This window comes from Leucopleurus acutus (genome assembly GCF_964270905.1).
Source record: "Leucopleurus acutus genome assembly, chromosome: 14".
Classification (NCBI taxonomy): Eukaryota; Metazoa; Chordata; class Mammalia; order Artiodactyla; family Delphinidae; genus Leucopleurus; species Leucopleurus acutus.
In genome coordinates, this window is record NC_139156.1 from 14,136,081 (window position 1) to 14,193,539 (window position 57,459).

The 57,459-nt window shown below is 37.8% G+C and overlaps 1 protein-coding gene across 1 annotated transcript; it reads right to left on the reverse strand.

Moving 5' to 3' along the window:
* Window positions 1–238: 238 nt before the first annotated feature.
* On the reverse strand, window positions 239–18,800 carry LOC309971184 (pancreatic triacylglycerol lipase; the record flags this gene model as incomplete). The annotated part of the gene is made up of 12 exons (XM_082854041.1): window positions 239–364; window positions 5,188–5,352; window positions 6,482–6,590; window positions 7,693–7,822; window positions 9,960–10,078; window positions 10,596–10,715; window positions 10,832–10,951; window positions 12,202–12,313; window positions 14,583–14,717; window positions 16,638–16,760; window positions 17,364–17,518; window positions 18,755–18,800. 12 exons carry the CDS (start codon window positions 18,798–18,800, stop codon window positions 301–303), a joined length of 1,398 nt encoding a protein of 465 aa, XP_082710167.1. The 3' UTR covers window positions 239–300.
* Window positions 18,801–57,459: the final 38,659 nt, after the last annotated feature.

Sequence of the window (57,459 nt, forward strand, 5' to 3'; positions counted from 1 at the left end):
TCAAGAGGGTCACTTTGGACCTGGAAGCCTGCCTTAAGTGATCAGAATGACATCAGTAATAGTAATGGGCATGACGTCAGTATCAAGTAAACAATATTCCCAAGTTCAAATGTCAGGTAACATGTAGCAAAATTCATCAGTCATTTGTGGGTTTTCAGACCACCTCCAAATATTGGAACTTAATCACATTATCCAAACATTTCATTGGAAATAATGGACATGATGGCAAAGAAAGGAATGTAGTGCTTCACCACTAGATTTTATTAGCAGTAAGATTCAGTGTTCACATGTCAGCAGCTCCTAACACAGGGTGAGGGTAAGCAGAATATCTTCCCTCACAGTTTCTTGGCTACAGAAGTTGAACCTGGGGAGAGAAAACAAAAAGTCAGCTCTTCCTGACACACAGTTGGTGTGTGGAGTTTGATGACAGCCACTTCCTTCCCCTCAGGCTGAGTGAGTGGCACACTCTGTGCCCCAAACTAGACACTGGCCGAGTGAATACCTCTTGGGTATAAAGGACTGCATTTTCCTTTCTAATTTTATCCCATGGCTATGCAATAGCAGAAAGAAGAGGTATCATTGGACACGCCAGAGGACACGGAGGGTCCATCTGTCACATCCCCGAAGCACCTACTAAACACGGCACACCGTCAGTGAATGCACCTGAGGAAGAGTAGGGTCAGCGGCATGACAAGAAATCAGCCAGAGTAAAGATCCTGAGGTCCTGGTGTTACAGTGGCTAGGCATTCTTATTTTAATTCAGTATTGAATTGAATGACTAATTTACTCATTAAGACTGAGCAATACTTAGGAGGCTTTGGAGCTAACGTTCTTTAATAAGATACAGAAGCATATATAAAGTGCCTGGCACATAAAAAATGCTCAGAAAAATGCTCTTTTCTCTTCATCTTCATTTTCTTCTCTGTAATCTAATGGTTAGCCGATGTGCAAATAGCAAATTAAAGAAAGGTTAGGGGCAGGACAGGAACAAAGATGCAGACGTAGAGAACGGACTTGAGGACATGGGGAGGGGGAAGGGTAAGCTGGGACAAAGAGAGAGTAGCATGGACATATCTACACTACCAAATGTAAAATAGCTAGCTAGTGGGAAGCAGCTGCATAGCACAGGGAGATCAGCTCGGTGCTCTGTGTCCCCCTAGAGGGGTGGGATAGGGAGGGTGGGAGGGAGATGCAAGAGGGAGGGGATATGGGGATATATGTATACGTATAGCTGCTTCACTTTGTTATGCAGCAGAAACTAAAACAACAAGGTAAAGCAATTATACTCCAATAAAGATGTTAAAATAAATAAATATTTTAAAAAAGAAAAAAATAAGAAAAATATTGGACAAGATGAAACTCAGTGCAAATTAGTGAAGGACTTTGACTAAAAGCTCCCTCTCATTTGATGGCAATCCGTAAGTTAATGTCGTTCTTCATTTTTCCCATTAGAATATAATAAATTAAGATATACCATCAAAAAAACCCCTAATATTGAAAAGGGTCACAAGAAGTGAAGGGCACACAGTATATATAAATAAAGATGATCTGAATTTCTATTGTGGTAGTTAAGGATTTGCTGAAGTCAGATTTCCTGCACATGAATTCTGGCATTGAGCTTTCACTGAATTATCTGTAAAATGGGGATAATAACAGTACTTATTTCCCATCACCACAATCAAGAGAGTAAACATATCCATTATTCCAAAATTTTCCTCCTATCCTTTGTAATCTCTCCTTCCCATCCCTTTCCATCTTCCCTTTCCCCAGGCAACCACTGGCCTACTGTCGTTATAGACTACTTTGAATTGTGTAAAATTTTATATGAATGGAATCAAAGGTGTATGCACTCTTGTTTAGCTTCTTTCATTCAGTATAATTTTGTTCAGTATAATTATTTTGAGATTCATCTATGTTGCTGCATGTATCACTAGTTTGTTCCTTTTCACTGCTGAGTAGTATTCCATTGTACAGAAGACCACAATTTGTTTATCCATTCCCTTGTTGGTGGACTTTCGGTTATTTCCAGATTTTGACTATTGCAATAAAAGGTAATATGAATATTTATGTACAAATCTTTGTATAAATATATGCTTTCTTTTCTCTTGGGTAAATACATAAAAGAGAAACACAGCTGAATTTTAGGTAGGTGTATGTTTGGCCTTTTAGGAAACTATCAAAGAGTTTTCCAAAGTGGTTGCATCATTTTACATTCCCATCAACAGTTATATGAGAATTCAAGTTTCTTCACATCCTCACCAGTGCTTGATATTGTCAATCTTTTAAATTTTAGCCATTTAAATAAGTTTATGTTGGTATCTCATTGTGGTTTTAATTTGCATTTCCCTAATAATTAATAGAATACCATTTTCTGTTCTTTCACTTCTAATCTATTTGTGTCTTTATATTTAAAGTACATTTCATGTAGGTAGCATACGGTTGTGTATTGAGTTTTTAAAATCCAGTTAAACAATCTCTGCCTTCTAATTGTCGTATTTTAATTTAATACATTTATTGATACGGTTATTATCTTGCAAGTTGTTCCCTATGCTGTTTTTCCTCCTTTTTATGCCTTAAAAAATTCCATTTAATCTCCTTTTTTTGGCTTTTTAGCTATAGTTCTTTGTTTTACCATTTTAGCGGTTGCTTTAGAATTTATACCATATATTTTTAACATCACATTTTACCTTCAAGTGGTAATACTTTAATTTACATATGGTATAAGAACATGATAAGAGTGTGTTTCCATTTCTCCCCTCCTACCTAATGCCTGATGGCATTGTTCTCATATATTTTACTTATACACGTTATAACAGCCCCTCCCCCAAATATTGCCATTACTTTTTAAACTGTCAATTATTTTTAAAGACTTAAATAACCATATTTTAAAATCTCATACGTTTCCCAACATAGTTACTATCTCCTACCCTCTTAATGGCTTTCTGTAGATTCTTTTACAACCAGTATAACTTTCCTTTCTCTGAAGACTTTCCTTTCACATTTCTCATGGTGTTGATGGGTTGGTGATGAATTCTTTCAGCTTTGATATGTCTGAAGAGTCTTTATTTCATCTTTTTCTTTGAATGATACTTTTGTGGATATAGAATTCTAGGTTAACGGTTTTTTCCTTTCAGTACTTTAAAGATGTTGTTCCACTGTTTTCTCACTTGCATTGTTTTTGATGTGGAATCTGCCTGTAATTGTTATCTTTATTCCTCTGTAGGTAATGTGTGTTTTTTCTCTGGCTGCTTTTAAGTTTTCCTCTTTATAACTGGTTTCGAGCAGTTTGATTTTCATGTGTGTTGGCATAGTTCTCTTCATGTTTTTTGTGGTATCACTTGGATCTATATGTTTACAGTTTTCACTATTTTTGAAGCCATTATTTCTTCAAATATATATTTCTCTCTTTCCTCCTTTGGAGTCTTCAATGAGAACTATATTAGACTTCTTGTTATTTCACAGATCACTGATATTCTTTTCATCAAAAATTTTTTTCTCTCTTTGTTTCATTTTGGATACTTTCTATTACCTCTTCAACTCCACTAATCTTTTCTCTCACAATGTCTAATCTGCTCTTTCATTTCAGATATTGTAGTTCTCATCTCTAGAAACTCAACTTGGGCCTTTTTTCTATATATAGGCCATACCTCTACTGACCTTTTTAAACCAATGGAATACAGGTTTACTAACTGTTTGAATCTATGTCTGCTATTCTAACAGTTGTGTCGGCTCTGGTTTGGTTTCAATTGATTGATTTTCTCATTATAGGTTGTGTTTTCCTGCTTCTTTATATACATGGAAAACTTTCATTTAATGTCATAAATTGTGGATTTTAGCCTGTTAACTGCTGGATAATTTTGTATTCCTATAAATTTTCTTGAGCTCTGTTCTGGGGTGCAGTTATCTGGAAACAGTTTGATCCTTTCAGGTCTTGCTAATTCTAGGCTAATTTTTTTTCCTGCTACTGAGGGAAGACCTTCTTAAATACTCTACCCAACATTTCCTGAATTATGAGCTTTTCTGGTCTGGTTGGAGGAAACAAGTACTGTTCCCAGCCCTGCAAGAGTACTGGGTACTATTCTCTCTAATCCTTTCAGGTGGATACTTCACAGACCTTGGCTAGTTTCCTCATATATATGTGCTGATCAGTCCTCTGCTGAATGTTTAAGGAAATTGTCCAGCTCCCTGAGATTTCCTCTCTGTAGCTCTCTCCTCTCTGGTCCTCTGTCCCGTGAAGTCCAGTTGCCTTGGATGTTTTGGATTCTTAGTTCTGTTTCTTCAACTCAGGTAGTTTACTGGGTTCTGCCTGAACTTTTCCTCTTTGTGTGACATCCTGGAGACTCTTTCAAGGCAGTAAGCCGGGACAATTTGAAGACTCTACCTTTTTGTTTCTTATCTCTCAGAGATCACTTTCCTTTGTTGCCTAATGTTCAGAGTCTTGAAAACTGTGGTTTGATTATATTTTGTCTGAATCTTTGTTTGTTTCAGTTGGGAAGGTAAATCTGGGCTCTTGTTACTCCATCTTTGCCAGAAGCAGAAGTCTCCACACTGGACTTACATGAGGACTGAACGATGTGACGGCAGAAGCAGCATAGCACCGTGCCTCAGAATTTGGCTTTATACTCAAAACACTTGGGCTGATATTGGTATTGTTATGATTATCATCATCATCATCACCTCATTGCTTCTGGTAGTTCACTCTGGTAAATATTCGTTGGTTCACACACACTTTAGTCTTGATTAGAACCAAGGGTTGACCTTTGTCTTCACTAAAAGGACTAATGACACAGGACAATCTATTTGTAGTCCTTGATAAGTTAAGTGTTTTCTTGGTAATTTAAGTGGCAATTTGGTGAACCCAGGAAGCTTGGGGAAGATACACATATTAAACACACACATAGCACAAGGCACAGCTGCTAAATGAACTCTTTCTTTTCACCTTAGGATTGTGAAGACAGATTCTCATTCTAACACTTGTATCCGATCATACAACAGTCAGCTACAAACCTATCAAAGTTGTTTTCCTAAAGATGTACACTTTCTTCTAAAGAAACAAAAGGTATTAGGAAGCAGTGGTGACTGAGATATAGGAGAACCACTGTAGGTGACTTAAAGTTGTCTTTCAATGGGAGTAGAATTATAAACGTGACTCAATGATTCAAATCTCTTTGGATTTTTATTACTTACACTTTTCCATCATTGCGTTCCACACTGATCTTGGATGCTCCCACTCTGGGTCGAGTTGGGTTGATCACGTTATTGTACCAAATAAATTTAACCTTCTGCACATCTCCAACTTCCACATCTGAGTCAAATTCATTGGAATGAGTACTGTCTGGTTGGAGAATGCCCCTTGGGAATGAAGAAGTTAATAAAAACATACATGAATATACATAAACATACATATAAATATACACATATATGTTTCTAAAACCAGTTAACAATGTATCTCTAGTAAGACGATTGACAGTACATTTGTGAATCTAATGGTTAAATAAGTGTAGACATGTATGCCAACTCAGTGGTAGTTCATTTGCCATCAATATCTCATATTACTTTGAAGTCATCCTTATTTTCATAAAACTTCAAACATGTTATAGTCACAATCCTCCCACAATTTAATAAATGATGACATCATTATATCATCCTTTTCCAGTTGTTTTGTGGGTAGAATAATTATTTAGTGATTATAAATCATGCATCAAAATAAACATCTGTGGTTTTCTCAGGAAATAGCAGAGAAAACATTTAGAAGCAGAGTTCTAAAATGTATTAAGGTACAAGGGTGAAATAGTCTCTTCCCTTTAATGACACATGGCAGTACTGTACTTCTGAAGGGGTTCAGAACAAGTCTCCCCAGAATGTGCCACCTTGGCAGGTGGACTATTTTGAGCTGAAGGAAATCAAGACCCAGCAGACTCAAGGATAACTTTTACCTCTCCCTTAACTGCCTAAAAGAATTTAGATAGAAGGCCTGGTTCAGGAAGGGAACTATCACCTGAGATAGCTACAAGGAATATGGGCTAGGTGTGCTAGGCTGGCGGGGAGCTCAGCTGGTCCTGGAGATCAAATTCCTCTCCGTGTCCTGTTGTCTCTGCCTGTCATGGCAAACCTTTGTGCACCAAACCTTTGTTCTTCCCATCTTACTGTGGATCGTCTTTCTCCCCTTTGAAGTTCCAGACCCCTGTCCCTTCTCCTTAGCTCAGAATGGCATATAAGCCTCAATTGTCTCACTGCCTGTGGGTCTCATATTCTTCTGGGACCCCCATATGTACATAATTAAATTAGTTTTTCCCCCTGTTAATCTGTCCTATGTTAATTTGATTACCAGACCAGCCAAAGAGCCAAGAAAGGTAAAGGGAAAAAACCTTTCCTTCCCTATATTCCCATATAGTAATGAATAAACTCTTATGTCCATGACATACATTGTATGTGTGAAGTATTCCAACATTGAAGGAGCTTAGAGTGGTAGTTTACTCACTTGAAAATTTCATACTGCTTAGAGTTTCCTCTATCTCCAAACAAAGAAACTAGTATGTGTCCTCTAACCTTCTTTCCAGACAGTGTGACAGCCACCTTATACCTCCAACCTGCAAGGGGGAAATATTTGCAAACTATCAGCTTTTAGGAAAATTATTCTGGAAACAGGCTAACTTGGATTCCACTACTGCTGAATTTTGAATAATTTTTGTATGGTTTTGGTAGTTCTTCTAATCAAATAGTGATGGATATTCCTTTAACTAAATGTTCAGAGGGCAGACATTGGGGGAGGGGAGGAACACAGACCCTTTCCAAAATCAAAAGATTTCAAGCCAAGGGACTAAGTTATATATTTTGTTTTCAATTTTTTTAACCTAACAATTTATTCTTGAACATTATAAGAACTTTATGTTAAAAGATAATGGAAAAATAATAGTGTGGTATTTTCATCAGTTTATTTCTTTTTACAGATCACAAAATTTTAGAGTACTGTCATCTTTTTGTCTAAATAATCTATATTTATCTTTAACATTCTATAATTCAACTTTTCATCACCATTGGAATTGTATTAATTTATGGTAACCATTTTATGGTACTAGTCAATAGTGAACTACAATTTTTTGCCATTTAGAGCTAGCCTGGGCCAAACTGGGAAGGGGATAAAATTTAGCTTTAGTTTTTACAATGCAGCTAATAACCCTATTGACTCCCATCCAAATAGTTTTCCTCCTCTATTACCCAGAAAAGAAACCCAGGGTCTGTCCCCAAGTCTCACCATTCCTGCATTCTCTGATTCCCATCACACATGGAGTCTACAATCCTAATATCTCTGGAATCTGTCACCTCCTTTCCACTCCCACAACCTCTGCCATCTCTCTCCTGGGTTGCTTTTCTGCTTGTAAAAACCTCAGAATTTTGCACAGTGAAACTTTTAATAGAGTATGAAGAGGCTGGAGCAGAAGAAGCCTCCTGAATTCGGTACCAGAATCAACTGTGAAGAAATTTATTTTTGCATCACTGATAATTCAGGCCCTAAACTCTGTTCTGCCACCCAAATTAGCATGTTCACATTGAGCATGGCATTGATGTGTTTTTCCATTTTGGGGAGGAGTGTTTAAAACTTTTGTACAGAAAAGCAATTTCACACATTTCCACTGGACGTGATAAGATACATAGTATTGAGAATTTAAGACAAATAAAATAGGGGCTTACGGGCAAAATTGCTGGCATCACCGGTGTTTAGATAAAATATCTGGCCCACTTCTTTGGTTTTCCCAGGAAATCTATCAGCATAATGACCCATCTGCGGGCAGCCTTCACTTGGACAGGGGAAGCACTTGTTCTAAGGAGAAGAAACAAATGATGAATGAGGAGGCTCTTTTTTTAAAAGTGTACCATCTTATTCCACGTGTTGAATTTTCAAATATTTTAAAGCCAATCGTCTTCTGATAGTAAAAGATGACTTTAACAGTATCTCAACAAAGGTTAAAAATGTCTCATTATTTACAATTATAAGTCAGCAATTTCACTATTAAATAACATGACACTAACATAAATATTATAAAAATTAACTAAGAGAATTTATTTATTTATTTACATTTTAATCCTTTCTCTTTTGCCTCTCTAAGTTGTTCCGGTTGCCCCAAGACACCCATCTGCCTTTAGGTGGTTAGAATTTATTTTAGAAAAATTGCAAAAGAAAGAGCAGGAGGTGATAATCAGCTTCTGGTTCACAAAATAGGACTCACTGGGAGGACAATAGACTTAAAAGTCAAGCTTTTCTCAATTTTCTCTAGCTCCCACTTAGCATATCAAGTCTGGAAGATTCAGATCTCAGAATTCTTCCAGTGTGAAGGGAAGATGCTCTAGTTGGTCAGTCAGGCTTAGCCATGAGGTCTGGAGAAGATGGATATCATATAGGCAAATGTCCTTTTTTCGTGGGCCAAGAAACTGCAAGGAGAAGAGAAGGAGGGGGATGAAGAGAGGCGGAGGCAGACGGACATAAAAATTCCTGCTATGAAAGGGCAAGGCTGCCCCACAGTAGAGGAAAGTGGTGAACTCCTGAATCAGTGGACTAGATGGGGAATGGGCTGAATCTCAGGGTCCGCATTCAGCAAAAGCTGAGGGAAACTGAGCCAGCCAGGAAGAAATGGCCAAAGCTCTCTGAGAGCATTGCCCAAGCCAGTAGCTTGGACATGCCCAGACATCACCTGCAGATGACAGCTATGAGCCCGTCAAGAAGGCGGACCCCCAAGCCTCCTCTCTGCGCTCCACACACACACTGACCACCACCACCATGATCATCTTGCCCAATACCAGCTTGGAGAGAGGTGGTCCAAAGGCTGAGAAATCTGCAAAACTGAGAATTGTTTTCCTATAAAAGTGTCTGAGCATCACTTAAAAGGACTGTTTATATTATTGAATCAGACTAAATTTTAACTGGATGAAACCTAAAGCTTCTGTGTTTGTTTGCTTTCCCCATTACCTAGAAAATACGGATTTGGGAAGAAAATAAAAATAAAGTTAGACCAAAGAAGGGGGGGCATTCTCGTTGCATATGCAAGCTACATTGTGAATAGAATATGCACCCAGCCCCTCTCCCCTACACATAATAGCTAACATTTGTTGAACGCTAATTATTATATTTTAGGTTCTGGGCTAAGCAATTAAAACATGTTATCTTATTAAATCCTCCCACCAAATCTATGGAATCTACCATTTTATTTACATTTTGAAATGAAGGAAGTGCCTTAGAGAAGTTAAGTATTTTGCCCCGAATCATTCAACTATTTAATGGTAGAACCAGGAATCAGATCCTGTCTCTTCATTGCTAAAGTATATCTACTTGATAATTATAATTTCACCTAGCACGTTACTTGAAAATTTACATATTAAATAACATAGGGTATACATTTTTATTTGAAAAAAAATTATTGTGAAAGGAAAAGCAATAGTAAAAAAAACCCCAGGCAATTGATATGTCATATTCAAGATCAGATTTAAGGATCCCAACTTAGATATTTAGAGAATACCAAAAAAAAGATGGACACTCAAAAAAAAATCTTGGCAATTATGAGACTGCACAGAAATGTCCACATGCCCATAATCATATACCTTTATAAGGTTAACATTTAAAACAAGTTGTTCATGTTCATCAGCATCCTGCAACCATAGATCAGATTTCCATAGACAATTTTTGCACTTAGAATTATTTCCAAACCAAGTGTGAACATTTAGCTGACACATACAGAAGTGATAGAGAGCAAGGTAGATTTGGGATATTTCAGTTTACAAGCGCATTTCTCCAAAGTTCTCCAATGCTTTATCACTATTAAAATAAACATGTATTATTGAAAGTATAAATCATGTGGCAGTCATATAGTAACATTCACTGAATGCATGTCATGTATAGTGAACCACACTGGTCATGAGAAGCGATGGTCACAAAATTCTTTAGGTGCAAGATAGAATCTACTTACTGCACTGAAAACGTTGTAAGAGGCACAAGGAAATCCAGCAAAGCCATCAGGGTTGAGGATGCTATCAGCATAATACTTGTAGCTTCTTAAGTGATTACAGGCCGCAAAGTTGCGTGTTCCTTTAAAATCAGACATGATTACACATCAGTGACAGATTTTATTTTTCCAAGTTAATGCCATGGTCAGAATACAGTTGTTGAATAGATTTTTCTAATTAGTGTGAACTCATGGCAGTCACAGAACAAAATCATTTATGAAGGGTAGTTATGATTTGAGATGCAATCAGAATTTAATATAATCTGTTTAAGATTATAATAGTTATGCCATAGCTAAATGAAATGGAAAAATAACTCTAGGAGGAAAAGATTGGTCTGTAAGGGATAGGTATGACTGAGTAGTGAATTCCCTGAATTAGATCCTTGAAAAGTTGACTACAAATACACTTTCTTTCCTATAGTCTTCTCATGTCCACCTCCGCCAGTGAAAACCTGTATCTTGGGGATACAACTAAAAGTTCTTTGTTATAGAAAATGTGAGACCTGTACAATACCAAAATATTTAGCAAGTTTATCAAAAGGAAACACAGATTCACACCCCCCCCCCAAGAAAATCTCTTCGTATACATAATCGTTGTACCTTCCCAGATCCCATCTATGTCAACAATCTGAGAGAGAGCATTCTTCTTACATCCCGGCATTTCCTTTCCTCCATTTGGAAAGAAATCTAGGTGGCCCACAACTTGGCTCATTCCAAAACCTGAGGAATTTTAAAATATGGGAAAGTTGATGTTAATGTAAAGACTCAAAACACTCTAAAACACTCTTATGTATAGACTCAAAAAACACTCCAGGGGGACAAATTGAGGAACTCACCCAGGTTGGGGATTATGGGGGCAGCGTCTGTGTGAATTACATCCACAAACTGGGCATCGCTGGGGTCCAATCGGACTAATTCAGGTGTGCCCTCAAAGCACGGTTCTGCTGGATCCAACCCTAAAATAGATAGGATGCGTCATGTCAGTGTCTATCAGTGGACATGCATGTTCACCTTTCTCTTTAGAGACCTGAGTGCAGCTTTGGTGGTAATCATGAGTAATGCGTGCAAAGAAATAAGCTGGTTCTTCCCTATCTTACCAATTTCTAAGGGAAATCTGTGTCTAATTTACTATTTGCATTAAAGTGAATTTTCCTCAAACCATGGAATTTGGCCCTACTTACGGATGCTTAAGTCATTGGGACAATCCCTGTCAATAGCACAGTTACAACAGAAGAGCCAGACTCTGGGAAACACTGGACTCCTAAGAGATTTTCAAGCTAAAAGAGTTCCACCTATACTATAAAGTCCTGTGAGGGCAAGGATCTTGGCTTTCACAGTCACTGCGACCACAGCTTGGCAAGTGCCTGACTGAGCAGGATCTCATAAGCATTTATGGACTATGAGAAAGAATGTTCTCTCCAGCAAGTTAAAGAGATATCCCAGACACCCCCACCGATGCAAATGTAACCAACTTATCCAAAGTATTAAAAAAGAGAATCAGGGGGTCGGAGACAGGGGATTTGGGAAGAACATAAAGAAGGGAAGATGCAAGAATAAAGTAATCATTTCCTGAAATAGTCACTTCTCAGATCCAGGATAGCAAAGTCTTTCTTATAAAGTTACAAGGTTGTTGTAGGACCTGGGTATCCAACATATGACTCCATTGGCTAAAGGCAACCAGTCTGAGATTTGTAAAATCATATTTTTTATCTAATTAGCAGCATGTAGCCCGGGCAGCCCAGGACACCCAGACTATCTGTCCCCACCACTCTCGGGTTGTGGTTCATGAGGACTGGACTAATTATCAATTGCTATGAAGCAGAATATAATTAATGATACATTTTTGAGCTCTTTGGGTTTAATTCTATTGCTTCTGTTATTTATGCCATTTCTTCTATTCACCAAACTCATCCTTTGTGAATACCCGACAAAGAGAAAATAGATATGAATAAGACATCCAGATGTTCTTAATTCACATCTTAGTCACATGCAGTATTTATATGTTAAACAGGGCTCTGTAGACTAAAGATTGGTATTAATAACAAATTCATAAGGTCTCAGAACACACCGATTTCTCTGATCATGTGATCTAATTCGGAAAATGTGAAAACTTGTCTCCTCAGGTAAAAGCAGGTCTGTGCCAAATTTCTGTCCTTTTAGACCCCGTATAGGCTTCATTTAGTCCAACTTTGCAGCTTTGACCAACCTGTGATTCGTCCAATGGTCCCATTTGTCCTCCTTCCTGACTCCCCAGCAGCGTGGGCACCTAGACTGTGGCCAATGACGTGGACCTTGGAAGGTGAGTATTCAAGTGACGACTGTTGGAAAGAAAACTTCTTCAGAATGTTTTCAAACTAGCAAAATTCACGATGGGCAGAAAAGAGAATGCTCTGAAAACTCAATTTTTAAGAAGAGAAGCTTCTCCTTTAAAGCAGTCAATTTTCATGGATTTTTCTCTTCATTTATCACGAGAAATGGCGATGGTGTAATGTTTAAACTGGTGGAAGCAGTGTTCTCTTTTATTGTTCTACTACGTAGAGGGGACTCTTGATGGACATCAGGACTTGTTACCCAGAGGTGGTGAAGCAAGTATTTGGATTAGAAAGTAATGATTATTCTTCAATAAATGGTGTTGTGAAAACTTGACAGCTACATGCAAAAGAATAAAACTGGACCACTTTCTTACACCATATACAAAAATAAACTCAAAATGTATTCAAGACTTAAATGTAAGACCCAAAACCATAACACTCCAGGAAGAAGCATAGACAGTATATTCTTTGACATCCATCTCAGCCATAGTTTTTGGATCTGTCTCCTCACGCAAAGGAAACAAAAGCAAAAATAAACAAACGGAACTACCTCAAACCAAAAAGCTTTCGCACAGTGAGGGAAACCATCAGCAAAACAAAAAGGCGACCTACTAAACGGGAGAAGATATTTGCAAATTATATATTTGGTAAGAGGTTAATATTCAGAGTGGACAAGGAACTCACGTAACTCAATATAAAAAAACATAATCTGATTTAAAAAATGAGGCGAGAACCTGAATAGACATTTTTCCAAGTCAGACATACGGACGGCCAACAGACATATGAAAAGGTGCTCAACATCACTAATCACCAGGGAAGAGCAAATCAAAACCACAATGAGGTACCACCTCCCACTTGTCAGAATGGCCATCATCTAAAAGACAACAGATAATAAGCATTGGCGAGGATGTGGAGAAAAGTGAACCCTCATGTACTATTGGTAGGAATGTAACTTGGTAGAGCTACTGTGGAAAACAGTAGGGAGGTTCTTCAAAAAATTAGAAATAGAACTTTCATATGGTCCAGCAATTCCACTGCTGGTTATTTTTCTGAAGAAAATGAAAACATGAATTCCAAAGGATATATGCACCCTTATGTTTATTGCAGAATTGTTTACAATAGCCAAGCAATGGAAAAAACCTAAGTGTCTGTCAATAGATGAGTAGATAAAGAAGATGTGGTACAGACATACCATGTTTTATTATGCTTTGCTTTACTGTGCTTCACAGATATTATGTTTTTTGCAAACTGAAGGTTTGTGGCAACACTGCATTGAGCAAGTCTATCGGCACCATTTTTCCAACAGTATTTGTTCACTTTGGGTCTCTGTGTTACATTTTGGTAATTCTCTCAATATTTTAAACTTTTTCATTATTATAATATTTCTCATGGTGATCAGTGACTTTTTTTTTTTTTTTTTTTTTTTGCAGTATGCAGCCTCTCACCGTTGTGGCCTCTCCCGTTGCAGAGCACAGGCTCCGGACGCGCAGGCTCAGCGGCCATGGCTCACGGGCCTAGCCGCTCCATGACATGTGGGATCTTCACGAACCCATGTCCCCTGCATTGGCAGGCGGACTCTCAACCACTGCACCATCAGGGAAGCCCAGTGACCTTTGATATTACTATTGTAATTGTTTTGGGGCGTCACAAACTGCACTCAAGTAAGATGGTGAACTTAATCAATAACTGATCTGCCAGCTCCACAAACCAGACATTGCAATACATATTTTGGCACCTGAAACTAATAGAATATTGTGTGTCAACTATACTTCAATTTACAAAAAAAAAAGAAAAAGAAAAAAATTAAAAAAGAATAAAAGAAAAGAATAATGAAAGCAATTACTTAAGCACTTTCAGGTTTAACATTTTCTAAGTTTTTAGTTACCAAATCAGGTTAGCTTGTTATCATTGTGCTTCTCTTAAAAAAACAAAAACAAACAAACAACAAAACCTCTACTTTAATCTTCAGGTTGACATTATCATATCAACTCGGCTTAATAACTGGTAAAATTAAAAGAACTAATGATGGAATTCAGTAGAAACAATCTACCTGGTTGCTTGAAAAATAGCACTTAAAATCAGTTTATTCACCTTAGTAGGCATATTGATGAAGCCCAAATCTAGATTTTTTTTTTGCATTTTTCTTTTTAATCAAGGAGAATGCCAACTCTAAGTAGAAAAATACTTTACCAATTATCATACATACAGCAATTTTTCTGGAAGAGAATCCAGAGAGCAATGTGCATGGGCTTTTGTATAACCCAGAGGTAGTTACCTCAAGAACGTCAACGAAATATGCCACTTCTGCTCCCACAATCCGGATGTTCTGTGAGGCTTGTGTGTACCCAGTTCGTGAGCCACTTTTCCAGTCCACACAGATGCAGTTCACACTTTCCACTTTAAACAGGTTCTGATGGAAGAGACACAATAAATAAGTAAATAATTCAACATCTTTCCTAATTACTAATTAACACTCTTGAAGACCAGGATAAATTCCCTCCTTGACCTACACAATATCATGCTCGCTTTTTAACCCCAAACCAATAAACAAAACTTTTAATCTGTTATGGTTATGGAATCCTTTTTAAAGCTTAACATTGGCTCCAAACTAGAGATTTGGCCATAATGGGAACTGGATTCTTGGGATTTCTACAGCAACAGATGCATAGACATTTGTTGCAGGGAAAAGTGTATAAAATATGGTACAATGGGTTGTCTCATTAGAGCATCATAAACATCACAAGACATTGTCCCTTACTAGACTGCACCTCAGGGCATCGCCTGTCTTGTTCACTTCTGTATCCTCGGTGCCTGGAAAAGTTCCTGGCACATAGTAGGCACTCAGTAAATATCTACTAAATAATAGAATAAATGAAAGACTATGTTAGGACCCTTTAAATATAGGTATTGAAGGCAAATGAATAAGCTTCTCCATGATGGAAATACTAATCAAAATTTTTGTGCGAACACGTTTTATTGTACATGACTGAAGTTATTTCACATAACAATATAAGCTTTCAGATATCTGCTGGAAGCCTTTTTGGATGGGGGTCAATGATAGTTTCATGAATGCTAGATCTGGCAGGAATTTTATTTATTTGGGTATTTATTTATGCATATCCCCACCTGTTTTCCAAGAAGAATTTGAGAATGCAGCAATATTAGAAACCATCTCCAATTGTTTCATTTTACAGATAGAAAAATCCAAAGAGGGGAAACGATTTGCTAGTGTCCTGGTTAGCTAAAGATAGAATCAGAACTTGAATCTACTGCATTTAAACTTCTAATTTAATGTACTCATTCCTCCATTACAATGCCCAAAGCCAAGTCAAATGCAAGAAAAACACATCTGCTTTCGGATCTCAGAAATAAATTGTATACGCATATCTGAAAATCTACATACCTTTTGAGCTGAGAATCATTTATTTATTTTTTCTTCACTGTAGTATAGAAATCTATTACTACCCTCCCTTCTACCCCAGCCCAATAATCATCATCTATAAATTATTTTCGAAGACAAGTTGTGGTTTTACTGATTATTTTTAAACTTGTGTAGTTAATTAGCCCCTTCATTTTAACTGTCTTCAAGATCAGTCGAAACTCTCTGGAGTTAACTCGATCAGCCTTTGGCTTGAGTCACAGGCAGGCCTGAAATAAGACCTCTAAAGAAATGATTGCATCTTTGCGCCACAGCTGGTCACAAAATCTTGATGAAGAAATGAATCAATGACAATGTTCCTTAAGCACTAGCAGTTACTGGAAAATTTATTCTGTTTGATTTTCTGTCGTTTAATTCTTCATTATCACAGGGCACATAGCCAAAGGCAAATTTAAGAAAATAGGATCACTACTGCTGAAACAACAGAAGCCAGAAATGAAAATCTACACAGTTTTCTTAGCTATTGCTACCATAGGAGATAAAAGAGTAGCAAGGGAAAATAATTAGTTTGGGCAAAATGAGTTATCTTAGTTCTTCACACAGAAATCAAAGCCTATTGAAGAGATTAAAAGCTATTGAAAATGCAACAAATGTTGCATCAGTATGGCAACATCCGTTGCTAAAATTTAGAAATATCTCTGTATTAGTTATTAAATAATCGCTACCCAGAGCCACCAAATGCCTGCCAGCCTTGCTGCTCTGACTGTCCCAGGTCCCCTCCACCCCGTGTCACCTCCTGGACCTCCTCTGGGAACCCCAGGCCCAGTGGGGTCAGAGGATCCTCCAGCCTCATGGTGGCAGGCATCTGTCCTGCCTGGGTAGGGCCTTGCCTTCTCTGTTGTTAATTATCACTCTGGAAACAAACTTCCCTTAAGAGATTTACAGTCTCACCTTGCAAATGTTGTGCAGCCAGCTTTCTTCTCCCTTGTCTATGAATCCATGAATAATAAAGACAGTTTTTCTATTTGTTTTGAAATTGGAGTCTGTGATAGTAGATGGATCTGCAACGAGTTTCTATTTGGGGGAGAAAAATGTTTAATGTCAAGTTTCTGAAAATATCAAATAGAACTGTTACGAGGAGGGAAGTGGCAGATGGGAGAAGACTCCTGGGACTTGGGATCCTTGTGAGTAAGGATTCTCTCATTACAACCAAGCTATTCGCAATTATCACCAAGTCAATACTTTCCAGATGTCATGACATTTTTGCATTTGCTCTACTTGGGGTAATAGGTCTGCTATAATATTGGTGGTAGGGTCTTGTCTCCACCCAAAGGAAGGCTATGTACGTGTGTGTGCGTGTTTTATAGATACAAAGTATGTTGGGAGGTTATACATAATACTTAGAGATTATATATATGTGATATCCATATTTAGAATATTGTATTAAATGGTACCATAGAGGTAGAATAAAAATAATATCAAGTAATGGATACTTTAAACAAATTATCAAACAAACCTTTTATAAACAAGTTATATAAAATAATACAGTCACTGTGCTAACAGTCTGCAGAGGTGCAAATTCCACTGTCTGATTTGTTCTCTTTAGAAGACAAAATTCAGTATCCTTATTACATAAAACAGATGAAACTTAGTTCTGAAAACCATGAGTGTTCTTACTTGAAAGTTGTCTGGGTTCTCGTTAGTGTATAGGAGGAAACGAGTGTTGACATCTTTTGGAGACCAGGGCAAGATTTTGAGGGGTCTTTCTACAATTCCTGCCCAAGGGGAATCATCACTGAAGCAACCAAGTCTTTCATAGCAGATTTCTTTTCCTGCAATCACCCAGAAGTGTTAGTTTCACCAGGATGTTCTTTTTGATGGTCTCTCTGACAATACATGAGTTAAACTACATTTTGTGGCATATTTTCTTCCTCCACATCTTCAAACACCTTCCTTTATACACACTCACAAAACAGCTTCAACAGACAACATCCCAGCTAAAGACAGGCTGCTGCTTCTCATTTCCACTATGTAGGACCGCCTCACTCCCCTTCTGTCTCTGTCCAGTCCCATGCTAGGACTCATTTGAGCCTCTCAACTCAGATGTCTTCTCTGGGCCCTTGGTGCCCAAGAAGGGAGCAGTCTGGTGTCCCCAGGTCTTGGTAGTAGGGGGTGAGGCGCTTACCGCCTCGTAAACATCTTCTGGCATTGGGCTTTGGGTTGAGAGCTTAAGTTTCGTGCAAATGCCAAAACTTTACGTCTCTCCCTGGGTGAGTATTTAGGTCTCTGACCTATATCTGAGGGGCATCCTGGATTCTTGTGATGAAGAAGCTGCCCACAAATAATCAAACAGAAAGCCCGTGGTTTGACACAACTCTGTGCTTGAATGTTAACCCATAAAAGAACAACACAAAGGAAGGGTTCTCCAGGGGGATAAAGTCTCCATTAATAGTGGGAGCAGGAATAGGAGTAGTAGTCGTTGTGGGCGCTGCATTCTCGATATGTGCCACGTGCCGGGCAAGATGATCTATGTGACTTATCACACCTAAGCCTCACAGTTACCCTACAACAGGGGCGGCATTATATGCCCAGTTCACAGATGAAGACAGTGAAGCACAGAGAGGTTAAGAATTTTACTCAGGGAAATACAGTTGTGGCTGATGGAACCAGGGTTCAAAGCTTACGCTTGACTCCGAGCTAGGGTTGCTGAATTTAGCAAATGAAAATACAAGTTAAGTTTGAGTTTCAGATAAACAATAAATTTTTTATTATAACAATAACAATAAATTTAAATTTTCTTAACTTTAAATTTTATTTATTATAATGATAAATTTTATCATTTATATAACTATGTCACATATTCTTCGTTTTACCTGAAATTCAACTTTAACTGGGCGTCTTAGCTTTTATCTGGCAGCCCTACTACCAGTGCTGTGCTCCTAATCATGGATCTGTCCCCCTTGCTCTACTTCTCATCCTCATAGTAGCTGGAATTCAGGTGTTGTAGCCCTTCTTCCAAGTATTGAGCAGCAAGTCTCTTCCAGCATGACATAAATAGTTTTTCTTACCTACTACTGCTCCCAGCAACAGCGAAAGTGTCCAGATTAGCAGCATCTAAATAAAATTTTAAAATATAATTAAGTCTGGCAAAGTAAGTTCTTAAAAGATTGGGATAATTCAAGTTCAGTTAGACCTCTGAGGGAAAATGGGTAAATTCGACTAAATTAGACCTGGTAAACATGTTCCAGACTCACCATGGCAGTTCTGTCAAGTTCTGCCCACAAGATAGCACCTAGAGGTCCTTTTATAGGCAAAGCTTATCTTTTTGAGCAGTTCCATGGAAAAGTGGCATGAAAAAAGAGGAGGTTCCAAGGATGTATTTCTAATTTTAATCATAAATAAACCAAGATTGATAGAGTAGGTAAAGTTTTCCACAGTACTTCTGGAAAGATGAGAAAAGTGTAGATAAGCACAGTTCTCTTTCAATGTGATTATACAATGCTTAGAATCACCATAATTTCATTGTAGTGAAGGTTCTAGCCTGCCCGTTTTTTAGTTTACAGTTCTCTGTGCAGGTCTGTGGGTATGGGTGAAACTAAATTGTTTTCATAGACTTGATAGCAGCAGTCTTGACCACAAATACTAAAAGCTTACCAGCTCACGCAGTTTTTGTACAACCTTGCCTTACCTTCCAAAACAGTGAAATAGAGGCATTTCTTCAAGAGAGTTCATTTCTTTTAGGAAAGCTGTTGACAGTTTATTTTGATAGTCCATAGGACTAGTTTATTTCTCAACAATAACATGGAGGAAAGAATAAATGAACTGATGAAAGGAACTGGGGGTACTTCTAAGAACATAGAGGTGAAATCAGTGACCCCATCACCAAATGAAATTGTGCATAAGAGAAAAACAAAATTCAACTTGGAAAAAAATGGTCTGGGGAATATAATATGGAAGAGAAGTATTTGATAGAAAAGAACTGGTATGTTTTCAGTTGGTGATCGCATTGCTTAAAATTAATTTTAAAAAGACTGGGATAGGCTACTATATTTAAGAGACTGGAGCATTTGGCCTGACAGCATCACAGCTATAGGTCGAATCATATGAAATTGTCACGTTTGTAGGTCAAAAATGGTCAAAGAATTCAGTTCCCTGACAAAGTTTACAGGTACAGAAAAAAAGCGAGAAAATTATTTGTGTATGAAGAAAATTCAGGAATGTTGGGCAAGGGAAATGTTAAAATCAGGACAGAAGTTGCAAGGAAGGAATCCCATGGATGGGAGCAGTGGCAAAGTCCCACTGAATCCTTCATGTCTCAGCATTTAATCCTATCCTTAGGGACTCTTCTCCAGCTCTGATTAGGTTGGTTTCCCTCTCTCCTCTAGAAACACCTCCCTTCAGAACTAGCCTCATTGGACACCCATCACAATCGGTTGTGGATCATAAACTCTGAGAAAGCTGGAATTCTCCAGGCCTTGTCTTACGTCAGCATCTAGACATGTTGACGTGAAGCAGGCCCTGAACACATCCCCCATGAATGAAGGAATAAACAAATGAGGAAATGAATATAAAAAGTAATATAGTTTGAATAATTTCTATAGGAACAACTGCCTACACAATCTCACAGTAAAGAACTGTGATTTTTAACTGAAAACAAGCAAAGTAAACAAACCAAAAAAAAAAAAAGGAGCCAATGTTCACTCTGGAGTTGACTATAAAATAAAATGCCTTCTGTGTGAATTACCAACTAATTCACACAAGATTTCTAAGTTGGCATTTTAGATAGTACAGAACTTAATCCATAGTTAAGGAGACCTTTGTTCAATATAGGTTGTAGAATTAGGACCAAAAGTCACTAAGTTCTGAAACAGAGACTAGAGTTCATGGAGAATTCTTTTTTTAATAAACTAAAATAAGTTCAAATTTTATAGTGTTTTGGGAAGAGTCAATTTCCCAAACTGTTATAAAAGCTAAGAAAGGAATTGTATGTAATCAGCAGTCTATCATGTCAATTCTGGATGAATGACTTCCCCTAAACTCAATCTCGCTGAACCCTTTAGTTGGGTTGTAAAATTTTATGAACTATATTGTTTCATTCAGATCACTAACATGCTATTTATGTCTGTTTATAGTGTGTATAGGAGAGATTGCTGGCCTCTTCCTACAGGGAATAGAACTAAACTCTATTACCCAATCTGTCTTGCAGTATGATGTGCACATGATCAACTGGCCAATGAGATGTGAGTGCACACACGCACATCAATTCTAGTCTTGTTCATAAAAAACCCACACATGATCTGCCGTATGCCTTCCTTTCTGTGGCATGATGCAGACAAGAACAGTGACTTTGAAGGCCATGTGTTGAAGCTGGTGGAACCGTAAGCTGGAAGGAGCCTGGGTTCCCTGCTTAGATGAAAGCCACCCATCAATCGCAAACACCCATTTTGAACTGTACATAAGCAAGAAATAAATTCCTATTATGTTAAGCCACTGATATTTCAGGGCTACATCAACTAGCATTACCTCAACCAACAAAGATTATTTTATTGTGCAATGACTTCTCCTACTTCCAAGAACAGTTCTCCTACCAAACATTGAATCCTCGGTTGCAAATTTTACCATGAGATTTGGATGCAAACATTATGCAAAACATTAATACCTTGCCAGGTTACTTTCCAATTCTTGGCTTAAAAAATCCCCTTTCCTGCCACTTCCCAAATTATAAAAAGTAATTGCCCAATTCTTCACTCTATTTTTGTAGAATTTTAATTTTACTGGGTATTTTTCAATTCAGACCCTGATAGTGACCATTGTTTCACAAGCAACCTGAGGCCATATGATACTTCAAGGTTTAGTGAGAATTCACCCAGTGTTGCCTGGGCCCCCAGATGCAACTTACTTGTAGTTAGAGCAGTTCAGTGTGCTGGGTACCTAGGAAACTCTCAAGCACCACAGGCAGGTGGACTGGAGCTACCACCAAAATTCTGCTCTCCACTAGCTTTTGTTACTCCTCACATCTCAGGATTGTGGGCTAGAGGGTGGGCCCTGTGAAGGCTGATAGAGCCACGGCAGTCCTTCTCCAGCTATTGCATGGCACTGAAAGTGGGCTTTCATTGAAAAATAATTCTATGTCTCCTGGATTCAGCAGAGCCCTACATAACACTGATTCAGTTTTGACTCTGAAACCTTGGACATTTAAAAATAAAAAGATAAACTTAGATGTTTCTAATCCAGTGGCCATGTTTGCAGAGGAGTTAAATATTGACATATGTTTAGGCTCTGATTCTGGCAGCCTTGTGATAACAAACTCCAGGTGAGAGAAAGAAAGACCCTGGGACACCTGTGCAGACAGATAACTGACATGTTAGCCAAACGGGGTCTCATTTACTTAACCTTCACAGAGCCTGTCATGTCCTCCCTTATCCTGCTCAGCCCACAGCCAGGGCCTTCAATGGGAGGGAGAATATGCCTACATGAGAATGCCAGACTTGCCTGAGCAGGAGACTGCAATAATCTGAGGGTTATTGTGGCCTCACACCTTCCAGAGCAACCGTCCTGCCAAATGTGAGGTGTTTCTGGGACTTCCCTGGTGGCGCAGTGGTTAAGAATCCGCCTGCCAATGCAGGGGACACAGGTTTGAGCCCTGGTCCAGGAAGATCCCACATGCCGCAGAGCAACTGAGCCCGTGCGCCTCAACTACTGAGCCTGCGAGCCACAGCTAATGAGCCCACGTGCCACAACTACTGAAGCCCGTGCGCCTAGAGCCCATGCCCTGCAACAAGAGAAGCCACTGCAATGAGAAGCCTGAGCACCGCAACAAAGAGTAGCCCCCGCTTGCTGCAACTAGAGAAAGCCCTCACGCAGCAGTGAAGACCCAATGCAGCCAAAAATAAATTAATTAATTAATTTAAAAAAACCACCAAAACACTTTATAGCTGAGTGTGCTTATTAAAAAAAAAAAAAAAAAAACAAACGTGAGGGATTTCAGTTCCCCCAGACTCAGGGACTTAAATTATAGTCAACCCTCCTCTGTTATGTATGAAGATGGTTTACTTTGTGAAAAAGAAGAACAAGCATACTTAAAATTTTATAGCATTGATTATTCAGTTTTACATACTTATAAAGTATGCATTTAATGTCCTGCAGGACCTGTGGAAGCTTTAGCTATTTTTCTTATGAGGATAGTGAGACTCAGAGAGTTTAAGCAACATTTCCAGGGTCACACTGTTGGTAAGCAGGAGAGCTAAGTCTTGGGGACAAATTCTTTCCTTCAGCTCCAGATGACTTGCGTAAATCCACAAAAGGCCACGTTCTCCAAGGCTGTGTTACAGTTGATCTAAAAATGGTCAAGAATGGGTACCATAGAAGATGTTAAATGTGTATGTATATATATATATGTATAAGACTGGGTATCTGCTTTCCAAAACAAAGCCACACATATTTTTTAGAAAACTTGTTTTATTTGTATTTTGTTCCCTTACTACTAATGCAGCAAATGGCAGTATTTTTTCAAATGGAAATGCAACTTTTGCGATATTAACTATGATAGTCATTTCTTTCCTGGGCCATCACACTTCTAATTGCTTTTCTTGCCCTCAGGACACTGTCTATCCTCTACACACTGCCTGATAGTCAGGTTTAAAATGCAGACTGGCCACTATTGTTTTTAAAACCCCAGCCCTGTGCTTTCTAGATCAGCACAGCCTAATAGGAATATACTGTAAGCCACATTTTAAAAAGTAAAAAGAAATAGGTGAAATATATTTTAATAACTTATTTAATCTAAAATACCCAAAATATTATCGTTTCAACATGTGGCACATTTCAAGGGACCACACGTGGCTAGCACCTATCAAATCAGAGAGCACAATTCTAGATCAAATTAACTCTTCTTATCACAAGTAAAGCTTTACAGATATGGTTACCTTCTCTGAGGTTTTTAACCTTGTTGCATACCCATTTGGTCCATTTTCCAGCCACTTTGAACTCCTTTCAAGACATGAGCTCTCAAGAGAGTTTAATGGGATCCAACTACAGGGTACTTAACGAATGGAATAACAAGATTTTCCAGATGTCATTGAGCAGGAAGAGACAACAAATAGGTAGAGAGATGCAAAATTCAACAGACCCAGAGATCACAGCTTGGATACTGAGAGCTATGGTGAAAGAGGGACAAAAGAGAGATAGCAAGCAAAGGAAAAAGAAAAAAGAAAGAAAGAAAAATATTAAACTAATAATTTGTACCAATTTTTTTTTATACCTAAGATGCTTTGGGGGCCAGACAATTAGAAACGACCTGAAGAACCTCACAGAGAGGCAGGCAAAGCTAGAGGCTGTCTCACCATGTGCATTTCATAACCAACCTTGTAAGGCAAGTAGCAAAGTCCACTTAAAAAATTATAAGCTGAAGGATTTCTACTTCTAGTAAGGATGGAGCAACTGGTATCAGACTTGCCCTTTTACCATAAATAATTAAAAGTTTGGAAAAAAAATATAAATGATTTGCAAAGACTGAACAATGGGTAGTACAAGACTGTAATAAATGGAAAAAAAAGGAAAACAAATGAGGTGAGACCTTCAATCACTGGCATTTCCTGGACCCCAGCACAAGGAGGGAGATTCCTATTAGAGCAAGGCAGGCTCATTTTGCTGAGGAGATAGACAGCAGAGGCTAACGTAGTTAGAATTTGCAGAGCAAAGTACTGGAGAGCAGGAAGCTATGAAGATGGAGAGTTTTCAGAAATTGGCAGGGGTGTCCGCTTGCATCTTTGGATAAATACTAAGCTGTGTTTGCAAAGAGTAAGATCTACGAGGCTGATTAATAAAACAACTGTTAGGGAAAGACCAACTATCTGAGGGAATTTATAATCTGAACAACTCCTGGAGTAATTAGTAGTGCATAAGGAAAATCACAGTCAACACAATAACAGATAATTAAGCCAATTACATTTTTTTTGTTTATATGATGACTATAACTTTGTCTAGAGAGTACTGAACACGTAGCTGAAAAGCAAATACTTCAGATGAGGCAGTAATTTGGATAACCGAAGTTATATTAAATATAGTTTAAAGTGAAATTCCATTTTCTCTTAAATATCCTTTCCTGGATAAGCAGTTATATAAAGTATTTCTTAAATGTATGAGAAAATTGTGTGAGTCATAAAAATTACTGGAAATAACATCCTACTTTTTATGGGTGATATCATTCCCTGGTCATTGCCATGTCATGACAAATACTTTCCTCAATTAAACATTACAGGAAGGGCAAAGATATCTTGCAAAGCTCTCTGAGTTGAGAATGCTACTAGAATAGCCACCTCTTAAGTGTTTACACACCACAAATTCTCTTATGAAATCAGACTCGATTACACATTAAAGACAATTTTTTTCCTAGTTAGTATCCTGATCAGGATATACCAATGGGATAGATTACTGTCAATTGGATCAGAATCACATTGAGAGACAAATTACAGTCATGAAGGAAAGTTTGCACCTTATGATTCATTTTTTACTTCCCAAGAGCTGTTCTGAATAGTTAGATCATAGATAAATGTGTGAAAAAATTTAGAAAAAAGACTGATTCCTTTAGATGAGTCTAACTCATTAACGGATAATCAGAATCAGCTCAATGTTTATAACAAATGTAATTTCTCCAACAGTTTTCCTAGCTTTCCCTAATCTAGCAGAATCCTCACAGAATACTGGAAGTTTTCGGAATAATATTTGACGTTCTTTTGCATAAAGAAAAAGAAGTACATAATATCAACTATTTAGCAAGATTGACAAAACATAATACTTTCCCAGGAAAATCTCTTTATACACATAATGGTTTTACAGTCCCCAGACTCAGTCTCCATCTGCAGAGTGTAGGAGAGAATTCTTTTTACATATGATATCTCTTTCCCTTTATTTGTTAGAAATCTGGATTCCTGCTGCTCAAAGTGTGGTCCATGGGCCAGCAGGGTCAACGTCACGTGGGAGCTAATTACTTAGGAATGCAAAAGCCACCTGAATCTGCTGAGTCAGAATCTGCATTTTAACAGGGTCTGCAGGAGATTTTGTGGCGCATTGAAATTTGAGAAACATGAATCTGGATGGCCCCAATTTGGCTCATTCCAAAACCTGACATACTTTAAAAGGGAGAAGGTGAGGTTACTAAATTGCCAACTAAAGAATAAGAGCTGATCACCCTTGGAAACTGGGGTCAAGGAGCTTATCCATTTGGAGATGTTGGGAACTGCATCTATCAATACAAATATAGCAAATGAACCCCCTGAATGAGGTCTTTAAAGCACCTGACCTGGGGTAAAATTTATATGGGAAACACATGTTCTGCCAACTCCAAGATTAGCATCAATAAAAAAAGAACATCGGGCTTCCCTGGTGGCGCAGTGGTTGAGAGTCCGTCTGCCGATGCAGGGGACACGGGTTCGTGCCCCGGTCCAGGAAGATCCCACATGCCGCGGAGCGGCTGGGCCCGTGAGCCATAGCTGCTGAGCCTGCGCGTCTGGAGCCTGTGCTCCGCAATGGGAGAGGCCACAACAGTGAGAGGCCCGCGTACCAAAAAAAAAAAAAAGAACATCATGCTTACCACCTACCCCTGGATACTGGATTTCTAATCACGTGGTCCAGGACTGAAAACACTTGGAAACCACTCTCACAGGCTAACATGTAACTATTTGAAGTTCCCTCTTAAATGCATTGCGTTCTTAACCCAGAGCTGCAGGGTGGACAGGCTGTGATTTGCCTGGTGGCCCCATCTGTTCTCCTTTCAGCTTCCCCAGGAGCTGGGAGCCCAGGGGTCTCCAGTGATGTGAACCTCAGAAGACAAGTGCCCACTTTTGGAGAGTAAAATTTCTTCAGAATGTGCCGAAATGAGTCAATAATACAATATTGTATGCAGTGGGAACCTCTGGCACCTTGATTTGCCAAGATAATCTGACAATAACATCTACAAAGGAACAAGGGGATTTAGGTCCACTTGAGGGAAGATATGAAAACATTCCAAATATTCCTTAGCCATGATATTTTTCTTTATTTTTATAAAGAAAATAAAAGTACATCTAATTCTTAAGGCATCAATAGTTGTCATGGGTCATTATCTTGCCCCTCTACTGTGAAAAGAAAGCTAAATTTAATGATGAGTCATTTTAAGATCTTGCTATTAGAAAGTAACCTAGGAAATTGCTTTAAAAACTAATAATGAATTAGTTACTTAATCCCATGAAATTCAAGTCTAAGAAGGTTTTCATACCTCTTCCTGCTCAGTTCAGCTTTTCATTTGTTTCTTGAGGTTCCCTATAGCACAACCGATTTGATATTTTGAATGATTTATATCAATTTGTTAAAACTGAAACTAATAACGGGTGAAATTCAGTTTAGAGACCAAATTAATTAATTAAACTGCTTTAGATATATTTATATCTTTTAAGCAGAACTGATTGCAAATGAGGTCAAGCTGGCTTCTGAATGAAGTTTAAAAATCATTGTCATTCACAGTAGTTTTCTGTTGAATTAAGGGGAGAATGTGTATAGATGATCACACTTATACAAATGCTTTGGAACAAACTCCTGAGAGTGGAGCCTGTGGAACCTGGTAGCAGGTCAGGGTTTTTTTTGTTTGTTTTTTTGACATGGCACATGTTGTAATTAGAAGTGTTTGTGATTTTCCTCTTGACCATGTGAAAAAAAGGGGAAATGCCTTGGGAAACTACTTTGCAGTGTTACCTGGTCCACAGTTATCTGCCCAACGCCCACAAAAGATGCATGTCAGCTCCCACCACCACTCTGTGGGACCCAAGTTTAGGTCTTTAGTGTACTTTCACTCCTGTCAACACAGTCGTATTTATTTCTTTCACCTGAAAAGTGCACGAACTCTCTAGAGAAGTAGTAAATTATTCAGGAAACAAGTGTCTTCTCTTTGAACACATTTTGGGGAATAACATAATATCACTTCTATCTTATACATTCTCATGCACAGGGTTAATCTAATGGCAACAAACAATGGGACAGAAAGAATTTAAACATTACAATCCTATATATGTAGTCTCATATATTTTAAAGTTGAATTCGCCAGAAGTTTACTCTGAGTGAGAAACTGAATTTTGAGAATTTTACTGTAATATAGGCATAGATATTTTATTTTTCAATGTATAAAACGTAGTATCATGGGCTGTAAGCAGGCTAACTATTGTAGTGCTATATGCAAGATTCTTCCACTAGAGGGCCCCTCAACTAAATATATATATTGAAGGGAAGTGAAAAAAGGTTTTTTGGGTTTTTTTCATGATTAAAAGATTAAAAAACAATCAAAAGACTTTTTAATCTCTGCCATTAATGTATATCAGTGGAAAGTTATTTCAAATGAAAACATACAGCTATTCAACCAGAGCTATATAAGGTGGCAAGTCTATGATTAGAGGAGAATGTCATAAACAAAATAAAAAATAAAATCCTACTGTATTAGTGCTGGATGGAAACCTTAAAAATAATTAATTTAGAAATACCCTAACCTCATTCCAAATGCTATTCTTAGTAAAGGAAGAAATCTTAGGAATAATTTTTAATATATTCAATTTCACCAAAATTGGAGACACCAAGGCTCAAAGAGGGGAAGTCATTTGCCCAGGGCCAGAGCACCAGTTACTGCACAGTCTGGACAAGACTCCAAGCCCCGGTCAGTTCCATGCTTTCCCCACTATTCTCTAATGTAACAGTATTCTCCACCTCTATCAACATCCCTATCTATCTATCTGGAATAAATCCTTCTGATTCTCAAGTACTGGGAAAAGTCCCTGAAGCCCCCGACTTTGGGGCTGAGTGAGAGGTAATACTGCAGTTTTCATCACTAGAGGTGGAACTGTGCCCCTCCTGCCACACACCTATGGCCTTAAATTATGTCCCAGGCTTCCCTTCAGGTGTTGCTGTGGTTATTTCTGATTATATAAATTCATCGATTTTAATTTCTACTGTCTTATTTTAATTTATCTATTGGTTTTTAGTAGTTGCTCTAGGGAGACATATATCTTTAATTTTTCACAGTCTACTTAGAGTTAATATTGTACCACTTCACATAAGCGTTAACAACTTTGCAAGTGCTTAGGTCCATTTTCCACCCTTCACTGTCCTTTATGCTATAGTTGTCATATCTATTACATGTATATAACATGACTCATCCCGGGCTTCCCTGGTGGCGCAGTGGTTGAGAGTCCGCCTGCTGATGCAGGGGACATGGGTTCGTGCCCCGGTCTGGGAAGATCCCACATGCCGCGGAGCAGCTGGGCCCATGAGCCATGGCTGCTGAGCCTGTGCGTCTGAAGCCTGTGCTCCGCAATGGGAGAGGCCACAGCAGTGAGAGGCCCGCGTACCACAAAAAAAATAAATAAAACAACATGACTCATCCCACAGGACGATATTGAAATCAAGTAACAGATTAAAAAAATTATGAGTGGAAAGATGATGTTTATTTGCCCACATATTTACCATGTCCTGTGTGTTTCATTCCAAGTTTCTGTCTTTGGAATAGCTTGTAGTTCGGTGGACATGCATTCGCTTTGTTTTCTTTGATCTGAAAATGGCTTCCTTTCACTTCATTCTTGTTTTTAAAATACATTGTTTTATTTTGCAACTGCTTTCCCATATGATTTTCTCTCCCATATGATTTTATCCCCATTTTATGACAAGCTATTGAGGACAGGGTACTAAGCGACTTACTCAAGACAACATAGCCAGGAGGTAGAGTAAATCAGCACTTAAATCCAGATCCTCTGACTTGAAATTCCACAATCTTTCTATTATGCCAGTTATTTATAAGCAGGAACATGAAGGGATGAAATTGCGATAACTCAGAAAAGTAGTTAATGTGTGGATTAGGGATGACAGGAAGAGGAATAAAAGGCCTCCTAACGAGAGAGACTTCAGACTACTGAGGAAAGTACTCTGGATGCAGACGGAAGAGTCCTCTAGGTTAAAAAAAAAATTCAATGTAAAGAGACTATTCTTGCCTAAACTTATGGTGTACAGTAAGATTCAGGCTACAAAAGAATGGTTGTTGAGAGCAGAGGACTTTCACATTGTAAAGGACTTTCCCAGGAAACTTCCATTTCTGTTAGCTCTCAAGTTAACCCAAATTGAGAAATAGCAATTAGGAACAGAAACAGCAATAGAATGAGGAACAGAAGTATGGTTATTAAGCCCTAGTCAAGATAGACGGGACAGAAGGCTTATATTTTAAGGATTGGTATTATGTCTTTGAAAAAGGAAAAACAAACTTTTCTGCAATCAGAATACCAGCAGGAATCATCCCAAACCAGATTTACCAATGGAGCTTAAATTTCAGGGCCCCCTTCAAGTGCATGGGTTCTTTGAGCTGTTTTCAAAATCTTTTTTTAAAAATTAAGGTATAATTGACATACAACGTCTTATTGGTTTCAGATGTACAACGTAATGATTCAATATTTGTGTATATTGCAAAATGATCACCACAATAAGTTCAGTTAACATCCACTCCCACACAAAGTTACAATTCTTTTTTCTTGTGATGAAAACTTTTAAGATCTACTCTCTAAGCAACTTTCAAATATGCAATATACGGCTATAACTATAATCACCAGGCTGTACATTACATCCCATGAACTATTTATTTTATAACTGGAAGTTTGTACCTTTTGACCTCCTTAACCCATATCACTTGTCCCCAACCCCACCCTCACCTCTGGCAACCACCAATCTGGTCTCTGTATCTACAAGCTTGGGGTTTTTTGTTGTTGCATTGTTTTGTTTTGTTTTGTTTTTAGATTCCGCATGTAAGTGAGATCATACAGTATTTGTCTTTCTCTGTCTGACGTACTTCACTTAGCATAATGCCCTCAAGGTCCATCTATGTTATTGCAAATGGCAAGATTTCATTCTTTTTTATGGCTGAGTATTCCACTTGTTCCATTTTGTGTGTGTGTTTGTGTATGTGCATGCCTCCTTGTGTATATATATATGCATGTATATATCACATCTTTATTCACTCATCCATCGATGGACAGTTAGGTTGCTTCCATATCTTGGTTATTGTAAATAATGCTGCTATAAACATAGGGATGCATGTATCTTTTCGAGTTAGTGTTTTTGTTTTCTTCTCACTTCATTCTTGAAGGCTATTTTGCTGGATAGAGATATATGGCTGGATGGCTTTTTTCCTTTAGCACTTTAAAGACATTCTATTTTCTTCTGGCCTTTAGATTTCTGATGAGAAGCGAGCAGCTATTTAAATCATGTGTAATATGTTGTTTTTCCCTGGCTGCTCTCAAGAGTTTATCTTCAGTTTTCAGCATTTTGATTATATTGTGCCCAGGTGCAGTTTTCTTTGCATTTTTCCTTCCTGGAGTTTGCTAAGCTTGCTGAATCTGTAAATGTACATCTTTCAACAAATTTGGAAATTTTTTTTCTAATATTTGTTCTGTACCACCTGTCTCTTTTCTTCTGGGACTCAAATGATAATAAGTACGTCAGACTTTTTGATATTGTTCCACAGGCCCTTGAGGCTCTATTCTTTATTATTTTTTCAATCTTTTTCTCTGTTCCTAAGATTGGATAATTTCCACTGATCTATATTCAAGTTCTTCTATCATTATCAATCTTCTATGAAGCCCATCTGTGGAATTTTTAATTCATATATTTTATGTTTTCACGCTGGAATTTCCAATTGATTCTTTTTTATAGTTTTTATTTCTCTTTTGAGGTTTTCCTCTGTGTTCATTCCTTATGACAGTTTCCTTTATACCATTGAACATATTAACATAACCAGGGAAATGCAAATTAAGATCACAATAAGATACCACTATACCTATTAGACTGGCTAAAATTTAAGACTGACAATACTAAGCATTGACAAGAATATGGAGACACTGGAAAATACAATGCTAGTAGGCATGTAATAAGATATAACCACTTAGGAAAAGATATTTCTGGGTTTCTTAAAGTTAAACATACACTTACCAAATGACCCAGTCATTCTATTCCTAGGTATTTACCCAAGAAAAATGAAAACGTGTCCACATGAAGACTTACATACGAAAGCTCATAGCATCTTTCTTCCCAATAGCCAAACCAGGGAAAACCCAATGTCCATCAACAGATAAATGGGTTAACAAAATGTGACATGTCCATACAGTGGAATAATACTCATCAATATAAAGGAGTGGCCTACTGATACATGCAAGAACATGGATGAATCTCAAAATCAACACGCTGAGTGAAAGAAGACAGAAACAAAAGACTATGTACTGCCTGATTCCATTTATTTAAAATTCTAGAAAATATAAGTGAATCGTTTTTGCACACACGAAAAAATTAGTGGTTGCTTGGAGCCAGGCTAGAGGACTGTAAAGGGGCAAGAAGGAACTTGGGGGGCGGGGTATATCTTGATTATGGTGGTGGTTTACCGGCTTATGTAATTGTCAGAACTCATCAAATCGTACATTTTAAATGAGTGCAGTTTATTTTAAATAACAAAATTTATAACAAAGTTGATTAAAAAATAGCCCTATGAGGAAATGCTACTAAAATCCTCATTTCATAGAAAAAAGCAACTAATGAAAGGATATATTTATTACATGGAAGAAGAAAAATAATACCAATGTAATATATTAATTAAAATTAAATTACATAAATGACTTGGGCTTACTGATTCTAAAGATCTCCAAACATACAATTTCACTATTTGAAGCTATCTAGACTTTAAAATTTAACATTTTAAAAATTAAGAGCTTACGTAGAACAAAGTACACATACATTAAGTGAACCACTTGATTAATTTTTATGCTTGTACACACCCATGTAACCATCACTCAGATCAAGATATGGAATATTCCAGCACCCAGAAGACTTCCTCAGGACCCCTTCGAGTCAGAAATTACTCCCAATGAATGACCAATGAATGACCAATGAATGATGACCTATATCACCTTTGCTTATTAGTTTTGTCTGTTTTTGAGCTTCGTATAAGTGGAATCATATGGTATGTATTCTTTTGTGTCTGACAGTTTTCACACAATATTATGTCTGTGAGAATAATTCATGTTGTTGAATGTATCAGTAGTTCCTTCTTTCTTAACATTGTGTGTTATTTCACTGCATGAACATACCACAATTTATTTAGCCACTTTATTATTGGCAGACAATGAGTTGTCTCTGGTTTTTGGCTATTACAGTATGCTATGAGTATTTGGAAACACATATCTTTGGCAAGAATAAACCATAATTTCTGGTGGAAAAGTAGAATTATAGCATCATAAATAAAAAAGCATTGTAAGTTTAACTTTATTTTGATTAGATAAAATACATAGGCATTAAATAAGAAAATAATAAGTAATCTTGAAGTTTGCTTTTGTTATCGTTAGAGGAGCAGATGTTAAGATCTTCCCCAGAGGAGGATTCCAGAATAGCTCCTCATGGAAAATGATGTGGAAAGCATTCGAGAATGAGCTTCAAGTTTATCCAGAATGTTATTTGAGGACCTCTGTCTGCCAAATGGTACTTGGTGAGTTAAAATTAAGTTTGTTTCCACATCTTGGCTATTGTGAATTGTTGCAATGAACATGAGAATGCTAATATCTTTTTGAGTTCTTGATTTCAATTCTTTCAGATAATTACCCAGAAATGGAATCGCTGGATTGCATGGTAGTTCTATTTTGAAATTTTTGAGGAACCTCCATATAGTTTTCCATAGCAGCTTTACCATTTTGCATTCCCACTAACATTGTATAAGGGTTCCAAATTCTCCATATCCTCAGTAACACTTGTTGTCTTTTGTTCTTTTGATAATAGCCAATCTGATAGGTATGAGGTGATATCCTATTGTGATTTTGATTTGTATTTCCCTGATGATTTGTGACACTGAGCATTTTTTCATGCACTTATTGGCCATTTTTATGTCTTCTTTGGAGAAAGGGCTATTCAAGTCCTTAGCCCATTTTTAAAGTGAGTTATTAGTTTTCATGATATTGAGTTGTGTCCATTGTCAGAAGAATGGATAAAGAAGATGTAGCATATACACATAATGGAATATTATTTAGCCTCTAAAAAGAAGGAAATTCTGTAATACGTGACAATGTGGATGAAACTTGAGGACTGAGCTAAATGAAATAAAGTTGCAGAAGGACAAATATTGCATGATTCCACTTATATGAGGTATTGAAACTAGTTAAACCCATAGAAACAGAGGGTGGAATGGTGGTTGCCAGTTGCTGGAAAAGGGAAATGGAGAGTTACTAATCAAAAGGCATAGAATTTCAGTTAAGCAAAATGAATAAGCTCTAGACATCTGCTGTATAACATTGTACCTAGAGTCAACAATACGGTACTGTGCACTTAAAAATTTGTTAAGAGGGTAGATCTCATGTTAAGTGTTCTTCACACACACACACACACACACACACACACACACACACACATTGTAGTAGGTATTTCTTTTGCCTCTATCCTCCCTCCCAGAAGCTCACATCCAAACATCGAAACAAATGTGTCAACAATTGACTTCAACATCAGCAGCAATAATGCTCTTTTCTAAGCAAGGAAATGTCTTATCCCTGGCATTTCTCAGGTCAGCATACTTTCAGACTCTTTTATTTCCCACTCATTGCTGGTAGCCAGGACCATTAATTCAGAGGGAGAAGTAATACTGTTTTTTGATTTTCTTGGTTTAGGCTTTAAACTGAGAGCATAACGGTCCCATCTTGGTTAGAAGTCTTTCCTTTTCATGTGTGAATTTTTCCCTCTCTGGCTGCAGCTGGGGATATCCTCGATTCAAGTGCACTTATAAACGAAACAATGTGCAGATTTCTTTCAAGATTCTAAAGGTACTTTATAAATACAGATTTTGAAGAAAAAATATTTAGCATATCCAAACGTTTACCCATTTAGTAATTTGAAAGCATAGGATTTTAGCACTTTACAAAAGCTTTCATAAGACATCTCCTTCAACACAGCATTTGTGTTTATCTGCCATTGCACCCAACAGCAGCATCTACAAACAAGTCCAAAAAATTGTTGACTCTAGCTTTCAAAGAATGGAAAAATAACTGAAATAATTTAATTTAAAAATGTGGTAAAACACACATCACATAAAATGTACCATCTTAACCATTCTGAAGTGTAGAGTTCAGGCATTAAATACATTCACATTGCTGTGCTGTCATCGGCACCATCCATCTCTCGAACTCTTTTCACTTTGCTAAACTGAAACTCTGTGCCCGTGAAAGAATAACTCCATACGCTCCCCTCCCCATGGTCCCTGGCAACTGCCATTCTACTTTCTGTGTCTATGAGTTTGACTACTCTGGGTACCTCATTTAAGTGGAATCATACAGCATTTGTCCTTTGGTAACTGATTTATTTCACTTAGAGCCGTGTTCTCAAGTTTCATCCATGTTGCAACTTGTGTTAGATTTTCCTTCCTTTTCAGCGCCAAGTAATATTCCATTATATGTATGTACCACGTTTTGCTTATTCATTCATCCATGGATGGTCAGTTGGGTTGTTTCCACCTTTTGACTATTCTGAACATTGCTGCTATGAACACGGTTGTACAGATATATCTGTTCAAGGGCTTGCTTTCAATTTCTTTGGGTCTATATCCAGAAGTAGAATTGCTGGATCATATGGTAATTCTATTTAATAATTCAATTTTTAAAAACTTTAAAACATTTGTAATAATATTGTATGAGTCCTATTATATTAAGGTCACAAACAGGAAAACCTATCATATGGTGAAAAAGTCAGAGAGGTGGCTACCTCTGAGCAGGGGAGGCTGACTGGACAGGGCCAGAGAGACCTCTCCAGGGTGATGGAAATGTTTTACATCTTGATCGGGGTAGAGGTTACACAGTATACATAAGAATGCATCAAGACATACATTTAAGCCGTATCGTACATTCTACTTTATGTAAATTATACCTAAACAAACTCTCAAAGATATTTAACAGTGATATTTTTAAGCTGATATGGCACAGAAAACTCAGAGCCATGATATATTTAATTTTAATATAGATAGGTATGAAATAAGTTTTACATATTTAAAAAAGCATTTGTAATATCTAAGTAGGACAAATTTTCCCAGGCAGTTTCAGGAGGTTCCATATATCATGCTGGAATATAAATGCCCTTTTATGGATAAATGTTTCCTTTTGCCTGTAATTCCATGGAAAAAGAACGAAAAAAGAGCAAAGTTTCCAAGGATATGTTTCCTATGTTAACCATTGAAAATTTATATCATTAACAATTGAGGGAAGGTCATAAGTGTATACATTAAATTTATCTTTACATCTGAGTAATCAATGCTTAAATGAGTCACTATTTCAATGCAGTTCATTTTTATTCCGCAATTCTGAGTATATATATATATACACTTATGGTTGAAAAGAACTTTGTTAGCACAGAGCCTGTTAGGGAAGGCTGCCAAACAAACACTAAAAGGTACCTGCCCTCGTATTTTTTCTATGAACAGCTTGTCTAACCCACAGTAAATTCAGAAACAGAAAATTAAAGATAATTCTTCACTGCTAACCCAACCAAATAATTCCATCATTCTAGAAAAATGGGTGTATTTTGACTCAGAATAATGTATGCCTGGCTAATTTACCTCTCGACAATAATGCAGAAGAAAAAGTGACCTAAATGAAGGAGCTGTGGTTGAAGCGTAAAGGAAGAATGAGTTATAGACCACCAATAAAATTATGAGAGAGTAAGCTGAGATTCAATTTGGAAAATTCCATCAGGGAAAAAAATAGTCAAAAAGATCTTCTGGTGAGGAGAACTGGAGACTTATGTGTACAGCATCTGCCTGGCCTACCGGCTCCTATGCACCCCGTGAGGCCAGCAGCAGAGCTTCCCGAGAGTCAGTGCCTTTGCGTCCTGAATATGTGTCCCTAAAAATGATGACTCCGTGCCCAGATAACACAGCAGGTACAGAAAAAAGAAAGCAGGATAAATAAAAGGGCAGAGACCTTTGTGTATAATGAATGATCAAGAAGTTTGGTGAGTGACCTGCTTGTAACGACACACACAGAGAGAAGAGCTAGTTCTGACAAAATCAGATTAGTTATGGATAGAGGAAGAGTGAATCATCTTGTACAATAGGCCTAGTCACACCAGCTGCCTGTAAAATCTTGCACAGGGATTTTAATGAGCTCTCATGATCTCAGAACTGGGTTAAAACATCAGAGAACAGAAACTTCTAAGAATCAGAGTCCTAATTCTTCACGTCATTTGGTCATGCGAACGTCAAGCTAACCTTTCTGTCACAGCCAGAGACTGGGCTTGTCACAAAGGTGAGCTCTGCACAGTTTCTCCAGTTTGCTACTTAGAAAACATACCATCGAATCCCTAATAACAACAGCCTTTGCTATTTATAACTGTGTTCAAAGCTTATTTACTAATCACAGCGTTTGAATTGCACGCTCACCTATCTCCCATTCCATAAATCCATGGGAATAAAGCAGAGAGAAGGGGCGTGGGAGAGGGAGAGGGACTTACTTTAGTTCTTAAATAGCTTTAAAAATTAACATTGAATTGTCACAAAAGAATACTTGTAAAATATGTGTATGGCATAAAGAATCATGATAAAGTGACTGTTAATCCTTTGCTCAAAACCTCCCAATAGTGTCACGTCTCCCTCAGAGGAAAACCAAAATCTTCCTTGAGATCCACTCCCACCTGGCCCCTCCCACCTGGCCTCCTACTCACCTTTCCCCCACTTGGCTCCAGCCACCTGACTTCTTGCTATTCCTGGAGGGCTGACTTCTCCCATCTCAGGCCTCAGTCCTTCCTGTGCCTGCAGCTCTCCAGCTGAGCCGCACGTCCTCAGGGCTTCACCCCAATGCCACCTCCCCAGCCAGTGTTCCCTGGCCACCCTATATACAATTTCAACTCACCCCAGTCAACACTTCCTCATCTCCTTCTGTGCTTCATCTGTAAAATTCTTAGCATCTATCACTAAATAACATATACTGTTTATTAATCATGTTTGTTGTCTATCTCTAAGCACCAGAAGTTAGCTCCAAAAAACAGACTGTCTGTTCTGTTCACTGTCATTTCCCCTGACACACTGAGAGCTCTGAATAAGTATTTGTTGAGCGCGTACATGAGGAAACACCCTGTATCCAGCACCCAACTGAAGGAATAGGACAAATCCCCTGCATGACCCTCCTCCATTCCATCCTTTCCTCCTCGATCAGAGGTGGCCATGAATCTTATTTATCACTCCCCTGCTTTTTAAAAAAATACTGTGTGTGTTTGAAACACAATATGTGTTTATATGCCTACAAATATACCGTTTGCATATCTTTGACTTTCTATAAATGCAATCATTACGTATGCATTCTTCTGCGATTTGGTTTTTTCATTCAACAGTGTGTCTTTGAAGTTCATCCATGTTACGCGTAGCTTTGGTTCAGTTTTTGCCACTGTATAGTATTATACTGTATGATTACACCACCATTAATTTATCCATTTTTCTGTTTATTGATATTTGGATTGTATTTGGTTTTAGTGTTACAAAAATTGTGAACATTCTTTTTTTTTTAATTTATTTATGTATTTTTGCCTGTGTTGGGTCTTCGTTTTTGTGCGAGGCATTTCTCCAGTTGCAGCGAGTGGGGCCACTCTTCATTGCGGTGCGCGTGCCTCTCACTGTCGCGGCCTCTCCCGTTGCAGAGCACAGGCTCCAGACGCGCAGGCTCAGTAGTTGTGGCTCACGGGCCCAGTTGCTCCGCGGCATGTGGGATCTTCCCAGACCAGGGCTTGAACCCGTGTCCCCTGCATCGGCAGGCAGATTCTTAACCACTGTACCACCAGCGAAGCCCCTATGTGAACATCCTTATACACGACCTTGCGATTGTGTGCTTCCAGATCTGGGGCTGGACTTGAAAGGTTGTAGGGTCTTCTGTTCTTAGTCTTTACTGGATAGTGTCAAATTATCTCCAAAGAGATTGTTCCAACTTACATTTCCATCAGCACTGCTCTGGTTGCTCCACATTCTCACAATAACTGGATATTATCAGACTTTCCTAGTTTTGCCAATCTGTTGGCAGTAAAACCACCTCGTGGTTTCAGTCAGTGTTTCCTTGATTATCAATGTTATTAAGTGTCTTTTCTTTGGCTCTTTGGGTTTTTTCCTCTGTAAGTGCCTCTTGACCATTTTTTATTTGGTTATTTTTTTCTGTTGTATTTGTAAGCATTCCTTACATATTCTGGATAAAAATACCTCGTTCGTTACGAATGTTGCACTATATCCTTCTGATTGTGGGATTGTGGGATTTTTACTTTCTTTATGTTTTCTTTTCATGAACAGAAGTTCTTAATTTTAGTGTAATTAAATATATATTATTTTCTTTGTCAGGTATCCTTTTTAACTCAGAAGTTAGATATCTGATACTGTCTTCTAATTGTTTTATAGTTCTTCCTTTTATATTTAAGTCTTAATCCACCTGGAATAGATTTTTTAGAATGTATAGTATGATGTAGGGGGGTCCAACTTCATGTGTATAACCAATTGTCCAAGCACTATTTGTTGAAAAATCCAATCTTCCCACTGGCCTGCAGATGCCAGTTTCATAATGTATCATTTCCATATTTGTTCGGGTCTTTGTCTTTTTTTTTTTTTTTTTTTTTTTTTTGCGGTACGCGGGCCTCTCACTGTTGTGGCCTCTCCCGTTGCGGAGCACAGGCTCCGGACGCGCAGGCTCAGCGGCCATAGCTCACGGGCCCAGCCGCTCCGCGGCATGTGGGATCTTCCCGGACCGGGGCATGAACCCGTGTCCCCTGCATCGGCAGGCGAACTCTCAACCACTGCGCCACCGGGGAAGCCTCATATTTTTAACTGCATAATACAGATGGTTATCTATAGGCAAAATGTTATACAACAGATCTTTTGAACTTATTCACCTTGCATAACTGAAACTTTATACCTGTTAATTAACAACACCTCATTTAAAAAACACGTTAGAAAGTAAGGATAGAAAGCTACTTCCTTAACATAACAATAATACTTCTCAGGAACCAATGCTTAATGATCAAAGACTAGAAGCATTTTCATTTACACCGGATGCTCATTATTTATTATAATTTAAGTTGTTCTGAAGGTGTTAAATAATGCAACAATTCAGTAACAAGTAATACACCAGCTGGGAAGGAGGGGGCAATATTCCCTTATTTCCAGATGCTATCACTATATTTTTGAAAAAACCATTGAAAACAATAAGAGAATTCTGTAAAGTGGTCAGTTATAAACGTTATATGCAAAATTCAACAGATTCCTTTCTGTGGAAACAATTCATATCACAAAAGAGAGTCTACTCACAAAAACAATGAGACTAAATACCTAGGAATCCCAAGAGTAACTAACAGCAAATACCTATTGAGGGTGAGGGATTTTTTATGCTATCACTTAATCCTCAAAGTAAACTCTGGTTATGTGTTATTACTATACTCATTCTGTAATTGAAAGACCTGAGCTGCGGAAGGGTTTAAAAGCTTCCCAAGATCATTCATAGACCACAGCAGAGTCAGGATTTGAACCAAAGTTCATGGTCTTAACCACTAGGCAAGAGTGCCACTCTACCTTTTACAAAGAAAATCATAGGACTCTACTAAGGGATCAGAAAAATGCCCAATTCAGTGGACACATGTGAAGAGGATGGCTGCATGTAATGAAGGATGTCAGTTCTTATCAGATTATATTTGAATTAACGCAAACCCAATAAAATCCTGACAGAACTTTTTTTAATGTAACAACTTTATTGATTTATAATTATTCATATCAGGATTTTTTTCTTAATTTGCCAAATGATTCTAAGTTCTAGAAGTCTAAACATGGAAATTCTGACAAGAGGAGGGTAACTTGTCTAAGCTGATACTAAAATATACGATAAAGCCATATTTATTAGAATAATGAGGTACTGGGGTAGAAATAGACCAGGGCCCCCAAGCTGGAGCAACTTTGCCCCTCAAAGACATTTGGCAATATCTGGTGACATTTTTGATCGTTACAACTCAGGGATGGGGTGCTACTGGCACTGGGTGGATAGAGGTCAGGGACGCTGCTAAAAATCCTACAGTGCCCAGGACAGCCCCTCACTCTCACCCCAGCCAGTAATTTGGCCCCAAATAAAGAATAATCTGGCCCCCAAATTTCAATAGTGCCAAGGCAGAGAAACTAAAATAGACAAGTGAATAGAACAGAGTAGAGAAAGTAGCATTAGACCTTAGCATCTATAGAAATATAATCTAATATAAAGGTGTCATTAAACCAGTGGAACATTATGATTAATTAATGAACCATTTGAAAAAAAAATTAAAGTCAATCCTAACCTCATTTCTTACACCAAATCTGACAGTGCATAAAGGTTAAAAACATCTCCACAGAATAAAAACAAAGAAAAAATAAAAACCACCACCTGGGGAAAATAAGTGCAATATATAGGTCAGACAAAAAATTAATATCCCTGATATACAAAGAGTTTTTATAAACTGATAAGGAGAAGACAAACCACACAGATAAAATAGGCAAAGCACATAAACAGGATGTTCAGAAATTAAAAATATGTATAAATATAACAATGAACAGTGAAAATTACATATAAAAAACAAAATATATAAAATGTAATAATGAAGTATAATAATGAGACATGCAAATTAAAATGAGATATCATTTTGACAAGCAAAAAACCAAAAGCCCGCAATGACTGAAGACACAGACTTTTGAGTCAAATCTGGAACAAATCCTGCAGAGCCCTCTCTTACTGGCAGTAATAAGTATTACTAGCAATGTAAGCCTTCTATCCTCCAGTCTTGGGAAAGCTACAAAGGGCATCCACTGCGATTATGGTTACATAATGAATAGTCTAAATTTATGTGGCCCAAATGCTGGATTAACTGCGTTCTTTTTAGACTGACCTTATTTGACTGTATAAATCTATGCAAATTCATTTTTTCTGGTGCAAATTTACTGGAGGCAGTATCAGGAAATTTTATTAGCTGTAATGATTTATTCAGGCCTCTAGAGTGCCATTTATTTCCCAGTAGAAAAGTAGTTTAGAATATTTCAGTACTTCATTATTCAATGATATCCCCCTAAAATCCATTAAAATTCAAGTTAAAAAAAATCTCCTATGGGGCTGCAAACATCTTTAATGGTTTGGGCCACAGCGTTATGAATATTTCTGAAGAAATGATATTTGTCCATATCCCTAGTATCTTGAATGGAGCTATTCTATATGAGAGAGAAAAAAATTCCCTCTCCATTTGCTGTCCCTAAATTAAAATTCATGATTTGGTAGAGCACTTGAATACAACCCTTGTTTCTTATCATGTCTGTGGGAATTGTGATTCCCAGGCAGCCTGACGTCAAGTGAAACCCAAAATCTCAGTGCAGAAAACACCCCAAAAACCCAAATACCCAGTGCTGCCTGGGTCCTCAACACCATTTCCGTGGGGCTGAAGTTGCCCAGTGGGCCAGTAACAGAGGGCCGTCAAATAGCACAGGTGGGCTGCGTGGACTTGCCACAAAAACCTGTCCTCCAGTCACACGTCACATCTTGAGACAGCCCAACCATGAGCACTTTGGCTCAGCTCAGGTCCCCAACAGTCACAGCTGCTGGCAGGAGGAAAGGCAATTCTCATGAATCTGCCCTCCTTTCTGAGCACAGGGATGTCACTAAGGCCCGTGGGTTGGATGAAAGAATGACTCAGAAACCAAAGCATTTAGAAGAGAAAAGAAGACGTTTACTCGCAGAGAAGTTGCAAGGAAGTCATGCTTCAGGAAGATCAACTCATTAAATAAAACACCCAACAGGAATTTAAGAAAAAAACATAAGATTACCGAAGTCACCAGGCTGATACTAGTCTGTTAATAGCGAACCTATTCACAAAAACTGGACACATCTTTAGCCAACAGCTCTGCAAAAGTTAAGGATAAAGTTATTCTATTATGGAGTTAACTTACAGAAATGCTCAAAATCTTCCACTTGTTCCCCAACTTTCTTGAAATGAATGAATGCCAAAGTCCTTACCACATCCTATAAGGCTGGTCTCTCTTCTCCCTGACATTATGTCCTCTCACTTCCTCCCTTGTGCTCTGACCAAACTGTACCCTGTGCTGTTTTTCAAACGCACAGGCTCCTACCTGAGGCAAATATTTGTCGAACAAATTCGCGAGCATGAGTTTGAAAGTATGAGAAACAAGGACTTGCGGAAAGATCACCAGTTGTTCCCGTGGCTTCCCACGTGGCTTCTAGAGAGGTGGCAGCGACTGGATTGCAAGAATGATGCTCACCAGAGCAGTGGAATTCCACAAAGGGCCTGGGGATACAGGCCCGACAGCCTTTAACCTCTCCTCTCTCCTCGGTTCTTCCCAAGAAGAGGCATCGTCTCCTGCTTCCCCCACACCTGGCGACACTGGGGAGCCGCCCTCACCAGCGATCCTCGCTTATAGGCACATGTTGAGTCGCTGTGCTGTAGATACCAGTTGGTGTGTTTTACAGAGAATGAAGAATAGCTGAGAATCCAGCATTCTAAACACCTTAAAGGAGGATATTAAGGAGGTTTCTTCTTTTTTCTTAAAACTATGCTTATTTGGCTGCAGGAATAGAGGTGCAGGAAGTGGAGGGGAAAATTATCAAGTGACAGTAAATATTAAAATCTTGGAGATCAAGTAGTTTTTCACCACAGTTTGCTCTTCTTAGAAATTCCAAAATTTTATCATCAGCATTAAAACATGTATTTTATTCAAGAAGTGAGAGGTTCAGGCTCTCAGTTCTTGAATAAAAATGAATGAATATATTGCTGAGGTACCTCACTTGAAATTGTGGAGTAGATATCATTGGGGCATTGAAAATGTGTATTGAAAATGCTTTTGATCTCCTTCACGTAAACACACTTCCCCTCGGAATTTAAGCTCACTTCTCTGCACACAACATGCTAAACACACGTTCCATGGCCATAACACGATCATATTCAAAATGTCACCACTTTTTTCAACACAGTGTCAGGATCAGAAGGCGTTTTGTTGACCCGCTGTTCTTTGCAAAGCCAGGCATGCGTTAACTGGACTTGTGGTGCCTCCCGGTTGTGCAGTCACAGCCTTTTTGCTGTCTGTACTGATCCCAGGACGCCTTTTCCAATTTACCTTATGGCTCACTAACCTGTCGTTTACTCTGTGGAAGTCCTTCCCCCTGCAGCATGGACTTTCAGCGGGAGGAGGAAAAGTCATCAAACAGCTCCCCTCGCACGGCTTTACATGTCTGGTTTTCTACAGCTATGTGCCTAGGGTACACACAGTGATAGCAATTCCATGGGGTGGTATGCTGTTTGTACCGACGGGGTTCAGGACATGCTGCCCCAAAAGATGACACCTTGGCATATTGAACATTTTAAACTGAAGGAATTTTAGAAATGGCATGTACAGGGAGGACTTTCTGCCCTTCCCTGGAGCACCCTATGTGAGAGGTGCCCTCCCTCTACCCAGAGGAAGGGACGCAGAGAGGAATGTGAATGAACAGGCCTTGATAATTTCCCCCAGTTTATTACACTTAGCTCATCCTCTTTGCCCCATCACATCTTCCCACGACTTTCCACTCCTCATCAAACCTAGTATAAAACCACTCAAGCTTAACTGTTTCTTCAAGTCCTCATTTCCTTACGAAGGCTCCTGTGTCACATAACCCTTATATTAAATAAATTTGTATGCTTTTTTCTTGTTAGCGTCTTTTATTACAGGGTTCCCAGTCAACGATGTAAAGGGTAGAGGAAAAATATATTTTTGCTCCTCTATAATGCTATGAAAGTCCAACAATTTCATCTGATAAAGGAATTTCACCAATAGCTTATTCTGTGCTCTCTCAAAAGTGTCTGTCTCTGACCTTGAACCTGGTTTTGTAAAATCCTCTGTGATTCTGTGACTTGTACCTGTTTTTGCTACAAGGAACGTGAGCTTGAAAAATGCCTTTGTGTTCTTGATCTCATCCGCTATTAATAAACCTCATACTGGAAGGTCTGACATTTTGCTTGTTTTAAAAAATACTCAATATACTTAACAAAGAGGTCACTATGTTCTGCTTAAAAATGAAAGGAAAGTGTCAAAAACTTTACGCTACTTTTGGAGAAATATTTGTATACTGGAGCCCTGAAGGAAAATGGAAGATGTTTTGCCATTCAGTTAGTTCCTCTCATCCTTCCAGGCTCATTTGACTCAGAGCTGGTTTTGTGTTTGTTATATTATTCCGTACTATGGTATTTGCTACTATTTTCATCTCTGATTTTCCATCTCAATGAATAACTTTTGAGCCATTGATCCTTTTTCGTAAAATTGGGGCTATATCAAACACAAGAGTAACAACAACTTAGGCAAATTAACAAGTTCAGTTGACAAATAAACCCACAAATGATGTGGGAATCTGAGAACTGCTCTTGTTAAGTAGAATGGTTGCTGAGGCTAAAGGACTTGTTGGATCCTTACAGTACGTGCTGCAGTTGTTAAGAAGGGAACCAGATTTCTGTGGAAATCATAGCGTTACATTCCATATTTATCAAAGGCATGTGAACACAATTGTTTCATCTCTTTATTCCTCTGAAACTGCCAAACCACATGCTCGCCCCTTGACAGATCCCCCCTGTGAAGTGTGGAACAGAAAACTCCACAGGGATAGGACTGTGTCTGTATTTTGCCCAGCCGGGTACCTGGACATGGTCAACTCTGTACGTACCTGTTGAAGGAGTTAATACGTCCACCATCATCAGCCTCAGTAGGTGAAGTGTTCTGGATTTCTCCCACTTTACCATCTTCTACTCTCAGAACCCTATGCATGTTGAGAAATGTAAAAAGATTATACTTTTCTGCCTACTCAAAGGGCACAAGGGATAAGAGTCACACCTTGAGCCCAGGATGACAAATTTTGATTTGTGTATCAACAATAAGTAACTGGTAGTGACTGCCTGGATTATTGGAGTGAGAAGGATTCTGAGGTCACATCTGATTTCAGTGGGAAAAAGGACGGTGATCAGTTAGTAGTGGGACTGTGGGTTGGGAGTGAAAAGTGGCATCACATTTTCCATTCCCATCTTTAGTTAGTTATTTTGCAGTAAAAAGCTGAACACTTTAAGTGCCGGTGGTGGAATTTAAGGTGCCAGCAATGAGGCAGAGGAGTGATTGAGAACATCAGTCATTTGACGGATTCTCCAAAACTCCCAAGGCTTCATCTGCCTACAGTCTGCTCCATGCAGGATACTAGGTGAGGCTTTGGGGACAATAAGTGACACAAATCAAGAGTTCCCATACCTGACCGGATATCAGAAATTCCTATGGAACTTTATTATATCAATTCCTCAACTGAGACCTATTGGCTCATACACTCAGGGGCAGTATCTAGGATTCAGTATCTAAAAAAGCATCCTGTGATGACTCGGATTCACACGCGAGTTTGGGAGACAGTGATAAAATCTACTTGGGAGAACCAAAACCTGAATCCTTCCCAGCAGAATGCCGAGAAAGTTGTTTGTCAAAGCTGCTGCTTAAGGATTCTACACAGCAATGAAAGACAGTATCTTCCTAGACTCTGATGTCCTGATATCTGGTTGTCTCTTTTTGTGATGCTAGCAGTCATGGGATAATCATTGCTTAGCTCCTTCTAGGGTTTAAAAATAATGATATTCTACTTATATCATTCCTTTTTTATATTTTAGCTGGAATATTACTATAAAGAGAAATTTGCCTCTTTACTATTACTTGCCTCTTTTGTAAGTATTTAATTACCCTGAGTTACAGTTCATATAGAAAAGGCAGGATAAATGATCAATTTCCCATTTATTTGTCAATTTTCAAAGTAATGAGTTTAATATCCTTCAAAGGTGATTAATAAAATTTTGTTTTTATTTAAATTATAAGTTGGAACTCATGGATAAAATATACTTAAATTCTTTCAGTCCTTTGCCATATAACTACAGTTTATTGATGCTTGTTTTGTTCTATCTGCAACCAGTAGGAGCTTCTAAGGAGTTGTTGGCTTCTCAGTCTTTTTGACATGATCCTACTAACACTTGATAGTTTCCCTGCTTTTGAGTCTGAAAAAATGTTCTAGCTTTCTCTTTTATGTGGAATCAGCCATTGCTCCAAGGAGCCTTGGTTCTTTTTAACAGGAAATAGCATTTAGTGGCCACAATCTGAATGCTAGGGGTGTTCATCACTACTGGGTTGTCATTGTTTCTTTTTTTAAAATTATTTTTATTTAGTTATTTATTTTTGGCTGTGTTGAGTCTTCGCTGCTGCATGTGGGCTTTCTCTAGTTGCGGCGAGCAGGGGCTACTCTTCCTTGTGGTGCGCAGGCTTCTCATCGCAGTGGCTTCTCTTGTTACAGAGCACGGGGTCTAGGCATGCAGACCTCAGTAGTTGTGGCTCACAGGCTCTAGAGCGCAGGCTCAGTAGTTGTGGTGCACGGGCTTAGTTGCTCCGCGGCATGTGGGGTCTTCCCGGACCAGGGATCAAACCTGTGTCCCCTGCATTGGCAGGCAGATTCTTAACCACTGCACCACCAGGGAAGCCCTGTTTCTTGGCCTTTAAGAAACTGGCTTTAAAAAAAGCTTTTTTAAAGAAGATAAAATAGATTATGAGTTCACACTGGGACTTCCAATTCAAATTCAGTATTATCGATTTTACATTAGCTCATTAATTTTGCATCTGTACATTTTTTCTCCCCTGCCAAAACTATCAGTTCTCAGTGACACCAACTAATTCACCTTTTGCAGTTTTACTTAGTGACTCTAGAGCCAGACTGTATGGACATGAATCTTGTCTCTGTCATTGACCTGCTGCATGGTCTTTGGCCAGTCACGTAACCTCTCTGTGCCTCAGGTGTCTCATATGTATATGAAACCTACCTCATAGGGTTGTTGTGAAAACTGAATCAGAAAATGGGCAAAGCCCTTGGAATTATAGCTGGCATACTGTGTATGTTCAATGGATTTTAGTTATAAAATCTGCTGACTTCTTCCTGACTTAGATTTTTGTATGAGGTCATGTAAACCTGTTTAATCTTCTTCAAATTTATTTTACTTCTACTAACTAAACCTAATAATATTCCCTCTTACAGTGCAACCAATCTGATCAATATTACCCACTCAACAAATAACCCAGTAATTTACTTGCTAAATGACTATATTGCCAAGCTTAAGTTTAATACTATTGAAAACAAGTGACAAGTGATTCATATTTCACTTTCAACATTATATTCAAAGATTCTACACTACATATAAACCAATTATATTTTTATTTATAAAATAAATTATATATACCACAATTCTGTCTCCAACCATGCAAATTTATACATAGAATTTCAGATAAAACTGTTTTCAGGTTAATCCAGTTTGTAAGAAAAGTTTTTCTAAAATACACTATTCTAGTTAGTCATACAACAACATATTTTGATTGCATTGGGTACTAGATAAGGACTTTAAAGTAATTATGATTAAAATGTTCAAGAAAGTAGATGAAGAGATGGTGTATTTCACTAGAAAACTGTCATTTATAAAGAGGAACCAAGTAGAAAAATGTAGAACAAAAATGCAATAACTGAAATTAAGAGTTCAGTAGATAGGTTTAATAGCAGGTCAGAAACAATAGAAGATTAGTATACAGGAATATAGGTCAGTAAAAAGGTCAGATTAAAGGACAGAGAGAATACAGCTGATACATATAGAAAAGCACATAAACAAAATACGGGACACAAAGACAAAGCTTGATACATTTGTGCTTGATGTCCCAGAAAAAGAGAGAAATATAATGAGTCAGAAGGCAATATTTGAAAAGGTACTGGTTGAGAATCTTTTAAAATTGATGAAAACCACAGAAGACTCCAAATAACCAAAGTGATCTTAAGAAAGAAGAGCATAGTTGGAGGAATTACACTTCCTGATTTCAAATTGTATTACAAAACTGTACTAATCAAAACAGTATGGTACTGGCATAAAAACAAACATATAGGCCAATGGAACAGAATAGAGAGCCTATAAATAAACCCAATCATATATGGTCAACTAGTTTTGACAAGGTGCCAAGAAAACACAATGGGGAAAGGAAGTCTCTTCAAAAAATGGTGTTGGGAAGACTGGATAACCACCTGCAAAAGAATGAAATTGGATCCTTATCTTACAGAATACACAAAAATCAACTCAAAATGGATTAAAGTCTTAAACATAAGTTTGACAAAGACTGAAATTATAAAACTCTTGTAAGAGAAACTAGGGAATAAGCTCCTTCACATTGACCTTGGCAATGATTTTTTTGAATATGACACCACAAGCTCAGGCAACAAAAGCAAAGGTAAACAAGTTGGACTATATCAAACTAAAAAACTTCTGCACAGCAAAGGAAACAATCAACAACATGAAATACAACACACAAGTTGGGAAAAATATTAGCAAACCGTATATTTGATAAGGGGTTAATATCCAAAGTATATAAGAAACTCATACAACTCAATAGTGAAAAAACAAATAATCTGATTTTAAAATGGTCAAAGGGGGCTTCCCTGGTGGTGCAGTGGTTAAGAATCCGCCTGCCAATGCAGGGGATTTGGGTTCAATCCCTGGTCTGAGAAGATCCCACATGCCACGGAGCAACTAAGCCCGTGCACCACAACTACTGAGCCTGCGCTCTAGAGCCCGTGAGCCACAACTACTGAGCCCACATGCTACAACTACTGAAGCTCGCGTGCCTAGAGCCCGTGCTCCACAAGACAAGCCACCCCAATGAGAAGCCCGCACACCACAAGGAAGAGTAGCCCCTACTCGCCGCAGCTAGAGAAAGCCCGCGCGCAGCAACGAAGACCCAATGCAGCCAAAGATAAATAAATTTTAAAAAATAAAAATGGTAAAAGGACCTGAATAGACATTTTTCCAAAGAACACATGCAAATGGCAACAGGTATATGAAAAGGTGCTCAACATCATTAATCATCAGGGAAATGCAAATCAAAACCACAATGAGATATCACCTCACACCTGTCAGAATGACTGTTGTCAAAAAGACGAGAGAGAACAAACGTTGGTGAGGATGTGGGAAAAAAATGGAACCATTATGCACTGTTAGTGAGAATGTAAACTGGTATAGCCACTATTTAAAACAGCATGGACACTCCTCAAAAAACTAAAAATAAAACTACTGTATGATCCAGCAATCCTTTTTCTGGATATATACCCAAAGGAAGTGAAGTCAGTACCTTGAAAAGATTTCTGTGTTATGTTCACTGCAGCTTTATTCACAATAGGCAAGATACAGAAACAACATAAGTGTCCATGACAGATGAATGAATAAAGAGATTGTGATACAGATATCGATAATGGAATATACTTCAGCTTTAAAAAAGGAGATCCTGCCATTGCAACAGCATAGGTAAACCTGGAGGACATTATGCTAAATGAAATAAGCCAGACAAAACCCCATGATTTCACTTATATGTGGAATCTGAAAAAGTCAAATACACAGAAGCAGAGAGTAGAATTACTGGGAGTTGGGGGTGTGTGAAATGGGGAGAATTTGGAGTTATATAGGATGAATACATCTACATATCTAATGTGCAGCATGATGACTATAGTTAATAATACTGTATTGAATACTGGAAATTTGCTAAAAGACTTCAGGTACTCTCATCACACACACACTGAAAGTGGTAACTATGTGAGGAGAAGATAAGTTAGTTAGCTTTACTGTAGTCATCAGTTCATGATGTATATGTATATTAACTAAATGGAGGGATATACTATGATCATGGATTGAAATAATCAATATTGTAAATATGTCAATTTGCCCCAAACAAGCTACATGGAAATGATAAAAGTTAAAGAGGAGTAATGACAACCTTAAAAAATAAAAGTAAAGTTGGGAGGGCTTGCACTGTCAGATGTCAATATTAATTATAATGATACAGTAATTAAGATATGAGCCCAAAGATAGACCAAAAGATCAATGAAACAGAAGAGTCCAGAAACAGACCTACAGATATGCAAATCATCTTATTTATGATAAAGGTATCAATGCAATTCAATGGGGGAAAGGGTGATCTTTTCAAGAATGTATCCACTAAATATCCACATTGAAATGGATCTTCCTTTTACCTCTTACCTCACACCATACTAAAAAATTCAATTCCTTGGTTTTAAAAGTAAAACACTAAAGCTTTTGCTAGATACTATGGGAGCTTATCTGCATGAATTTGAAGTAGTAAAGGATTTCCTAATCATAACATTAAAAATATAATCCTTAAGAGGAAGACTGATAAATTGAACTTAAAATGGATTAAAGTTAAGAACTTCTATTTATCAAAAGACACTATTAAGGAAGCAAAAAGGCAAAGGCAAGCAGACAAGGAGAAAATATTAGCAATATGTATATCCAGCAAAGGATTCATATCCAGAATATATATTAAAAAACTCTTACAAATCAGTGACATATAGAGAAACCAATAATGGGCATAAATGTTTAATAATTACAAGGGAGGATATGTAAATGCCGTGTAAGGACATGAAAAGATGCTTTCTCTATCATTTGTCATCAGATAAATTCAAATTAAAACCAACATGAGATATAACTACACACTCACCAGAATGGCTAAATTATGGATAGAAGGACTGCCAATACCAAGTGTGGTGAGGCTGTGGAGGCAAAAAGAACTCTCCAATGCTGACAGCAGTGTGAATGGCTGCACTCCCCTGCAGAGATTCCTGGCAGTTCCTAGCAAAGCTGAGTAGGTGCACACTTCATGAATCTGCAAGTCCATTCCTAGGTTTATACTTGAAACAATGCACACAAAATATACACTCAAAAATATTCATACATATAAAAATATTCATAGAAGCATTATTTGCAATAGCTTCAAACTAGAAACAACCTAAGTGTCCACCAACTGTAGAATGGATAGATAAATAGTCATGCCAAAGAATTCTACACAACACTGAAAAAGATCAAACTATTGCTATTTACAACAATAGACATAACGTTGGCCAAACTGAGAATGAATAAATGCTGCATGATTCCATTTGTATCAAATTAAGAAAAACAAGCAACACTAACCTACGGTAATAGAAATCAGAATAGTTGTTACCTTATTAGTAATTAGTAATTTGTAATGGTTGAGAGGAGCACAGAGGAGATTTCTGTAATGCCATTACTGTTCTTTTAAAAATCCTTTACGTAGGTGTGTTTACTTTGAAAAAATACATTGAGCTGTACATTTCTGATTAGTGCACTTTCTTGTATGTATGTTTATTTCAATTAAAATAAATAAAAGCAAACCATGGCAGTCCCTCTCCTGGGGGCTTCTATCCTATACGGTGACCTGGGTTACACCATGTACATTAAGTGTAGTTTTCCAGCTTTCACTGTTTCTACCAACATGTGATTCACCCACTGGTCCCATTTATCCTCCTTCTAACCTCTCCAGTAGTGTGGCAGACCAGCCTGTCGTCAATGGAGTGAACCACAGAAGGAGAGGACATAAAGTGTGAGGATTAAAGATGCAGAGAACCCCTGAAACATGAGTTACTCCGATGACAAGAGCTACAAAGAGATGGCAGGGTTTTGCCCCATTCAGTGCAAGAAGTATCAGCACCTCAAAGATTCATTAATCATAGCATTTTTCCATAGTTACATAAAAATGGAATGCTTCTAACTTTAAAATCAGTTGTCATAGAACTGACTATTGTCATTTTGCTGGGAGAAGTAATCAAAATTTAACATAAAGAATTATTACAGAAACCACATCAAATGTCGCCCTATAAAACACTAATCAAGGTGTTTATTTAACACTGTGACATTCAAATTACCATATCTCTATTTTTTTTGAATTTATTTATTTATTTATACAGCAGGCTCTTATTAGTTATCTATTTTATACATATAAGTGTATGTACATGTCAAAACCAATCTCCCAATTCATCCCACCACCCCCCTACCCCCGCTTTCCCCCCAGGTGTCCATACACTTGTTCTCTACATCTGTGTCTCTATTTCTGCCTTGTGAACTGGTTCATTTGTACCATTTGTCTAGATTTCACATGTATGTGTTAATATACAATATTTGTTTTTCTCTTTCTGACTTACTTCACTCTGCATGACAGTCTCCAAGTCCATCCATGTCTCTACAAATGACCCAATTTTGTTCCTTTTTATGGCTGAGTAATATTCCATTGTATATATGTACCACATCTTCTTTATCCATTCATTCATCTATTGATGGGCATTTAGGTTGATTCCATGACCTGGCTATTGTAAATAGTGCTGCAATGAACATTGGGGTGCATCTGTCTTTTTGAATTATGGTTTTCTCTGGGTATATGCCCACTACTGGGATTGCTGGGTCATATGGTAATTATATTTTTAGTTTTTAAGGAACCTCCATACTATTCTCCATAGTGGCTATATCGATTTACATTCCCACCAACAGTGCAAGAGGGTTCCCTTTTCTCCACACCCTCTCCAGTGTTTATTGTTTGTAGATTTTCTGATGGTGCCCATTCTAAACGGTGTGAGGTGATACCTCATTATAGTTTTGATTTGCATTTCTCTAATAATTAGTGGTGTTGAGTAGCTTTTCATGTGCCTCTTGGCCATCTGTATGTCTTCTTTTGAGAAATGTCTATTTAGGCCTTCTGCCCATTTTTTAATAGGGTTGTTTGTTTTTTTAATATTGAACTGCATGAGCTGTTTATATATTTTGGAGATTAATCCTTTGTCCATTGATTCGTTTGCAAATATTTTCTCCCATTCTGAGGGTTGTCTTTTCATCCTGTTTGTAGTTTCCTTTGTTATGCAAAAACTTTTAAGTTTCATTAGGTCCCATTTATTTTTGTTTTTATTTCCATTATTCTAGGAGGTGGGTCAAAAAAGATCTTGCTGTGATTTATGTCGAAGAGTGTTCTTCCTATGTTTTCCTCTAAGAGTTTTATAGTGTCTGGTCTTACATTTAGGTCTTTAATCCATTTTGAGTTTATTTTCGTGTATGGTGTTAGGGAGTGTTCTAATTTCATTCTTTTACATGTAGCTGTCCAGTTTTCCCAGCACCACTTATTGAAGAGACTGTCTTTTCTCCATTGTATATCCTTGTCTCCTTTGTCATAGATTAGTTGACCACAGGCGCATGGGTTTATCTCTGGGCTTTCTATCCTGTTCCATTGATCTATATTTCTGGTTTTGTGCCAGTACCAGGTTGTCTTGATTACTGTAGCTTTGTAGTATAGTCTGAAGTCAGGGAGTCTGATTCCTTCAGCTCCGTTTTTTTCCCTCAAGATTTCTTTGGCTATTCGGGGTCTTTTGTATCTCCATACAAATTTTAAGATTTTTTGTTCTAGTTCTGTAAAAAAATGCCATTGGTAATTTGATAGGGATTGCATTGAATCTGTAGATTGCTTTGGGTAGTATAGTCATTTTCACAATATTGATTCTTCCAATCCAAGAACATGGTATATCTCTCCATATGTTTGTGTCATCTTTGATTTCTTTCATCAGTGTCTTATAGTTTTCTGAGTACAGGTCTTTTGTCTCCTTAGGTAGGTCTATTCCTAGGTATTTTATTCTTTTTGTTGCAATGGTGAATGGGATTGTTTCCTTGATTTCTCTTTCTGATCTTTCATTGTTAGTGTATAGGAATGCAAGAGATTTCTGTGCATTAATCTTGTATCCTACAACTTTACCAAATTCATTGATTAGCTCTAGTAGTTTTCTCTTGGCATCTTTAGGATTCTCTATGTATATTATCATGTCATCTGCAAACAGTGACAGTTTTACTTCTGCTTTTCTAATTTGATTCCTTTTTCTTCTCTGATTGCCGTGGCTAGGACTTCCAAAACTATGTTGAATAATAGTGGTGAGAGTGGACATCCTTGTCTTGTTCCTGATCTTCGAGGAAATGCTTTCAGTTTTTCACCATTGAGAATGATGTTTGCTGTGGGTCTGTCATATATGGCCTTTATTAGGTTGAGGTAGGTTGCCCCTATGCCCACTTTCTGGAGAGTTTTTATCATAAGTGTTGAATTTTGTCAAAAGATTTTTCTGCATCTATTGAGATAATCATATGGTTTTTATTCTTCAATTTGTTAATACGGTATATCACATTGATTGATTTGCATATATTGAAGAATCCTTGCATCCCTGGGATAAATCCCACTTGATCATGGTGTATGATCCTTTTAATTTGTTGTTGCATTCTGTTTGCTAGTATTTTGTTGAGGACTTTTGCATCTATATCCTTCAGTGATATTGGTCTGTAATTTTATTTTTGTGTAGTATCTTTGTCTGCTTTTGGCATCAAGGTGATGGTGGCCTCATAGAATGAGTTTGGGAGTGTTCCTTCCTCTGCAATTTTTTGGAAGAGTTTGAGAAGGATGGGTGTTAGCTCTTCTCTGAAGGTTTAATGGAATTCACCTGTGAAGCCATCTGGTCCTGGACTTTTGTTTGTTGGAAGATTTTTAATCACAGTTTCAATTTCATTACTTGTGATTAGTCTGTTCATATTTTCTATTTCTTCCTGGTTCAGTCTTGGAGGGTTATACCTTTCTAAGAATTTGTCCATTTCTTCCAGGTTGTCCACTTTATTGGCATAGAGCTGCTTGTATGCTTTGCGTTTCTGCAGTGTCCATTGTAATTTCTTCTTTTTCATTTCTAATTTTATTGCTTTGAGTCCTCTCCCTCTTTTTCTTGATGAGTCTGGCTAAAGGTTTATCAATTTTGTTTATCTTCTCAGAGAACCAGCTTTTAGTTTTATTGATCTTTGCTATTGTTTTCTTTGTTTCTATTTCATTTATTTCTGCTCTGATCTTTATTATTTCTTTCCTTCTACTAACTTTGGGTTTTCTTTCTTCTTCTTCTGCTAGTTCCTTTAGGTATAAGGTTAGATTGTTTATTTGAGATTTTTCTTATTTCTTGAGAATAAGAAATAATTTTATTCTATAAAATTCTAATAAATAATTTTATTCTATAAGATTCCCACTTAAAACTGCTTTTGCTGCATCCCATAGGTTTTGGATCGTCGTGTTTTCATTGTAATTTGTCTCTAGGTACTTTTTGATTTCCTCTTTGATTTCTTCAGTGATCTCTTGGTTATTAATTAACGTGTTGTTTAGCCTCCATGTGTTTGTGTTTTTTACGTTTTTTCCCCTATAATTTATTTCTAATCTCATAGTGTTGTGGTTGAAAAAGATGTTTGATATCATTTCAGTTTTCTTAAATTTACTGAGTCTTGATTTGTGACCCAAGATGTGATCTATCCTGGAGCATGTTCTGTGCGCCCTTGAGAAGAAAGTGTAGTCTGCTGTTTTTGGATGGAATGTCCTATAAGTATCAATTAAATCTATCTGGTCTATCGTGTCATTTAAATCTTGTGTTTCCTTATTAATTTTCTATCTGGATGATCTGTCCATTGGTGTAAGAGAGGTGTTAAAGTCCCCCTACTATTATTGTGTTACTGTCGATTTCCTCTTTTATAGCTGTTAGCATTTGCCTTATGTATTGACGTGCTCCTTTGTTGAGTGCATATATATTTATAATTGTTATATCTTCTTCTTGGATTGATCCCTTGATCATTATGTAGTATCCTTCCTTGTCTCTTGTAACATTCTTTAAAGTCTATTTTGTCTGATATGATTATTGCTACTCTAGCTTTCTTTTGATTTCCCTTTGCATGGAATATATTTTTCCATCCTCTCGCTTTCAGTCTGTATGTGTCCCTAGGTCTGAAGCAGGTCTCTTGTAGACAGCATATATATGGGTTTTGTTTTTGTATCCATTCAGCAACCCTGTGTCTTTTGGTTGGAGCATTTAATCCATTCACATTTAAGGCAATTATCAATATGTGTTCCTATCACCATTTTCTTAATTGTTTTGGGTTTGTTTTTGTAGGTCATTTTCTTCTTGTCTGTTTCCCATTTAGAGAACTTCCTTTAGTATTTGTTGTACAGCTGTTTTGGTGGTGCTCAATTCTCTTAGCTTTTGCTTTTCTGTAAAGCTTTTGATTTCTCCATTGGATATGAATGAGATCCTTGCCAGGTAGAGTAATCTTGGTTGTAGCTTTTTTCCTTTCATCACTTTAAATATATCGTGCCACTCCCTTCTGGCTTGTAGAGGTTCTGCTGAGAAATCAGCCATTAACCTTATGGGAGTTCCCTTGTATGTTATTTGTCATTTTTTCCTTGTTGCTTTTAATAATTTTTCTTTGTCTTTAATTCTTGTCAATTTGATTACTATGTGCCTCAGTGTGTTTCTCCTTGGGTTTATCCTGCCTGGGACTCTCTGCACTTCCTGGACTTGGGTGGCTATTTCCTTTCCCATGTTAGGGAAGTTTTCAACTATAATCTCTTCAAATATTTTCTCGGGTCCTTTCTCTCTCTCTTCTCCTTCTGGAACCCCATAATGCGCATGTTAGTGCATTTAATGTTGTCCCAGAGGGCTCTTAGGGTGTCTTCATTTCTTTTTGTTCTTTTTTCTTTATTCTGTTCCATGGTAGTGAATTCCACCATTCTGTCTTCCAGGTCACTTATCCGTTCTTCTGCCTCAGTTATTCTGTCACTGATTCCTTCTAATGTATTTTTCATTTCAGTTATTGTATTGTTCATCTCTGTTTGTTTGTTCTTTAATTCTTCTAGGTCTTTGTTAAACATTTCTTGCATCTTCTCTATCTTTGCCTGCATTCTTTTTCCAAGGTCCTTGATCATCTTCACTATAATTATTCTGAATTCTTTTTCTGGAGGGTT